The sequence below is a fragment of the Scomber japonicus genome, chromosome 23, assembly GCF_027409825.1.
Source record: "Scomber japonicus isolate fScoJap1 chromosome 23, fScoJap1.pri, whole genome shotgun sequence".
In the NCBI taxonomy this organism is placed as follows: domain Eukaryota; kingdom Metazoa; phylum Chordata; class Actinopteri; order Scombriformes; family Scombridae; genus Scomber; species Scomber japonicus.
Genome location: NC_070600.1, coordinates 14,503,028 through 14,574,956, shown reverse-complemented (window position 1 = coordinate 14,574,956; position 71,929 = coordinate 14,503,028). Strand labels below are relative to the sequence as shown.

Below are 71,929 nucleotides of genomic sequence, written 5' to 3'. Positions count from 1 at the left end.
GACCGTGGCGAGTCTAGCGTGGTCTTGTTGTTGTTGTTGTTATACGTCATCAAGCGTGTGCCGGTAAACGTCCCATGCTGTGTTCATGCAGGCTCGGAAATGCTGAAGCCTACAGAACAAACATCGGTTATAAAAACCCAATACCGATACTTCCCGATATTACATTTAAGTAAATATAGTAAATACAACATAACTTACTGCTTTTATTTTTATTTTTTTAAATTGGCATCACATCTTCAGTAATATGTACTTGTGTGTATTCACCAGCCAATGGCATTTCTAATTAGTGTTACTAAATGTAAGCTTCCCTCTAGTAGCACTACAGTGAGCTCCTACACTCTAATCTACTCTGTGCTGATGTGACAGATGGTGTGTTTCTGTGTGTGCATCTTGTGGCAATGCTCCCTCCTTTTAATGATGCGTTAGCTGCATGACCCTCTCGTCAACCTCTTCACATGCATACTGCATGCATTGCTGTGGCAGTGTGTGTCTGCTGGGACAGGACCAGTTTGTCAAGACAGCCTCACATCCTTGTTGAATAGTATTAACGGCCATTATAAGCATATGTTCATTCAGTATCCTCAGGGTGGAATGTAAAGTTACTGCTCGTCAATGACTAACATCAAGGGGCCACTACTCTGATGTTGATTACTGGATGTATAGTATGTAATTGTAAATATATAATGATATACAGGTGAAACTAAGAAGGAAATACATTAAATTTGGAATATTTATTCTGGTGATAACCATGATTTCAGACTTAGTGTCAGCACACTATGATAATAAATGTAACATAATAAGAGTTAATATGAGGCATCATGTTAATAGTCAATCAATTGTTAAAGTGGGTGATTTGATTTAATAGCAGTTGCTTTTTTCCTTCCAATATATTTAAAGATCAAAGTAAATCTAGAAACCATACCATGACGTTTGACTACACGCATAGTGTATCTTGTCAAGTTGTCAATCAGTACCGTCCTATGGTGGGATAAACCCACACATACACACAGTCACACAAAGTACACTAGTCCAGGGGCATGACCGGGTCCCTAAGGGGCCCTCCTAAAGAGCTTTGATCCACTCCATTATCAGTCCATGTCTAATCACTGGGCCAGCTGTCAACACACAACCCCCAGGTTCTCATGCTTGTCTATATACATGTATTCATTTATACATGCTATTACTATATACATGAGTGTAAGCCTTCTCTAAATTGAGACAAATGCATTTTCATCTCATGGTATTCACATACTATTTTATTTGTGCACACATTCTTGATTTCTCCTTGTCTTGCTGTCCACATCCTGCATTAATTAAATGAACAGCACAGCGATGAAGCCTGTTTTTAAGCACCAAAGCTGATTAGCTTTGCATTACATGCACAGTATAAGAAATGAGAATAAGAACAATTTTCTCTTTCTAGTTTACAACAAATTAGTCTTTTGTTTCATCAGGCTGATAAACTGTAAGGCACCCTAAAGCAATCCAGTCTCAGGTTGTGTTGGACCCAGTGTAAGACAGACATGTGAAACAAAATTCAGAACAAATTATTCTAAAATGTTTGGTTGTATTGTTGCAGTTGAAGGGGGCTTTGGATCTGTTACATCCTTCTGAGTTTTGTTCTAGCAGTAAATGATATTTAAAAAGAACAAAAGCAGGCAACATATAAGATGTTGAGATAACATTTTTATTGGTTCGTCCCAGCATAATTAAATTGTGTAGAGAAGTCTTATAAAATACTTGAATAAAGATGGAGCCCACTTGTTAAAATGAAGGAATAATCATAACATAAAGGACATGCAAAAACATGTGCAGCTTGCCTATATTTGCACATGTTTACACTAATGTAAATTAAAGTTATTCAAATCTAAAATCAACAGCTTGATATCTTGCCTCCTAAATCATAAGGAGACATTTGGCTGCAGTGGCTCACTCAAAAAACTGATGGAGCTGCCAAAGCCAGTCATTCTCTCGACTATTGACCTTAGCTAATCACTGTAGTGCTGCACAGGAGTGGAGAGCACCGTTTGAAGTGCGCTGGCCCAGACACCGCTGATTGGTTTTTGTAGCGACCCTTCACTAACACAGGCATGCAGACACACACACATTGATACATGCACACGGCCACACCAGGCACGGCCCTTAATGTCTCAGTAACAATGTTTGAGTGGCCAGGTGAAGCACTTCACTCAATAACTGTGCTGTGTCCGCACGTCACTATGTCAGGCCAATACCCCGTTCCCTAAGCCCTCCTCCATAATCACGGCAGCACAATTACCTGCATCAGCACAACTTAACCCTGTCACAAATCACCGGCGAGTGGGCTTAGCAAGAGTCCACATTTAGAGGACCAGCAATTATGAGCTAACCTGTCAAAAGGGCGTTGTTTTATTTTACAAGACAAGATGAATAACAATGAAAATGCATCCATTTTTTTTCTTTCTCAGAAAACAGTTTGTGCTCATATAGATATGAATGCAGCCCTGTGTGGTCTCAGTAAGGATCTGTGGGTAGTGTGAGTTCGGTGCATTTAACGTCCAGCGTCGTAGCTCACAGTAATGGAAGTGGCATGAGCCACTGCCATCCCCTGCACTGACCTTCTTGCCTGCCTGTGACACTGTGACAGCTTGTAGGGTGGGGCAGAGGCCCACGTGACTGCAGCAGTAATCCCTACAGGCACACACACACACACACACACACACACACACACACACACACACACACACACAGCTGGGCATGGGGGAAGCGAGCTGAGGACGTTGAATCGGACCATTGTTCAGTAATGCTTTCTGTAACATGGCCGCCTCCTGTCACACACAACTACCTGGTCTTGACCGACTCTCAAGCACTGTCAACCATAAACTCTCTCAAAAAGCTTACTCTTTGGCTGGTTGGTGGCTGAACGAGCAGTATATCAGTATTAATTAATATGTTGATTACAAAAAGGGGATTCACACACCCAAATGAATTAGATATTTTCTTTAGATTGTCCAATACAAGCCTTTCGGCTATGCCTTCTTCAATGTTGCTTACTGTGCTTGAATTGTACAATTTAAACCAAAGAAAATATCATACATTTTTATGCACGGTCAAATCATTTGGATTTGAACAAGGGAAAAAAAGGTTTACCCCATGCTAGTGCCCATATATAAAGGGGTACCAACAGTTGTTTGATTATTGGAATAATGATAATAATGATTCCAGTATTGCAGCCGTTATTTCCATTAATCTTTTTCTTTGCTCATTACAATTTCTGTTAGATGATGTCTGATCAAACGCCAAAACTAAAACTAAAAGATACATTATATCCAAAAAGTGAAAGACAGCAAATATTTGAAAGGCTGGCACCAACAAATGTTGGTTCAGTGATGTTGATTCAGATATGGTATTTAGCCAAATGATACTGTTGCCACATCTAAAAATGTCCCATTTCTTTCTCCGCAGGTCTCGTCCAGATCCCAGTCAGCATGTACCAGACTGTAGTGACCAGCCTTGCCCAGGGCAACCGGCCTGTCCAGGTTGCCATGGCACCTGTTGCCACACGCATAGACAACACTGTCACATTGGACGGCCAGGCGGTGGAGGTTGTAACGCTGGAGCAGTGACAATTAAGATCCTGGAAGGAGTAGGAGGCACTGAAAGGCCACCATGGGGATTTGTTTATCCTACTTTTTTCCAAGACATCACGCTGTGTACAATGTCAATATATTTTTAAATGTACGTCTGCAGGGGAAGTCAAAGTGAGTTTTCAATTCATCGTGTTTACTGTGTAAAGAAATTGCTTTTGTTGGTGTATTTTTTTTTTTCCATTTAGCCTCATGTGTTTTTTAGCTCTGTGATGTTAGGTATTTATTTCTTTACAATTAACCTTTACCTAAAACAAAGATGAACCAAAAAACCCGGGAGGAAAGCCACCTCTGCTTCACCCAGAGTGTGTAACTATTACTGTTCTGGATTTTCGTTTTCGTGTGCTTGTCTCTTCTTTTTTTTTAGGATGCATTTATATAATTCGGTGCCATAGTCAGAAATCACTCGTCTCTGATTCCTGTGATCACGATTCTAAATTTCAACTTTGTCACCTCAACTCACCTTGAGCTGTCTTAGCATATGAACCAGCATCTGAGCTGTAGACACTCCCAACACTTGTGTCATAAGATGATGAAATAATAAGTTGAAGTACCATCTCGTCGTGTGCCCCCCCCCCCCCCCCCCCATGCTGTTTACTGTAGTCCACGCACATGCCAAGATTTGTGAAGACTCAGGATATACATCAAGGTGTTTTTTACTGCTGGAATTGCTGAGCTGACTTCCTGAAGCAGCCATTTTGTCTACCAAGTCACGTTTAAATATACAGTGAATGGATAGGAGCACCTCTTGGTATGTTATTTTTTAACATGAACTCGTTTGTATGTCACTTAGGGCTTGGTGGTCTGCTTCATTTTGTATGGCACAGGAAGTCGGTCATACTTGGACAGGAGCTGCAGTATTTGTGATGCAAATGTCAAAAAAGCATTTCTTCTATCCTGCAACAACAATTGCTTGCCAAGAATCAATAAAGTTCGATGCAGCTGTAACAGTTGGTTCGAAAATCTCCAAACTCATGTATTTAAAATGTCCAATAAAATGGCTGCTGTTCACCATTCATACTGTCCTTTCTTGGTTGTAAGTGCACTCCTCCTAAAAGGGGTTACCATCAGTGGATACATGTAATATTATATCAGCATTGGTCAATATTTTTCATACTGAGGGTAAATTAAATGACTATAATATGAGAGGGTTGCTCTCAAATTTGCATCTGTAGTGGGCTTTTTAGCTTATTTTAGCTGAATATATTGGACAATTATTGTATGTTTCAGTTTAGATCTCTAACAATACTCATACTTAATTATTGAGCCCAAATGAACCGCATTAAAGTGGCTCCATTCCATTTAAGTGTTCAAGTAAGCCATGTCTGCAATGGGTTGAATGCAGCTATCTCTAATGTCATCAATTGTACCTGTGCATTTCCTGCTATGACAATGTCTTCTGTGCTAATGGTGTGTTGTTTGCTAGCACAAAGCCAATGGTATAATGTTAGTTGTGTATTTCACATGTTTGGATGTTTTTCTAACTGCAAGTTGCCAAAAAAAAAACATATATATATATTATATTGTAAAAGCAGCTTTTAGACCCTTTATGTTAAGAGCAGTTATGAGATTTACACACTATTAATGAGTTCAGTTGACTCCTTGACAAAATCAACTCGACCCTGCACCTTTTAACTTAAGGCTTTGATTTGAAGAAACCCATGATAGCAAAAGAAACATACTGTACATGATTGTCAAAGGTTAAGAAGTCTTTCCTCTTTTTTGTAGGATGCCACATTTCAGAATTTTGTCGCTTAGTTGCCACAAAACCCAATAACCTCCACACTCTCCTCTACAGCTCCCCCACCTTCCCTGCCGTGACAGACAGGGCCATGATTACATCATAAGCTGCCCGAACCTCCTCCGCTTTAAAGCCTGGGATTTGCTAGCAGGGCCCTTCTGTTGCAGAGTAGAACAGAGAGAGAAGCGTTCAGGCCTTAATCTATCAGGCGTCAGTGTATATCCCGCCTTCTCCAGATTAAAGCTGAAGCAGGTTGCATTCACACAGATGAAAAGATCCCATTTTCCCACTTGTTTGTTTTATTTTCTCTCTTGTCGTTTTTAGATTGGATCCCTTGTGTGAGCTGGAAAACAGTCGAGAGCGTGGTGTGGTTCTGTGTTGGCAAGAGAAAACTTTTAAGTCTGAGTCGTAGATGTGTGGCACACATGCGCATCAAACTGTCACTGCAGATTATGGAGGCCTTATTAGCATGCTTTCTTGGAAAAAGGCCTACACCTCATGCTCATCCTAAGCCTCTCCCTCCTACATCTCCATTTCTCTCTGCACCACCCATCCACTTAGCTACACTTACACAAAGTGCATTGAAACCTTTCAACTGCATCATTAAGGCTGAGTTATGAGATTCCACTGATTCAGAAAAGCAGACAGAACCTGTCTGATAGTGATACTATCAATTCCAGCCATTTTTCTCCATGCAAAAGTCTTGAAATATCTCCAGCTAAATTATTTAGAAAGAAATAAACATCACAGTTTATAATGAATTTCATGCTTGTATAATTTTGTCCTGCTTTTCTAGTTTAGATAAAGTCTTCAGGGAGTTTCATTCCAAAATTAGAAAGCAAAAAATATATATATAATATTTTTAAAATATGGACATACAGTATATACATTTTTAAAGTGATGAAGCAATATAGCATTTTGGGATCAAATTGAACTGGAATAGAACCTATTTTGTATATCTTAAAAAGTTCTAGAACCACAAAAATGATTGTTATAGCTTTGAAGGCACTCATTTGGGTCCATCTCTATTAAAAAATTCTCTATCCAAAGATATGCTTTTTTGTACAAACATTATATACCACAAAATAACAAACAGATAATTCTGCTTAGGCTAAAACTCCTTTGGAAGTTCTGGATGAATAGATATTTGTTGGTTGATTGTTTCACCTGCACAGTCTCATCTGGTTCTCACAGCCGAGCTTTTACAAGGAAAGAGCCAACGCTGCACTGCGTGTGACACTGTTACATCACCGTGCACCATGCCGCAGTGCACTCTTCCAATCATCACATCCATCAGCTGACTTTGAACCTGATTGGATGTCATTAAAACCATCCAATCTATGCAGTGAAGCTGCGGTGTATCTGCTTGCGCTCCGTCCTGGGGGCAATATGTTTAGTGGTGGAAGATCACTGGGAAGAGGGTAGGCAAAGCTATTGATTCTCCACAGCCGGTGGACAAGGCTGCGGCCAGAGCTTCAGTGACCCAGCTCCACAGGGGGCACCGCAGGGTGAATAGGGAGGGGTTGGTCATTCTTGTTGCCTGGAGTCGTGCAGGCAGACTCTAGGGCAGAGCTTTAATCTCCACTAATCGTTTCTTAATACGTGCATCCCAGACCCTACAGGCCCTGCACGCATGCAAACACACAGTCCCACATGGGCATGCACACATATGCACAAACTGCTTGCAGTCCAAGTCCCTGCTTGCTCTAACAAGAGATAATCTCCTACCCCCCGTTTTGGGCCACAACTTGAGAAACCATCCCTCTCATACAAGGACATGGACTCTGTAACCTGCAAAATTGAAATTATGTTCCTTAAAGATTAATACTTGTATATCTGTTACTGTCTAATTCCCCCTACTGTTGACCCATGTCTGACCCCTTGACCTGAGATAGCTGTTAACTGGTCACTCAAACACACTGTAGATACTTTCTTGAAAAAAAAACAAATCAATGTCAGGATGCATCTGGGCCTCATGCACAGTTTCCCCTGAAGCCTGAGCATCAGCAGACATGGTGCCGATGAATCATCCTCCCCCATAATGTAGTCTAATAGTCTAATAATGGCATCCTCACCTTCCGACTCACACCCCTGTCCACCTCCCTTCCAGACACTGCGTAAGAACGATGATAATCTCATTTCACTAATGCTCTGCAACCTGCATTAGAACACAGGCAAAGCACTGTCTCAGCCTGACTCTAACCACCCAGGAAACTGTGTGTGTGTGTGTGTGCCTGTGTGTGCCTGTGTGTGTGTGTGTGTGTGTGTGTGTGTGTGAGAGAGAGAGAGAGAGAGAGAGAGAGAGAGAGAGAGAGAGATGGAGAAAGGGGCCAGGGGGGCTGTGGGATAGAGGGGGCACTGAAAAATGCAGTGTAACCTGAGCTGCCTGGCCCATCTGGAGAAGGCCTTGCATTGACAAGGGTTATCCCACAATGCACTTTGCAGCAGAGAAGATCGTTAGAGGGAGTCTGACACAATGGATCAGTCTTTTGAAAGTATTTATTTGCATCACAGATAAGAGAATATGTATGATAAAAAAATACAACATGTCATTTGAGAAATAAAAGTCAGCAGGTGCACATACAGAACAAACTGAGAACATGCTCTCTTTGTGGTTATATGTAACACACTATACATGTCATATGTGCATGATATGTTCTGTAACATGAGACATAACCACAGCTAACCTGAATCAGTTGTCCAGTGAATAACAGCTTGAGCTGAGCTCTTTTATGTCAACTAGTCTGTGTTTCACCACAATCCTAGCACTTACCCGGTTTCCTTCAGTTTTAATTGCTGACCCGAACAAAAGCAAAAGAGCCTCCACACAGGTCCGATGACGATGTCCACGTAGATCAAATATAGCTAGCCTGGAGGCAAACTGGTAACAATACAAATCATATTAGCTAAAGCTGAAGTGTGGGCTATAAAGCAGGATTTATGCAAAGGCAGATAAAGAGGTTTTAATCCCCAGATCCCCCTGTCACCTACATTAGCAGACCCTGACCCAGATATATAGAGCTCAGTATGTAGCAGCTTTTTTATGAGCCATACTGTCAATAGACTGTTACAGCAAACCAAACGAACATCTGAGAAAGACTCGCTCGCTCTCCACCCTGTTCATTTGGGATGGGAGGAGGGAAAAAGGCTGCATTGAAAGAGGAGGGTAAGATGACACCGCTCAGTTTGCCAATTATGCCACAGAGCTAAGAGAGGACCCTCCTGTTGGCTGGTGGAAGGCAGAATAGTTGAGCCCTCTACACATAAAGTAGACCAGTGAGTCCCTCATACTGCAGAAGTGCACTCACATGAACTCGGCCTATCGAACCCAAAGACGAGACTGTTCGACAAGCAGAGAGATCCATTATCATCATACTAGTATCAGCACTGCAGAAACTCACTTTTTTCCATTGTTGATTCCAATTCTCCATTATCATTATTATTATTCATTTATTGACAATTGACCAATTGTTAGTCAAGTTACAGAAGGCACAAAGCACAGAAAGCTTGAAGGCAGGGTATTTGATCTTGGTTTGGGATAGAAGACAACAAGCACTATTATCTGAGAATGTTATGCACACAGCAGCATTTTGAGATATATGCTGATGTGGTCACCAACATGTTTGCATTGATTGCATTGGAAATTCTTGTTTCAGGGAACACCGAAATTGATTTGTGCCTCCAGAAGATATTTTCCTTCTTGTTTCTTGGGATGTTACACAGCGCTTTACTATGAGATGACTCCTCTGCTTCTCTATTAATTCCTCTTCATGAATTGTAAACTTAAGAGGAGAGACCGAAAAATGGGTTTTAGCTGGATTCACTTCATCAATACATGATTGTGTATGTTCTGTGTCCCGACAAGTATATAGACTGTCCTTCAAAGAGTTACTGGAGCTTTGAGGCCGAGGTGTGCAGGGGAGGAACAGAGTGTCACCCCACCCTTCAGCACCATCAGCCACTCACTCACTAAAATGTCTTTTACACTTTGGACTGGGCTGGTTTTATCCTGTGGGCTGTTTTTTTTTTTTCGCTGGTGGACGCTCTCAAGCAGTAGTTGGCAAGTCTAGAACCACCGGATCCATCTACCTCACCAGTGTGAGTTCTACCATTGCCAAACACCACCAGAGAGCTGCTGGGTCCCTTCAGGTCCACACTGATTCTTGGGATGTAGAGCGATTCAGATTTATTCGAGGAGTCTGCTAAAATGCTTTGTTCATTAATCTGAATTTGAAATGCTTAGCATGGAGAGTCTTCTTTAATAAACAGGGAGAAAGAAACATTGGCATTTTGAAACAGACTGGCATAATGACCATGTTACACAAGAAGAACCGGCATGTCTTCCACATCCGCTGAAATGTTCTGTTTGATTATGTAGTGGATAATACACAGTGACAAGACAACTGGAAGGAGAAAATTATCTATGGGGGACAGATACCAAAGAATGTAACTAGTATAAAGCAGAATACAATCCAAGATTATGTGAAAGCGATGGAAGTCTGTCTTGTCCTATATTGGCACTACACATAATTGCTCAAAGTATATATACAGAAGCAAAAATGTGCTAGTGCCAAAATGGGCAAAGAAGAGGAGTGGCTGGGGCATCCAAATGCAAGCAGCTGTTGTTATAGAGATACATCAGTAGAGAGAGAGAGATATCAAAGTACCCAGCGAGACATGCGCAACTCAGCTCATACAACTGCACCAGAGTCATTACATCACATTCACCCCACCCGCAAGTGCAGGAGAGGAGAGCCACAGACAGTAAGCCCCTATGGACAGGCATCATCAAGTGGTTCTTTCTCTGCTCTGTTTATGGCCCTATGGTAATTCACTGATAGTGAGCTCTCACAGTGAATTCTACCAGTGCCATACACAGAACAGGAGTCATTATCACCCCAACACCTTCGCCAGCCAGCCAGCCAGTCAGCCAGTCAGCCTGTTAGGATAGTCAGCCAAGCAAAGCAAAACTATGCAAACTAGACCACCGACCCACACGAGGAGAGCAGAAACGAGAGCCTGGAGAGAGAGAAGAGGAGAGGAGGAGGGATAAAAAGATATGGGAGCAAGTGAAGAAATGATGTGAAACAGGAAGAGGAGCAACCAGGGCTGTCAGTATACCCACAGTGTTGCAGTGACGCAGTTGAAACTCAAGATGCACTGCAGTGGATTGATCCATGCATTGAGTAACAGGTCAAAGACTAGTGTGTCTACATGTGGGCAACTAAATATAAGTCCAAGTCAATCCTAAGAGTGAGCATCTAATTGTTAACTGCTAATCGCCCACGCTGCCATCTTTAGATTTCTAGGAAAGCGTATGTAAGGCTGACGATTGAAACTATAAGGCAGGTGATCATGTACAGACTATTCTGTTATTAGATGTTATTAAGCAGGTAATATGATTATAAATCCTATTTGTAGTTACCGAAACAATATTGTTTATATTTATGGATAATAATGATCCTTTAGTTTTGATGTTCCTTTAAATATTTTTATTTAAATTGACGTACTTATGACTCTGCAAGAAGGACTTAAAAGATGAATTTAAAGACATAAAGTGCCAAATCTGTGAGATCTTGCCTACATCAACAGAATAAGTGTTGGTTTTCCTCTTGCAGTTCAAAATGGGACAATATTTTTCATTCATACATCATTTCTCTAATTGGAATCCAGTGAGCTAATACTCAATGCAACTAATTAAATATATACTCAAAAATCTACAATAACTACTAGACACAACTCTCTGGATTTCCCCTACACCAGCACAACTTGTCCAAAGGGTAACACCCTAAACTTGACCTCTTAATTATCTCTGTAGATTAGCATTGTTGCATCTATACAAGCTGTCACCTCCTCTACACAACAAATCAGCAGGCTTAATTCATATTCGCTGATTATCACAAAAATATGGAGTAAAAGGTTAAGGAGGAGGGCAAAATGTTGACTGAATCTATTGTGTATTATCTCTTTTCAGTCCAAATGATAGATTGGAAAGACTGAATGTTTTAGACATCCCCATTCTAGGTTTAGCTTTTTAGTCCTGTTAATTTATTTTTTGATCAAAGTTCATCTCTCTTTTCTTCTCTTTAGTGGTAACAGACCAATTTATTCTTAATATAAATAATAAAAATAAATATAACTCACTATACAAGTAAAATTACTAGTGAGCTTGCAGGCATTTGTTGTCTTATCCACAGAATATGGTTTAAACTATAAAATATGGTTCAGATTTAGCAGAACCTTTCAGTGCAGTTCACAGATATTTCTCTCATCAACTTCAAATCCCAGAAAATGGCTGCCATCAGTCAGATGGGGACATTGCGGCAAATTATCTGCAGTTCAAAATGTCCTTCTAAGCAGCATGCCTTTTATACAAAATCTACAAATATTACAATCCTGTCAGCTCCTTAGTTCAACTCAGTATGACTAATAAGTCCATGCTAATTATGATACACATTACTGCAGATGAGTGATAACCTTCAGTTCATCATCTGACCTTGGATGTGTTGTCAAATGCATCTTGTTGCTGAAGATGATTGGAATTGGAGAGGCTAACCGTCCTCAGCTCTGCTCTGTCCTGCCGGGGCCCCAGACGCCCCACCCTTTGATCAGCCATTAGCTCCCTCACCCAGGACCCTGCAGTGCACGGAGCTCCCATTGATTCTAGCGATCAAACCATGTACTAAGTGATTCCTCAGACGCCCAAATGGCTCCCTGAGCAAGACTCCTATTGCCATTTCCTGGAGGAATCAATACCACTAAAAAGCAAAGTCGAGAAGAACCTGTGTCCTTTAAAGGTTTGCCTGTGTCTTGTGTTTCCATACCTTAATTAGTAAATAATGAGATGAGATTTCTGTAATGTACTGGCACATACAAGTCTACAACCCATGGTAGTAGCACAGAGGAAAAACAAGGATAAATTGTTATAAAAAGTGTGATACTTCAGGAACATATTACTTTATTGATATTAGTTATTAGTTTGTCTATGAGACCATAATGATATTATTTAATAGTAAGTTTTTTCCAGTACAATTTATTTTGATCATTCAGTAAACATTAATTATTATCTGCTCAATAGATGACATACAAAGTCATCTTGCTTTGATGTGTCATCAAGGCCAGATATCTAAATATAAAGTCTATTTTCACTCACCTATAGAAGCTGGAATCACCCTGTTTTCAAGATCATTATTTACAAAATGATACAATTCCTCTTGGAACTTGGCATATTTTGAGTAATTATTTACCTGTAATTATTTAAAGTGTTTATACTTGTCTATTTCGCAGTGAGATTAAAAGAATAAATTATTAAAGTGAAACTGACCATTGCAGAAACATCATAATTCGATATGGATGTTTTAGAAGCAATAATCATTTCCCTCTCACCATTAAAGCAGCGAATGAATATTCTTACTGAAATGTTAACATTGCATGGTCCTTTGTCTCTGCCATCGTTCATTTAACCTCAGAGCAGCTCCAAAGCCCCTTCAGTTAATCGCATTTGTCTGAATAGGGAGTCTACAAGTCCTCAACTTCACGGTTATTTCAGGAGGATTTATCACTCCTCTAAGTCCTGCAGCGAGGTCCAAATTCACTATCAGTCATGCAACCTGGAATATTTGACTCTAAGCCTGGTTTGAAAAAGAAAAAAAAGACCTTTAAATTCAACTAAATATCACTTATATTCAAGTTTAATAAGCAGATCTAGCGAGATTGTATACTACTTTTATATTTGGAAATATTATTACCCTTAAAATGTATAGTTTGTATAACACTTAGAGCCAACTAATGTTAACCCGTTTTAGATTATTCTGATTATCATCTGTGGAAGTGAATATAAATTTACAAGATGCCAAATTCAGACAATAAGACATTAAAACCTCAGAACTTCGACGTTATTCCCTTGGTAATTATTGCGATTGAAAAAGCAGGTGCAATGTGATTAAGACTGCTAAACGTCGTTTCATTTAATAGTCATTTAAGGGTGGACTATTTGATTTAGAAACACTTTAATTATTTGTGTTGTATCTTTCTTTTGGAGCATTTAAGAACCAGGCCAGAGGATGGTAAAAAAAAAAAAAAAAAAAAAAAAGAATGAGAGAGAGGGAGAGAGAGAAAAAACGTCCCACCTTGCGTGAGATTTGATTTCCTCCAATGCAGTTACATGTAGTTTCTGATTTTCATTTGGATAAACTCGACAGTCTACACATTTCTTTGGGGATGAATTAGTTGTAGAATCGAGTATTAATCTCAGAAATATCTTATTTGAGGGAAGAAACATGGCCTCTTTTTTAAATGAAATTCCATCTCTGAGATTTCTAAATTTTTTATGCGTGCATTTCCTTGACTTCACGTGAGATGGTTTAAAATATAATTCATTAAAGTCTAATTAAAGAGCTAAACTGAAAATATATAAAATGTAGTTCATACCTTCCTCCGTGTCCATCGTTGTGCGTCATGTTTGAGGCTACAAAGTACACTGAAGTCGGCCCATCAGACATTTTCCTTCTTTAAACTAGCCTTAACATTTTTCAGGGTTTTCCACTTTTAAAGTTGCGTTGGATCAACACAAGCCTCCAGTCTGTGTTGCCCGCAGCAGGACTGCAGAATTACAATGAAACAAAAGAAATCCAAGCGGCGTCCTGAACTTCCTGAGTATCAAATGTCAATTTCAGCCCTGCGCTCCTCTCCTCTCCTCTACCCTCTCTTCTATAGCTACCTCTCTCTCTCTCTCTCTCTCTCTCTCTCTCTCTCTCTCTCTCTTTCCCTCTCCAAACTCAACCTCCTCCCTTTTTACCTGCGCGTTGAAACTGCACACTGGCAGAAAGAAAGGTACTCTGTGCACCTTTTTAAAGGCGCAAACACACAAAGGAGCAACAACAGGTCACAACAGAATGGATCCGAATAGAAGAACCGTCCCCTAAAAAAGCGCAACAATATTCCATATTTTACCTGTAAAGCTACAACTGGAAACTTGTGTTCCACATATGAGGTTATGTAATTTATTTTTTTTATTTTTTTTTAAGTTTAAAATTTAACAGATGCGTGTTTTTAGATTATGTCCCCAGTTTGAATAAACCATTTACTTTTTAAAATGCATGACATGTACAGTAGTGCTACAATTTAAATAAACTCCCTTTACTTAATCTTAAAGGATACAAAACGTACCTCTTTGTACCTGTGTTCATAATAGTGGACGTTTTTCTGGGAGCGGGATCCAAACAGCTTCCATCCAGTCTCCCTCCACCTGGTTTTGGGTTGCCAGTCCAGAGATTTCCCCATTTTTAGCAATCTAACCCCGCACCAAAAGCAATATAATCCAACGAGCCTGTCTCTCCTGTTGTGCTGCGTTCAAGGCCCTGCAGGTACCGGGGCTGCTTAGTGTCTTAGGCGGATCGAGGCGAGGAGACCGTAAAAAGTGGTGCTGTCTAAACCCGGGGACTGCTGCAGTCTGAGCGGATAAGGATTGGTTTTGTCTCTCCGGATTAAACGATTTCCTGACGAATAATTTGGACCAATCCCCTCTTTAGGCTGTTCCAATCCCAGAAAACAGAAAAGACAAACACTTTTCACCGGTTTGAAGCATCCACGTCTCTCTTGTTTAACTATAAGGCCTATTTGTTTTAGTAGATCCAATTTTAGACATTCATTTATGTTTCACCAATTAAATAGGCCTACAAAAACGGGAATAAAAAGAAGCACTGCACCGTTAAAATGGGCCTAGTCATTTTGTACTGAATGAATGAAAATGTCTGCTGCATGATATCACTAAATTATAGCCTATTTCTATAATAGACTCTGCAATAGGCTTCATTCCAGATCTATAAAACATATTATAATCTAAATCTATATTCCACCTCAGACATTTATATCCTGATGCTATATAACATTCATAAATTATAATGTCTCAAAAGAGGTGAGTGCTCTAAAAGGCCTTTACAGGCAACAGAGAGGAGGCCTGCAGGCCTGTAGTGCATGTACCGTTTACCTCACCAGAAAGAGAACATGGTAAATTCATATCATTTTCTCTGTGTTACACTATTTTATTCTCTTCTCTCAAAACAGGCAACACACCACTAAACAGAGCACTGTAGGCTATCATTTCTGAAATTAACAGAAGATTAGAAAGCTCATTAATGTCCAGTGCAACAAGGCTGGCGCTGCATTTTTAGATATTAAACTGAGCATACATCAGATAGACTATTTGGCGCATCTTCCCAGCCCCCATCCCGGGATTAGTTTGAGTCGGCTGATGCTGTTGAGGCTGCAGTTCTTGGGTCGAGATGCTGCAGGATCAAATGACCACGTCCAGATGGCTAATGATTATCAAATACTGCATTTAAAGCCTGCACCAGTGGTTACTCTGAGCAAATTGCATAACATTTCCTGTGTGAGGTAAGCAAGCAAAATACCTTTGCTATAACACCTTAGTGGAAATAGGTTTTCTTTTTCGGTTATTAGCTATTTCCATCTATTGTTCCATTTTCTGTGCCTAAAACCCTTACAGTCAAACCCATACAACCTGATGTGGGCCTGATGTCCTGGCAAACAGCGGCAGCATCTCTCCGGGCCTCCGGGGGCCTCAGTGTGGTTCCTCATCCTCTCTTCAGGTTTTACGCAGAGCTGCCCATCACCAGACAAGGCCACAGCTGAAGTGAGGGCCCCTAGTAATGTCCTTAGCTCACTTTTGGATGCCTAATATATGAGGGCGAGCTCTACCCATGCTCCTCTCCGATGGCCAGTCAGAGTCCATTTACCTGCTGTTGATAATTAGGCAGATAACTACAGGTGGACAAAACTCGTCTAATATTTAGAGGTGATGGGACTGGGTTTGGTTACACTCTTTTCAAAGTGAATAGCGACAGTGAAATTAATCCGCGGTGACTCGTCGGCGTTGGAGAGCCGGAGAGCAAAAGCTCTCCAAGCCTTGACGTGGTTTCCACCTGGAGAAGCTGCAACACGAGCCGCAGATCATCTGTTTGAGAGGCAGGCGTGTATAGGAGATGAGTAGCCCTCGATGAATATTTAAATAAATACTCATTTGGTTCTGTGCTGTCGTGCAGGAACCAGATGAAACAGGTGCCAGCGGAGGGATCAGATGGACTCTGTGCGTTTGTGCCGCCATCAGTCTCCCGTGAAGAGATCCAGGCAATATGATAGCAGTCTGGATGAAATAATAATGCGGCAAGATTTAGTCTGCTACTCCAAAAGAAAAAGGAAAAAAATACATGGCAACAATAGATATCACTTTATTATAGCAAGGCAATGATCCAGAAGACAAAGAGTCAGGAACATAAAGCCATAAAACGTCTAGAAAAACTGCTGAAAATGATCAACGCTCCTGTTATACTGATTTTATAAGATTATGTTAAAAGAAAGAGAATGTGCTAAACAGTATATATTTTTTATCACAGCCAAATGACTCTAAATATCCGTGATAGCTTTGATAAAAAAAATAAAAAGGAATAAATAAGGATAAGAATAGGCCTATATGGTAAAATTAAAAAAATCAGTTATATAAAATTTAGTGAGTGTTTATTAGTAATTTATGTGGACAAATTTTAATCATAACCTTCTTGATAGGAAATTACATTTTCAATCCAACTAGCATTACTTCTACAGAGGGATTACTAAATATGGGATTATTCAGGGCCCCTCATCATATGCTGCATGGTACTCAAACAAATAAAATGTGAAATTAGTCCAGGAGTGATATACATCTGACAACTGGGGCTTTTCTTAGCAACAGTCAATTTTTATGGTTATGGAAATTGTTGTAGTATAGATACTATTATGCATGTGATTGTGTCCATACAAGCAACCTTCTGCAGGGTCTCCCACACCACGACGACCACCACCACATGTCACTCCTGCTTTGGACCCTTGCTACAGAGGGGTGGTGGTTGCGGTGGTGGGTGGGTGGGGGGGCATGTTAATCAGTGGGTCATCTATTAGTAAAGATCCAGGGATCATTGTATAACTGCTCCTGCTTCTGCACCACCACCATCACTACCTCATCCACCCCCCATCCACACCCCCACTGTGCTGGTGAAACAGAGCCTGTAACCTAAGAGGTGGTTTGCATGCCACTCAGCCCCAGTCTGAGAAACCCAACACACACACACACACACACACACACACACACACACACACACACACACACACACACACACACACACACACACACACACACATACTTAGGCTGGATGCTGGTGTCTGCTCATAGGATGGTTTGCATCTCAGACGGCTGTCTGCTCGCAAACAGCTATGTGTATTTAAATTATATAAAATAAAATAAAATACATGAGATTAGAAGAAGCAAAATCAAGCATGTCTTAGGTGTCTACAGTCATATGAAACCTAATGCCTTTTTTATTTTATACAATTGCACCATCTTACATGAAGAAACATTCAGAATAACAGAAAAGGCTACAACGAAAAAGCTGTGGAGGCCTCATGTCATAAAATAAAGCATGACGGAGAATGTTAACAATTTTCTAAACACTTATAAACATGCTTAACTTGAACTTTACTATTAAGACCTTCATTAAAGCATTCACGTATATGGCAGATTTGCTGGTAAAAGCTTTGCAACGGAAAACCCTGCAGCCAAGAGTGATTGATCATAACTTGCAGTAGACAGTCCATGAGCCTAATGTGGAGCCTCAGGGCATTGTAATACCTTAAAAGGCCACAGCGGCACAGGTCACCTGACCATCCTGCTCTGTGAGGACCAATCACACAGCTGGCGTATTGGTTTTGGCATTACGTCATGGAGGCCCGCAGTTTGTCTTGACCAACGCACTGCGGATAAAACAGAAGCTTTAAATATTTCATTGAGGATCTCAGGTTGCTGGACTTCTGGAGGTCAGGACTGCGAAGAGACTGATTGCCTCATCCTCTTCTCCCTCCATCTCCTCCTCCTCCTCCTCCTCATCCTCCTCGGATGCGGAAGATGGGGATGCAGGGTGAAAACAGACAGTTGGGATTTTAAAAGAATGTTTTATGAACAATAATCTTCTATCATGGGGTTTAAAATGAGGTACACAGTGAGGGATTGTCAGTCATCAGCTGCTGCTTTCACATACTGACTAAAATGTTTATGTTAAAAAATGAATACTCACCAGAGAGGCTGCAAAATGGCAGGTTACTATCAAGTTATATTCATACTGATTCAGTTCAAGGATATATTAGCTATAAACATATCTGCAGTCATCTCTTCTCTGCAGATACCTTTTGTTGATCTGCAGGCCTTTTGTTGGCACATAGATGATCACCTGACTGACATTCCTGGCCAAGATGAAGACCCTCTAGGGCTCTGATCTGGACACGCTGTAGCTTGTGGCCTGGCACAGTATGTAGTCTACATTACATAGAAACACAGAGGCGGGTGTAGGTGAAAAGCAACTTCATCACTTGATATTGTCAAGGGCATTAAATTTGATGGTGTTCTTGGTATTTTGTCCACCCCTTTTATATGTGTGTGTGTGTGTAATCACATAATCACATACTGCATGTATATAAAGTAACATGTCGATTCACTTCTGTGCACTGTTTGTATCCTGTTGTGTTGTGTGTAAATACATTGAGAGCCACTGAACTGGAGTCAAATTCCTTGTATGCGTTAACATAGTTGGCAAGTACAGGTGATTCTGATGAGGATGATTCTGAAAACACAAAGCAACAAAATCACTGAACACAATGATCGTCCATTGAAAGATCCGAGAAATGTCAAACTGGAGATGAATTTTGTATCTTGGTGCAGACTGCCGCAGATATATAGACAGAGAGGAAGAGAGAGCAGATTGATGCGTGACAGAATACATTTTCAGAGGAGAAGAGATTAAACAGCCTTATGTCACATAATTTATTTTCCCCTGCTGTGATTATACAAAGGGGGGTTTCAGCTGAGCATTGAGGACAGATGAGGCGGCGCCCTCATCTGACTCAATAATGACATTGCATCCATCATTGCATGTGGAAGCTGCCCTCACAGCAAGGTTAATCTCACACAGTCCAATGTCCCCTTTAAAATAAAACCCTAGTCAGTGGCTCAGATGCTTAGCAGATTTGGCACAGATCACTGCAGTATACAAGACTCATGCACTGCTATGTAAACCCAACCAGCACTTTGAATGGTTGAGACATCAGTCACTGAATGTAACAGGAATCAAAGACAGCATTCTTTAATCTTCCATATGTTGGCTTTGGAGGAAAACTCTGCAACCAATGTTATCTTTTGATGGCTGTGGTCATTCATCACCACTGTTGCAGACTGGAAGGACTGGTGTACTAACCTCATTCTCGAGTTTCACAGTATGCACAGGGATCATGTCAGACAGTGGCCCATATTGTAGCTCCCTGAGACAAGGTGGTGAGGAGTCCGACACAGGAGTGTTGTGCCACACTGACACCTTGTGGATTTGCTGCTATTGCAGGGAAGGTTCAAGCTTGTTTTCTGAAGAGCATAAAATGCATGATATTTAATATAAAATCAAAGTGTTTACTGCCATCTTTTTGGATTATTATGGCAAGAACTTCAGTCATCGCTCTTGATAGAAATTGTGCATTCAAAAATGTTCATGCTATGGAGATTTTGAGTAAATTTGCTGCCAGTTGTTCCATCTTGAGGCCGTGCATGTAGTTGAGTTGATGCTATAGAGATAGGTCACCTTGGGATTTTCAGTGATGTAACAAATGCAGTGATTTAACCTTTTTCTGGACTCAAGATTAAAAGGTTTTATTTGTCACATGCTCATACAACATGTGCAGTGAATGCAGAGCGGCATTCTCTTCAGCCTGTGCTTAAAAGACCAGTGTGCAATAAATAGTAAGACGAATAAGAATTAAAAAAAATAAATATAAAGGATAACATTTCAAACAGAAAATTCTAATAGGTGTAACATGTATTAAAAGAAATGTGAGCATAGTATTTGAGAGGGCTGTGCATGTTTTCCAGTATATAAAAATGTAAAATGAACATACAATGTATCACAGTTGTGAGTAAAATTTATAAATGCTCATGTGCAAATATCTGGATGGGTAGAGTGGGATCAAGCATTATGTTTTAAAAAGAAATAAAACTATGAGAAAGACCTGTGTTGAAATGCAATTATCAATTTTAAACAATTTTCATCAATTTCTTAACCAAGTTTTAGAGGACTGTAATCAGTTTGTTCACCCAAAATACATCATCAGGATATGCACTCATCTTAAACCGTTGGTGTAGAGTTTACTAAGAGAGAAAAATGCACCACAGAATCTTTTAAGGAGATTCAGACATATACTTGTCAGATGAAGAGGATCCACAGACTCTAAATTCAGTGAAGCTGGGATTTAATCTTTATGGAAGCAACCTGCAGCGCAAAAAACAAAACGTATGTTAAATATGTGTAGACATCAGATATAATCATGCTACATGTTCTTTAATGTTTTCTGCTGCAAAGTCCTGATGTCTTTCATAAAAATAATATAGAAATTGTAGAGTACACAGCGTACCTCAGCAGGTTCCTCTGATGTAAAACAGCTTCAAAATGATCCAAATCATCAGCCACAAAGACCATTTATACACATTGAATGTTTTATTAAAAAAGAGAAGTTATAACAGTTTATTTTATACACAACTATTTATGAGGTTATAAGCCTATTAATAGAGAGCATTTGTCGTTTTGACAAGCATGCCCACTTCACAATGCAAAGAAAAAAACAAGAGGAGGGCAAATTGAGGGCGAAGAAAATAAGACCAAAGATGGACTTTTCAAAACAAAACAAAAACAAAACAAAAAAAAACCTTTTGACTTCTTAACCCTCAAGTATCACACACTAGGTACCAAATACATAGTTTTTATTTAAAAAACTGCTATTTTCCATGCTGTGTGTGCCTGCTGAGTCCCCTGATGGCAGCAGGAGGCCAGCACAGGGCACAAATCCACACAAGCACAAGACAGAATGGGATGGTGTGCACCAAGCGAGCCTCGACTCCACACCAGAAGCATGCAAGTGCACGAGAAGACACGGTCAACACACTGGGGGGTGGGGGGGGTGGTATTACAGGATCAGGGTGCTGGCTCTCTGCAGCTGTGCTGATAAATGGAGACTGAGCCCTGGACGTCCTGTCTATGGATTAATGATAGTCCAGTCCATTCACTTTGCTGAGGCCCTTCATCCTTATTGTGTCCGGCGGGGTGTGTGTATGTGTGTGTGTGTGTGGGGGTTGGGGGTGGGGGGGTTTTCGAGTGTGGTTGGAGGGTTATGGCTCTGGACTCTTTTTCTGCAGGTCTACAGTTAGAAGTGCGGGACCTCATCAATCCCATCATGTGAAGTCTAATAGTTTTGAGTCACTGTTTAAAACTCTGGATAGTTAAGACATTGTTCTCTGTTATTCTGTGGTTTTGAAGCAGAAGAGGAGGAGGGGAGTGGGGGGGGGGGGGGGGGGGGCAAAAAGGAAATGAAATAAAAAGCACAATAAACATGCATTTCCATACTTTTTCAAAAATAATTTAGAAAGGGAAGTATTATCATTCACTGGTTTGAGGACATTTTCTTTAGTTCTTGACTCAGGTTAGAGACAACCTGAAAAACAAAGGCAGTTATTATTCCTCTTGACATTGAAGAAGTAAGTCTGGGGAGTAACAAAGGAGGCCACTGAAAAGATCACATAGTTGTCATGTTTACCATAGCAACACCAGGCCACAACAGAGTATATCATCAATTTAATGCCTAGCAGATGCACAATGCTGAAAACCAAACCAAGGGTCGTGTTTTTGAAAAAGACAAAAATATCATTAGTTCCCTGTTGCACCACTGCATCATAATGTGCTTCTTTTTTTAATTAAAATTCTCAACTGGGATATACTATATTTTCAGCACTCAAGTACAATACTACACAGGTGTAAAGTAAGACAATTATTCCAATCTGGATTACTTAACATAAAGTTCTCCCCTGTGCGATTATTTATCTGAACCATAACTTATAACAGTGGCGCTTGTTAATTAGGATTTAAAAAAAAAAAAAAAAAAAAAAGGAATAAATACACATTTAAGGGCAGCTTAGGGAGAAAAGTCAATTGTGAGACATGGAATCTGTATTCAGTTTTGCAGGTTTGTTCTGTTCGATTGGATGTGGATCACAAACTGCACCACAGCCACTCTGAACACATGTAAAACAGTCACATGTCTAATATCACACAGGTCCAATTAAAAATGGCCGCAATCCTGCTGGAAGCTAACCTCGAGCTATATCCTCAATGCTCCCCCAAAGCTGAAGGAGAGAATGTATTATCCTGTAGCTTTAAACAGTCAAACTCTTCTGATAAATACTGGAAATTAAAAACAAACCAAGGACCGCATCTCAGTTTTTAAATCAAAATTCAAAATATGGTGAGAATTACGAGCACAGAATCATGTTTTAAGTCAATGTGGCCTTTGTAGAAAATCCAATGTCTTGTAAAAGGGGGCTGAACCACACTTTTGATTTCTGTACAGTTAGATCTATCAGGCTCTCTACAAGTCAAACGTCACCCTAGTTTGAAATCACTCACACTCATCTGTACAACTCTGAATCTGCAGGAGGACAAGTAGGCATGTCTATGGAGTATCTTACATATTATCACACAACAGACACTAACTAAAAGTCAGATGAGCAATGAATGCTTTTATCAGGTAAGTATACCAAACTAGCTAACTCTATCTGTAATACAGCCATATAGCATATTATGTTGTTAAGTTGAAGTCACCACCCAGCAAAACTAACTATCCTGACATGTCAAAAAACACAGTTCAACAAATATTAGCATGATATCCATCCTTTCAATACCTTTTTGGGTGCAAAATGTTAATCACTATGCAAGATACAACCAAACTCATGTATTTCAAACCTGAGCCATAAAAGTCTAACAAGCCTACATTAGCTCAAAGAAACCCAATGCCACTCAGCCCTGGGTTATTCCCCTAATCTGCAACAGGGTGAAGATTTAGATATATCAAATCACAACTGTAATACAGGATCAAATAGCAGAAGGAGGTGAAGAATAGTGTATTGTGAAAAAAATGTGCTTTTCTAGTTATTTGTCCACCTTCATGGCTTTTTGGAAACATGGTTTTGGGGACTTCCTCAATGGTCACCTTCCTTTAGTGATGAGGCACAGGAGAGGGGAGTTGAGATCAGAGGTGATAAGGTGATCCCCTCCCCTGCTATGATTCAGCTGTGAATCTCCCACTTGGGATCCACAATCTGCAACAAAGCAGCCAGTGATTTTTTTTGTTACTGCTATCTCTGAAGTGAATACATTTCAAGGTTTTCTAGGTAGTTCGACTGCCATATTTGCCTCAACAAGCGACGCCTGCTCAGTGTTTCGGGTTCAACACTGACTTTTCCAAGAGGCTACAGAGAGGTGTCTTTATCACTGTACAAGGTAGATGCTGTACACAAAAAAACAAAAAAATCCAAACGTGTTGACCCCCCCATCGGGCAAAAAAGTGAAAAGTACAAGAAATAAAGTAGGAAAAACAGTCCAAAAAAAAATCAAAGCTGCGATTGCAATCTCTTTCCACTCATCATGGATTTACATATTCCCCCTTTCACATTGAATCAACAATGAATGACATCAGAGTTTTTTTTTTTTTTTAAGAAGTCAAATCTGTACATATCAAATCAATGTCAAAATAATTCCCCTCAATAAAAATTGCTACAAGCCTAAATGTCATATATCGGGTCCTATTTCTTCAAACTAGTAATCCAAATAGCAATTCTGGTAGGCAGTCCAGTCGATGCAGTCGGTGTACATACCACAGGTCAGACCAATATGAAGGGGCATGCATTGGAGTGAACTCCAGGTAACGGCGGAATGTAAGGAGGACCGATACAACACTAACCCGAATCTAGCTCCACATATCATTCTTCATTTTCACTCAGATCCGCTCAATAACCATATGACCATTTTTGTTTCTTTTCACCAACATTACAACAGAGTTTGGCGCTGGTTTCCTAAATCCAGTGTCACCTGAATAGGGGATTTCAATACTCAGTCATGAAGGTTGTTAATGACCACTAATGAGGATACATTTTTGTTTAATAGCAGGAGTACACGATCGTAACTGATTCGAATCCTGCACGATCAGAATGTTTGCTACCCGTGTTTTAAGGTGCCTCCTGACAGAAAACCAGTGCAAGTTGCATGAATTATTAAATTCATATGGTCCAATGGTTAAAGAGTAGCTCTTATCTATTTTTTATTTCCCATAATACCAACTGAGTCTGACCAGAATCTCCACAAATGCCTCAGAGTGGAGCCATCTTCATTGCCTTCATGCACAACTCTTCAGTACAGTCTGTGCAACTAGTGTACATCCAAACAGATCAACACTCAAAGCACCCAAAATATGTCTTTTTCACCATATTATCACTCACCCTTTGATAAGACATGTATGTATATATGTGTGTATATTTTTCCCTAAGGCAAGAACCTTGTTCAGTATTTATCTTGCACTGCACAGCGGCACACATTGACAGGCAGCTGCAGCAGGTCGACAAAGAGTAACAAAGTTAAGTAACAGCCAAGGTAGCAAACTGAAAAGCCTTTTTTTTTGTCCTGACATGCCTCAATCAATATGTTGAAAAAGATGCTTTACGAAGCAATTAGGGTAACTTTTTACACTGTCTATTGGTGTAACACTTTTTTATTTTTATGTTAAGTATAATCAGATATCTTGTGTCTTTGTACATCTTAATAAATACTGTCTTGACTACAGGATGATATTTGAGAGCTGTGCACCCAAGGCAAGCAAGACCTAAGCAGCTCTACAGTGGAGCAACTAACAAATCATCGGTCAGAATCTATTGGTATAATGGAAAAAGACAAAGAAAAAAAAAATCAGAATTCAGGTCAAACTGGAAAGATATATTTTAAAAAGTGAAATTTGAAAAAACAAAATGAGCAGTTCACGGGGGAAGTTTTTTTTCTGGCTATGACTACGTGACACACCTTAAAAATGCAGAGATGACAGGGAGAGAATATGAAAGCAATCTGTGTGGGGAAAAACAGCTACAGAATGGGAGGGGTGTCTGTCAAACACACCAAAGGCTAGATATCCATAAAAATCCTTGTTTAGTAGTAATAATAATAATAATAAAAAAATCAACTTGTTTAAATATGAATATTATAAGTCTGCTTTCTCATGGTTAGGAAATCAAATATAGTCTCTGTGGGGGTTAAAAGGAGGGGGCGGGATGGGGGAGCCCTCCTTTCACTACAACTCCATGTCCTGGGCCTCGTCTTCTGAGAAATCAGACATGGAGCTTTCAGATGAAGAGTCGCCAGCCCCCTCCTCCTGCTCCTTCAGAGCCTCCTCTGTTGCATATTTCTGGATGTACTCTGTGGAGGAGAAAACAGAGGAGAGTGTCATCAGACAAGTGTCATCAGACATAGCCAAAACTCCCAAAGGGCAATTTTTCTGTTGCTGTTGTTAGAGAATAGAAGAAAAGGCAGTTTTTTTTCCCAGCTGTGTAATTAATTAAGAATGTAAGATATCTGGGATCAAGACCCCACAGATTTTTTAAATTAAACTGAACCTTTGATTTTCTGCTTGTACTCCTCTGGCCGGTGAAGGTACATGGCAGCTGCGTCTCCATTCAAAGGGTCGATGGGGTTTGGGTAAGCCAGCAGCTGGGGCAGGAACGACTCAAAGATGTTGGTCAGATCTGGAGAGAAAGAACAATATCAAACTTTACCTACTGAAATAAACATGTAAACAGACAATATAACCCAGGATTGTGTGAAATCTAACCAGTAATCTATCCCATTCACTTGAAAGAGAGAGTGTGTCCAAACTTGTGGTGCTGCATGTGTAATATAAAACACCTGCTTCTGTTAATCTGCCACATGAAAAGTGTTCCAGTGCACCGCTGAAGATCACAATCAATTTGCATGGATGTCAGTCACTGCTGACAATACAAAAATACACAAAGAATCTTTGGCTACAAATGTAAAATCCTCAGCCCGATAACCTCTCAGAGGCTAGAAACAGACTAATCCCTTTCACTAGCTCTCTGCTAGCAGGCCTCAGCTTTCTCTTAGTGCTGAGGCCTAGTCAGAAAACCTGCAGTTCTGCTCCCAACTCCTAGGTGTCACCACTGGACCCATTCAAATTGTGAAAACAAATACTTCCTACAGTCTATTGTACAGTATTATCATGTTTAGATGATTTAATCAGCTCCTTTTGTTTGCGTTCCTTTTGCAGAGTCATTACACACAATGTGGGGTTGATTAGCCTATTCTTTCCATGTGTTTGTCCAATCTGATTTTTCCCCCCAAATACTCCCCACAACATCTGCAGCATTTTACACAAAGGTGATACAGAAATGTGGCTCCCCAAAGGGTCTTACCTGATTTAAGAAGAATTGTGCAACCTACCTCACTTGATTATCTGAGTTCACTCAATCAGAGTTAATTTACTGAGTGAAATTACTTAACCATTATTAAAGGGCTTTCACATTTAAACCCAGAACACCATTAAAAATAAATAGGGTGGGATGCTGAAATATTTGCTAAGGGTATTACTGTAAAGCCGTTTATATTGCTCACCAGCTATCTTAGCTGTGTGGAGGGGCTGTAATGAGGTATTAATGGGGAAATGTACATGGGGAAGGGCGTGGGGACATGGAGAACAGCAGAGTGATACACAGAAAGAAGAAACAGTAAGTACAATCACTGCCATTGAGAGTATGTGAGCATGTCCCTGTCCCTCACAGCTGACTGACAATAAATCATTCCTGTCAAAGTTGAATGTGTTCTGACCTTGCTGGGTGAGGGTATTACCTCGTTAGTGTTCACTTCTCCCCCCCAGTAAGTAGATTAGGGACAATTCTGCACCACTGCTTAATGTGCCCGCATTTGCTGGCGAGGGGTCCCGGCAGCCACCTTTTTGGTGCTGATGGCACTGTGTCAAGTTCTTCACACATAATCACACAGACCCCAGTGAGGAAACTTAATATGGACACATACGACGCAGCCGAGCCACTAACCATAAAGGGCTGTCCATGTCTGGTTGATGACATCTAAGCACACTGTTCCTGACCTGGGAAACAGAGAAGAAAACAGAGTTAAAGTGGGAAGGCCAAAGGGCAGAGGGAGGGGGGGTGTTAGGGTTAGATCCTCTTAAGTCAGCATTTCTACATGTAAAACACCATAGCTAGACAACTGCATTTGTCCTTTTTTCAAATGCAGTTGAGAAATATGGCCCCAAAATGATATATCTGTTACAGTCCTCGGTATCTCATATAGCTTAGGTGGCAGGCAATTGAGGTTCTTGTCAACTTGTAAAGTTGTGAAATATCATGTGACCAAGTCAGATTTACCAGGTATTTCCATTTAAATGGTGCCCACTCATAAATATTTCACCTCTGAAAAAGCGCCTACAAGGTTTGAATCATGAAAGCCTGATATGAACACCACTGTTTGTCTTATCAGCTGACTACATATGTTTTAATCACACATCTTACAGGAGAATTAATGTTGTATCCATATATTAACAGTTTACCTTACACATTAGTGTCCATTGTATGTTGAACTGAAATGACACAACTTGTACTATAAACATGGGTATTATTAAACTTTCAAGTCTACCACTAATACTTAACCTTTGTCAGCAGTTTCCTAATGCTAGATGTTAAACTTTCTGACATTGGAAGCACCCAAATGAACCACCAGTTTCAGCCTTTGTTGAAACTGGTGTGTGACTGTGCCATTAGTGGAGTAGGCACAGGTTCAGCCTGTCCTTCCAGTCATCCTAAGGACCCACCTTCATAGGCTGCGTCCTTCAGAGGATCTTGCCTCTAAGCAGTGGATTAATGGGCACAGAGAAACAGCTTGGCCAGGTTTGTAATTTGCTTGATTTGCTGCTATGTATGTTCGCCGATTATGCTGAAAGTTTTATTTATGTTATTACATAAAACATTCATAACATAAGTTTTCTTTTTTTTATTTTATATATATATATTTCTTTGCTTTGAAGTTGCCATAAAAAAATCAACAGAGACCATTAGGAAATATTGAATGAATTCCTTAAATGTTTTTAGTTTACAATATAACAAGCCAGCTGTTTAAAACATGACATAACAGCGAGCAAACACCACTTGATGAGCTTTAAGACACAAGGCCTTCAAATGACTGTTAAGGATCCAATAATCCAATAGTCTATACTGCCATTATAGTCTCAAGTAACAAACATCCATCAAAGACAATGACAAACGGGTGAGAGAGATGAACTTACGCTTCATCAATGTTGGGATGAAAAATCTTGTTCATGAATCCTGAAAAAGAAAGTCAGAGATGAAGAGCGACTTCAAGAAATGCATTTCATACATTCAGTTATACTGCATGTGACAGTGGAGCTCCTACCTATTGATGGCGATTTGAAAGGATATTTGTCAGGAAGATCTACTCGCACCTTCCACACGCCTCCCTCATACGGCGCTGTAAGTAAAGAGAAGACAGAAAAATAATGAAAGGACTTCGTAAAAAAGATAGAGGAGAGACTTCCCGGTGGAGCGCATGAAGGATGACGCTGTGGGGTTGTGTCAATTTTCTGCACTTCTTTTCTCGTCCTCTCAGAAACTCAAAGAAAGAACACCAGCTGAGAAATGAACTACACATGCCACTTCTTCCCTCTGCCATTTTCTTTTATTTCATGCAGTAATGTATTTCTGCCCTGGAGAATTACTTTCCTCAAAATCACTTCTTATAATATGCTAACATCAAAGAGGAAGAGTGAGATATTGTGTGTGTGTGTGTGTGTGTGGTTGGGGGGTGGGATGGGGGGGGGGTGTTCTGTCCCAGAATAGCAGTGTGTAACAGGACCCCTCATGTGCTTAAACTGAACAGCACATTAATGACAAAAAAATACTCATGTTGAGGATGAACGGTAGAGAGCATGTACACACACACACACAACCAAACCATTTTATCCGGCATTGCTTCAAGGCATCACAAACAGGGTCAAATACCCACTTCCTGTCTTTGGTGATGCAAGTGGGAGCGGTTTTGAGCGAGACAGATGTTTTGCAAAAAGTGTAAGTAACAAGTACTTCCTGCTAATGAGGCGGCTTTCCCTTATACAAAATGCCTGGCTCTTCTCTTGTTTTCACACTTTGTGACCTCGGGCCTGCTCTCAATCCATTATACATTCCTGGCCCACTGTGACAAACCTCTCTTCATGTTACAAACAGGAGAATGACTGCGATTCCTTTGCTGGCTTCCCTCAGGACAACATTTATCGTCACTCCATGAACATCTTGATGCGGTCGAATTACCCATTTTAAACACTTCATCTACTTTTACGACCAGTTCTAAAAAATGCTAAGTGTTTGATTAAGGAAGGGGTGTAAATTGTAGAGCGTTCAAGATCCCAAGTGGACTACGCACAAACAAACGTTTCATAATTTGTTTCATACTTTCAGAACCTGGGAGAACACACGCACACTAGACCCTAGGGCCGCTTTCTGGGACACGATAATTAGCCCAACGAGGATTCATTCAGCAAGAAGAAAAAAAAAAAGAATCTTTTTGGCAAATCAGAAAAGAGAAACACTTACTTCCTTGTGGTCCAAAAAACTTCACTACAAATTCATTGAGTCCGCTGAGGATGGTGACTTCATGTTTGCTCTCGATGCTGTGAGACTGTTAAGGACAAGAGCTTCACATGATGACACACACACACACACACACACAAACCCTTAAATAACACATAACCTGTGGAAATTAAATGATTAATGAGTACTGAATACGATTTGGGGTCACAAACAATTAGGCTTCCTTATAATGGTTGTTTCCAGTCTGACACATCGCTACATGATCTGTTGAGAGAAAGACGACACGAGAAGAGCCTGACCTCTTCCTCCTCTGACCCGACATCATTCTTTGATATCACATAGAGTTATGAAGACTAACGAGGAATTATAGCTCCTGACACATAATGAAAACAAATCAATGGGGGAAAATTACACTTGGATCCTCTGACCCCTGCTCCAGTAACAATCGATAGCTACGAGCCAATTTGTCATGTTTAAGAAACAAAAAAGTCACAGACACACACACAGAGACAGAGACGGACACACACACAGAGACAGAGACACACACACACACACAGACACACACACACACGCGCAGAGACACAGACACAGACAGAATCATGCAGGCCTCCTTCCACCTGTCACTCTCTAATAGCCCTCTTGGACATAAAACACAAGTCCCTGTAGAGAAGAGTCTGTCTCCTTAAAGACATTCTGGAAACTCTGCACTTCTACTAGTTTATGTTACCACCCATACCAGGTTTGTGCAGGGTCCACCAAGTTTGAAAGACTCTAATACTAAACTTGTTTCACAATCATAACCAGCGAGGATGATACAGCCTGGAATCCTTTATATTTTCAGTACTTCTCAGCAGTTTGTACTAATAATTATTGCCCTTCTATGGCATTTTAGGAAACCAAATAAGTGACTTTTAAGACCTGCAGATACCCAGTATACTGCTAACACAACCCATGCAAGTGCAGGATTAAATTAAAACAAACATTATTACTGAAGTATTCAGCTTTTGATCGAATCTCCTTCTCTCTGAAATCAATCAAAACATCAGTCTTACATAAATGTAGTTCTCTTCTCTATACTGAACATTTGTGGGGATAATTGACATTAAAATCTGATTAAATTATGTTTGCATGACCAAAGTTACTCCATTAGTCCAAACAACTACATAAGCCAGTGACAGAGAGGCTTTGACAAGGTATGTCAACACGGACAAGTTACTTAATTGAGATACTCTATACTTTTCTCATTTAGCCTTATATAGTTGTGTTGAAGCCTAACTTTAATTATTAGGATATTTATGTCTGAACATTTCATTTGTAGCCTTATGCTCCACGATCTGTCATGAAACAAGCTTTCATAATTACTTGAATCTAACTTAAATCTCCCCGACTGCAGATGATCTAATTTCGCTTGTTGTTTAAATGTACATATGCTTTTCTGTCAGCTGCAGTGCAAGTAAGTGATAACACCAGACTTGCTCATCACACACATTCTTAGGGAAAAAAATGACTGATTGGCCAAATTGCTTCTAACCTGTCAGCCGAGATTTATAAAAACAGTGTTTCCTCATATGTATTAAGTTTATTACGGTTAGCAGAGAATATAAGCACCCAGTGTTTGCCTCTACAACTCCACTTACTGACAGGATTACAGTAATAACAACCCCTGCATTACATTAGTGTATTTTTATTCATTATATCGTAATGTAATGTACACTCACTCTGATTATTTTTGATCCCTACTCTAACACAAATTCATCATAGAGAAATTATGTTTCTTTGATATGAGCAGAGGAAATAAGCACAGGAAATCAGACTGAAGCAGAGAGACACTTAAGAACAAATAATCACGTGTCGAAGAAAGAGGAAAATGATCACAAAACCAGAGAGGGAGGCAGGAACGCTATAGAGACAAGGGCACAAGAGATGGCTCAAAAATCAGTAGCAGCTGGCTTGTCAATCCTGACTGAGTGTGTATCCCATTAGCAGTAGCACTGACCCCCCAAAGGGTTAAATCAAACTAGAGGTTATTTTAAGCTCTGGTTGAGTCTGCGAAGAACAGACTGAATCCCTAACTTCGCGAGGAAATGTGTCATTGTCAGGCAGAAGAGGAACCTCTCTGTTCTGACTGTTGGCTCTCTGATGCAAAAAGTCCAAAGCTGAATGAATAACCACTAGCAGCACAACAGCAATACTTATCTAACGCATGACAGCAAAACAACAACCAGCCCCAGCGCCATAGGGAGGCTCCGGCACTTACAGAAACACTACTCCCATACTCTACTACGTTCATACATAAATGTATGTGTTGTGTCCACATTCTTCAGCTCACCCACTTCTGTCCTTCATGTAAGGACATATATGCAACTAACCAACAGTGAAACCACTCATCTGTGTGAGTTAATGTGCGCACGGCTACATGAAAAAAGGGCAGCGTTGCCGAGTAGGGGGGCGGGGGGATGGTATGGACTGTGGGTGTCATGTTATGGAAGACGGCAGTGAGGCAGGGTGGGGGAAAAGCTATTAATGGGGTTTAATCAACCCTGATTATGCAGCAGGCTAATAGACATTGACTGTAGTGACTGAGATGCAAGAGAAGAGAGTTGGTCCTACTGTGAGACCTTCGAGACATTTAGTTGACACACATGTGGACATGTTTACAGGACACCGATATTAGTTTACTTTACAAAAACACCAAAATTACCAGCAAGCAGATGGTCGAGTTCTTAGTGATCTGTAAATACTCATGTGACCATAGTGAGAACATGTGAGAGGAGGACGAGGAGGTAGGTAAACGGAGCGGCTCATGTTGCAGCACAGACTGACTTCTCACATTCTGTTACACTCACATGATGATGATGTGAACGAGCAAGTTACACACAGAAAAAAAAAAAGAAAGAAAAAAAGAAATCACATGTAAGCAAATTGGAGTGCAGTCACAAATAACTGTATGCGTGGTTTGAACAGTAAACGTGGCAGCAACAACCACAAAAGACACAAAGATACTGAAGTCTTTCTATCTGTGTCTTTAGTGATCCCAAAAAGTATGAATTCATTTTTAAGGGTTTCGTGCAATCTTCTATGTCATTATGACACAACGGTCTAACCCGCTGGCCTCCCGTTTCTTACAGAGCAGCCCCAAAGCTCCAAGCACTCATTCCTTCCACCCGGTAAATAACTTCAAGACCCTGTCGACAACCACTCCTTTCCACTATGAAAGAGTTTGGCAGGTCTGTTAAAACACGAGGGAGTTCCTACTGGAGCTTGTAAACTCCCGACTGGTGGAGGATGGATTGGAGCATGGATGACAAACAGCTACTCAGCCAGCTAAACAGAGAGAAGCAGGTAAGTGGACGGTCACAAAACTGGATAGGCAGGACACATACCGATTAATTATGAGCCGCACTGTCTGTTTGTCTGTTTTTGAATAATGGTGACATGACAATTGGTTTCACCTTAGCAGGCATGAAAGGAAGACAAACAAACCAACAATGACTTGAATCTACCTATGTACTGAAAATAATTGCTAGCCTTAAGGTAGTTAATGAGCAGTCCAAATACAATAAATAGGATAAGACATTTGGCATCTTATGTATATTAATGTGCATGTAGACACACTCATTGCTATCCAAACAAGATTCACAGGTTCAGCACAATTAACTAAACTACCAAAAGGCTTTTCATCAAGGCTACGTATGTACTTATTCCCCATTATCAGCATTACATGTACGTCCATCCCCCCACCTTGGATTAGTATAGATAAGTCATAATCTGTGGACAGCACCGGGTCAATATCCTTTTACACTCACATATAATCTGATACACAAAGCCCAATCAATCCAGATACATACGCAACCTCAACTCCCGAACTGTAACAGCAACACAGTCTCCTGTGTAAAAACAGCACTGTGTCACTGCCAAACTTTCTTCATACATGACGTACTACCTTTAAAGCAGCCGCTGACAGTTTAAAAACAGGGGAAAGGTCTAAAAGAGCTACTTTCAGGCTACTAATTAGCCTCAATAAAATGTTTCAAAGTTTATCCAAGTACTAAGTTCAATGATATCCTGATTTTTTAAACTTTATGAAGCACATAGAAAGGCTCAAGTGTAAAAATATGCAGTACATAGCGTTTACGGCTGTGGTCTAGACATGTCTTGTTTTCCTTCTGGTCCATTCAGGGCCTCTATCCCTGTCTGACCCAGGATCAAAATATCCCATCCTGACCAACCTCTTCCTGAGTATGGAAAACAAACATGGCGGTGAATCATAAACGGCACTCTGTTAAACAATGTGGTGTCGACTATGCTCAAGCGTCTCCCTCTTTGGAGACAGAACATGTTGATCTGGTAAAAGGGGGGGAGGCACTGACTATTTTCAAAGCACTTCCCCGCTCCTCTCATCTTTCTTTTGGAGGTGATGAAGGGAAGAAACACCCCACAATTGTCTTTCATCAGCAGGGTGATGTAATACATTTTAAAAATCCAGTATTAACAAGTAACTTTTTATTTTCTATCTTTTCTATCTTAAGTTCCAGAAAAACAAATGAATCAAAAAGCTTCAAAATGACAATATCAGCACAAAATTAACAAAACTTTTTTTCCCCTCCAATATTATACATCCTTATGTCTTGGGACATGTACTGACTCCACAGACCAGTTTAGGCTATTTAAAAACAAGCAAAAAATACTCTAACCACTTGCTGACACCTCCAGATTCAAGTGATCCTTTTAATTTGAAAGTGTACAGCTTCTGGGCAGACTGGGCTGAAATAACAGGAAAAAACATCAAATCAAAAGAATCCCTAAAACACGGGGCGGGTGCAAGGTTTCTCAATAACAGAGTGTAAACCATGCGTAATTTTTAGTTATTAATGGTACTGACCAGTGAAGAAGATTGCTCGACGTATTGTGTGAACGCAACATAAGAAGCACTACTTATGTTTCAGACTGCGAAAGCAAAGCCAAGAAGAAAGACTCTAATAGTCAGTCACCCCCCAAAAAGACAGCAGGCAAGAAGAACATAAAAAGAGAAGGTAGAATAAGGTCAGCCAACTAAACAGAGGGGCTGAGACAGTGAGAGGGAGTGAGAGAGAGCGTGAGAAGATGATGGAGAGAGCCGTTGAGGAATTAAGTAAAAGAAACATGGAAAGAACGATGCCAAAAGAGAGGCAGAGAGATAGTGATGGAGAGATAATGAGAGACAGAGTTCAGCCTGGTGAATGCTGATCCAGCCTTGCAGGCAGAATGACATCATTGCTGTGGACTGCAAGCCAGCGATGATGAGTGTGTACATTGATACAAAAGATGAAAAATATTTCTGGATACAACTACTGGACAAATCTATTAACATAATTTATTTAGGTGATAATTGAGAGTTTTGTAAGGCCAAATTCCCTGGTGGATGAAGTTAATATGTACTGTATGAATAACCACTGATGCTACAATTGACTTGATTTTTATTTTTTTTTTAGAAAATTAACCTATTTTTACACAGGTTAATATACAATTTTATACTGTGGAGTTTTATTTCCGAAGAGCAGTAAAATTAGACTTAAGAATCCAAAGTGTATGATGAGGGTTATGATGAGAATTATATAAAACTATCATCTGTGAAAAAAAAAAAGAAGTTGCTCAATGTAATGGAAATATATACTAGGATTATTGATGTGAATAACAAGGAGAGTGGGGCCAAGTTAAGAGCCTTGTGGTACACCTTCACAAATGAACTGTGACTTCAAAGGCAGCTTTTCAATGTTTGCTGTTTTGCAGTTGGTTTTAGAACAAAACAATTAAAAACTGTTTAGGGACACAGTTTGAAAGACATGCACTGCTGCACCCCCACCACAGAAGTAGAGCAATCGAGCATAGGATAGCATAACTTGTCTACTACTGTGTATGCTGACATGTAATAACCCCACTAAAACTGTCTATTGCATAATTTATCTACACATCATAAACATACTAATTATATTCCACAGATTGATGCTACAAACCAGCCTGCTACAGGAGCAAGGCAAACACTTGTGTAATCACCCTCAGACAGCTCTGTCTCACAGAGGTGAAATGCCTTGCTGCATACTGAAATTAGGTGAACTACATGCTGACAGCACAGCGTCTTTGTTTGCCTTCGGCAGTAGTGTGGCCTTGGATGGATAGATAATGTAGTGTGGGTGAGGGTGTTTTTTTATCTTAAAGTACATAGGAATTGATGTTAAGTAAAAAAAAAGAAACACTGTGAAATTCTCCAAAGAGTAACCTGTTAGTACAACTTCATTTAGATATGAGGAACTTCAAGGCAGCAACCTCTCTTTCACTTTCCGTCCCCTCAATCAAATTGCAGCGACAATGTACAGACAAATGCATTGCAGATGAAAGGCAGGAAATATATATGCTATCCTCAGGGTGTGAGCAAGGGCAGGCTTCCTTCACCAAAAGAGACAACTATAGCGTACCAAAAGAAACGCACAAGCTCAAGTTCATGGCCTGCAAGAGATCAAGAAAAGACAACTTCATTCTAAAAAAAAAAAACAAGCTCCATTTTGCAAGAATGGTGACAGAAAGCAGCTTTGTACAGCTGAAAGACAATAACGGGAACAGACAACAAAGTCTATACCAACATTACACCAACAACAAAGCTGTTCCTTCTTCCTCCCAACATGAGCTCAATGCCCACTCTGACATTGAAGTGAAAAAAAAAGAGGAAAGTTAATTTAATTATGTCACCATAGGTGTAAAATGTTTTTTCGCATGCCGTCTCTGCCAGCATTCACCTTTATCTATAGGTTTCTTCGTATTAGTGTGCAGCACTGTGTCAAGACGGATTACTGTGTGACCTCCACTACACTCAGCCGTCTGAAAACAGAGGCAGCTAGTGTAGCACGGCAACCATCCTGCCACAGAAGGCAGAGCAAGTGATAGGCAGGGTGCTGCTGCTGGGAGAGTGTGATTTAATCAGCTCAAAACCAAACAAACACAGTTCTCCCCCTGAAGCCACCACTAGCCAACCCTACTGACCCACTCCTCCACTCTTTGCCTCTCCCTCTTCCTCCCTCTCATACTGAGGCTAACGTTTTCCCTCAGCTGTTTACTTTCTTTTATTGCTCATTAAGCAAAACTCTCCCAACTCAATTTTAAGGCAGATTTGGAGCCTGACTGAATCATTCCAACTGTCAGAAACCCCCTCATACCCCGGCTCATTGACTCTGTAGATAAATAATCCTATGAATACATGTTGAGCTGAATGGGGAGTGGGGGGGGGCAAAGATTACAGCTCCCATTCAACTCCATTTACTAATACTGATACCACAATCACAAGCATCTGACAATATCAACCAAATTTTTTCCTCTTTAATATCCACTTGCTTATCACTAAACCATTAATATGAAACTTCTGTGTTTCTTGTACTGAAATGAAAAAATTACTTTAACATGTTCATCATTTGCTGCCTCGACAAATTTAATACACAATTACAGGCAACTACTGATAGTGAAACCACTAAAAGTCAACCATTAAAACCATTAAAAGTACATTGAGCTACAGTGGTTATATTTGACAAATTGCTAAAATGAGTAAAGTGGAAGAAAAAAACATTACAGAAATAGTCACCTTGATACTTATTTTCACATTTCTAAAAGAGGATGTCTTGCTTAATTTGAGTTCAGCTGAAAAACAGCAAATCATCAAACCAGCTTGACAGAACTAAAAGGTCACAAATGTTGGTAGACCAGAGGTACACCAGTAATAAGGAGCTTAAACGTTTTTGCATGTTTGCTTGACGGAAATTGTGGTACCTTCTGCTCTAAGGGAATCATAAAAAGTAATGCTGCAAGTTATTCATGGCCCCCCCAAATCTGATTTAGACAAGTTCAGCAACAGCCACCGCTCCTGTGTCTGGTTTCATCACTGTCAATGTGGCCTGCTCGTTCCTGGCTCTCCTGTGAGGCAATGGGGTCCTGCCTGTCTGCGACTGCCCTGGCAGACACTGATAACTGAAAGGTGGTGTGTGTGTGTGTGTGTGTGTGTGTGTGTGTGTGTGTGTGTGTGCGTGTGGGGAGGACAGTAACAGGCCTGCGGTCTTTTGCCAGCTGTTCTCACTTCCCCTTTTTCCTACCCACACCTCACACAAGATACGAGCCATCTCCCCTCTACCTCGGTATATCAGCTTTACTAATAACCTGTGACTACAATTCACTTGTACTTGCAAACAAATTAAGCGTGTGATTGTTCTATTTGGAACCGAAACAACTCAATTAGAGACATGGGGTGACCTAATCTTCCAAAAGCTCAACTAGAATAGTTGTGATAAAGCTCACTTACGTTTACTAAATTTTAAGTGGAGGTGATCAGGACATATTGAGGTCATAGCCACTGAGTCAAAAATTTACAAGGATGACATGAGACATATTAACTTACTCTAACCTCTGCTTATCACTACAAACACACATTGGCTTTATTGATCTCTGACAATAAATTGGTTGTATGTGTGATAAACTTTAACCCCGAATAACGACAAACTTAATCATTATTGTGTCAGCTAATACTACCTCACATTTGATTTTATTGCCTGGAGAACACTTAAGGAAACTGAAAAACTAAACACTAAGAACTATGATCACATCTTATCTGCCATTATCCTGACATCTGTTCAGTTCTGAGGAGCAAAACTATGTGAGTTTAATGTTAACAGGCTGTACTTTGGACAGGTCACAGGTTTTTATGTGTTGCAAAAAAAAACTATTCTGTCTTACGGTACTGAAATATAGGTCTATGTTCAAGAATGACTTAACATCTCGAGTGTGGTGTTATTGAGCAAAACTGGGCTTAAACTGTCTGTCCTGCTGATGGAGTGCTTACTGCCAGTGTGTGCGGCCCCAGCAAAAGAAAAACCTTGCGGCAAGTTTTACATATCAATGGACACATGGCCCCATAGGCCTGACTCACTGAAATCCACATGTAAATGTCTGATTAAGTGCTGCACTCACTGAATGGGTGGATGGGAAATAAATTAGCTGGATGAATTCCTCAGTTTCATTCCTGCTTTAAAGTTCATCATGTAGAATTTGGACATATTTAAACATATATGTCATTTGAATTACGTCTGCAACAGCAAATATGACTTACTTTACAAAAAACAGATAAGCCCACATAAGACCTATACGTGTGTAACAGGTAGTCTAGTAGGTTGAATCTGCATACATTTTTTCAAGTCCTTATAGTGTTAACCTACATATGTATACCATCCATCCCTTAGGTGACAACATGCTGGGGTGTACCTTAAACCCAACAATACAATAACAGGTTTAAAAAATTACAACATAAATATAAAAGCTGTCTTTGTATTTTTGTAATTTTACTAAGCGCTGTGAAACAATACAAGTGCCTACTACTTTAAACAAAGAATTACAACAACACAAAAATACCCAGCTCAATACTTCAAAGATATTCTAATTGCTTTATACTGCAGATTTAGTTTCGGTAAGATACAGGCATTAGAGTACTATGCTAGCTGGTGGCTACCTCCCTGTATGAGAGCCGGAGTGGCACAATACTGCACAGGCTAAGTTCTTTGTCTTCTCTGGTGAGAGATGAGAGCCCACCCACTGCAATCTAACGTGAATCCCTCAGCTGCTCCTCCTCTCAGCCCTCCACTAAATCAACAGTCTATTTACAGCAATAACACAGAGTCTCTCTGTGTATGCACGTACATGCGAGCTACGTGCGTGCACACACACATATGATCATTAATGATCACAAAACTGAAGCGGGGGCAGGAGATACAATGACCTGAATCTGAGGAAACTGTCTAATGAGCAAATCTATTAACAGATACGACACGATTTGCTGTCGTAAAGACAAAGAAACCCCCCAAAAAACAGATGAATCCTGAATTTCACCAGCGACACGTTGAAGAAACTGCAACTTAGACAAACCTCGGTTTCAGTTTAGTGTCAAACGCAGACACATAGCTAATTTTATCTAACTGATGCAGACAAGAAACATGCAGGGGCAGATTGGCAGATAGAGGCATGTATAGGGTGTGGATAGTGTAGGTTGCACTTTATTGATAAGGCTTCTTTTGCCTCATGCATAGGCTATTTTACCTGAAGCACTAAGAAGTCAGTTAATGTAAAGACAACTGGATTCAGTGCCACAGGCCCTAATGATCAAGCATGCAGTCGGCCTATCGTCACTCCTTTGATTTTCCACATTAAAGGAGCAGTGCACGTGAACAGCAGCGGCAGGCTGAGCTCCCCAGCTCCCCAGAAAAAAAAAAACAAAAAAAAAAAAACATGCCAAACAAAGAGAGGAACTTCAGTCCATCTGTTTTTCTAAGAGAACTCAGCCATGCGTGCAGGAAGCTTCACTGTTTGCACTGTGGGATTAACAGTGAGGGCCTCCAATATCATACTGTCAGAGACGCCTCGCTCCTGTACCCCAAAAACAGGACTGTCAATCAAGGTGGGGTGCCCCCCTGACTAGACTGGGGGTGGGTAGGGGGGTGGTAAGAGGGGGTATCGTGGCAGTTTCCTTCCATTCCCAGTTTACTAAATTAATTTAGGCCCATTCATGAACAAAGAACAAGAGCAGAAGTTTAATTAGGGAATTTCTTGGAGAATGAGTGTCTTCCAAAGTTTCCCCTCTTTAGTAGCAAACAAAGCTGTTTGAAGAAGAGATGTGATGTTCTCATCCTGTTATTACATTATTTTTTTATGATGTTCCTGTCACATAATAGGAACCAGCCAAATATCAGTTCGGAAAAAGAAAAAGTTTGGTCACATGTAAAAATCCAGTCTGAGAACCACAACATACAAGTTTCTGCTTGACTGCATATAAAACTAAACCATTTGGATGTTATATATGTTAAGATGTTGTATAGCTTTCCGAGGATATAATGACACCATAGATGCCTCAGTTTAGCCTTCATAACTCCATACCATGATGGCTGCATGCACAGTAGATAGGTAGTTCCCTACATAATCTGAGTCAGTGTTTGAGCTTCTTACTACAGATTACATATTAACCTCAAGCCACAATGAACATGGACTAGAAACTGATAACTTGGCTTTAGGGGCAACAGCATGGCCAACGCTTATCAAAGCAAGGCTAAGTAGAGAGAAGAAAAAAAAAGTGGCTCAGGTAATCACTCTCTAGACATAGATTCTCCTCCAAACAGCAGCATGCATTTTGTTGTTTCCGTTAAGTTTATACCTACAGTACGTCGTATTTGCTGACAGCTATAGCACAATATGGTACTGTGGGCTTGCAAGAGAAGTTTTCTGTAATTTCCTTAACTTCTATTACACCATAACAACAAAGCACATTGTTATTTTATGGCGCAGGATCACAGGACCAGAGCGTTCCCCATTCTTGTCATGGGTTCGTCATGCTCCTATTCATTCAATCAATCTCTCAATCAGAAGCAGGCAGAAAACTGCTGGCTCCTTCCCTACAGTAAACTGCATCTAGTTGGTTCAGTCCCGCAATAATAGCGCTGAGCGCAGATTAGCTGCCTGTAGCTGTGTGACTTGGTCTGACCCAGCAGCGGGAGGTGGAGGTCACAGGGGCTCCTGTAAACGGGAAACACAAAAGGCTCTGCTGCTGATGCTGTCCGGATGTCATGTTACAAGGGCACAATGGGGCCGAAACACCAAGCGGAGAGCAGATAAAGCTCAGGATTGGTATTCCTTTTGGGGAGGGTGGAGGATGTGGTGGTGAGAAAGGCAGAGGGGAAGGAGGTGGACAGTGCCCCTATAAGCCCTCTCCCTGGCTGTGGACAGCTGAATGAAACAGACGTATTGCAGGCTAAGTGCTGATTCAACGGTTACTTCAAGGGGAAAAAAGGACCCCTGAAAAATGGATGTGACAGAAAAATCACCTTGAATAGTCATGAAACACTAAATATGACACACAAAATCATGTATCATGTAAAGATGCTTTGAGGAATTTGAGGATAAAGGATAAAGACCCATATTGACGGTTGTTGATGCCCCCCCCCCCCCCCCCCTCCATCCAACAACTCCACCACTGTGCTGAATATAATTCGTTGGTGGCCATGCTTCACAGCACTGCTATCCAATCACTTTCAGACCTTCCGGCAGCAGCTGAAAGGTTGCACAGCACAAGCTGAAATTCTCTTTGGTTTATATAAAATGTCTTCACATCTGCTATCAACAAAGTCAAGCTCAAGTCTTGGTGCTATTATAAAGATAAATACTGTCAATGGCCTCCGCAGTAACTGAAGAAGTGCAGTTTCAAAGAGCTGAACCACGCGAGGCTTACTGATTTGACCGAATTTTTCTAACTCTGCTCTTTGATGTTTAGAATCCATTAGTTAGTTTGCCTTTGCCTTTTGGGAGGGCGCCTATATGGTTTTATTTATTTATCATTTTGATCAAATTCCATGATGTTCCTGTCACAAAGTGTGTACAGCTTATCCAAGGCTTCATGAAAAATGGTTGATTTTACCAAGCTACCCATCTAGTTATATTTAAAAAAAACAAACATATAAAATAGATTTTTGTAAGTGGGAATTTCAGAAGAGACAAACAAGAGAAGAACAACACACAACAGTCTTGTTCTGGGAAAACAAATCAATAAATGTCCATGAAAAACCTGATAACCTTGCAAACATGCATCACTTTTGTAACGACAGAAAAATGATAAAAAATACACGTTTTTTCTTGACTGTGTACTAACTGTAGTACAGGTAATCCACACGTTTTCTTTTCTGTCCCATTCTCTGCATTAAAATCCATAGGCCCAGACACCACAAGAGCTTGTGGTAGCATTCACAATAGGCTTAGTCTTTTGTAATCTACCTGTGCTCAAATTCCAGCAGCTTACTGCTTGAAAGCATTTGTAAAGCGAGAGACCAGTGATGAATGCATGCAAATAATAGCACAACTACCTACACAGTGTGTGCAGTCAACCCCACACAACAAGCTGAATGTAAAGCTCTTTCAAATGACACACTCTGCTAAGACTCTTGTTCAAGTACATCATGTTCCAAATTTAACGCAACTTGTCCAGGCGCAAGGGTGAAGAGCCAGTGGCCAAAGGTTACACAGGTCACTGAAGAATAAGGCTAACCTGAGGTTTAGGACTACAGCCTGGCAAGAACTGGACAAGACACAAAAATACGATCCATCCCTGAGACGTAAACACCTCGGACTACAAGATTGAAATGGCAGGGGTGAAGGAGTAGGGGACAAATGGAAAAATTCACAGTAAAGCAACACCTTGTGCCTTCTCCATGACTATTTCATTAAATAGTTCAAAGATTTCAGACTATTGGCATGCAAACACACAGGCTGTACATTTGGCACAAAAAACAGGCTGCTATCCATCGGCTTGGCTTAGGACAAAGCTCAAAGCTTAAATCCAGTGATACTACATGCCGAGGTCATTCTGACATTCATTTTCATGAATTCCCTAATGTCCCCCGCTCTAGATTCTCAGCTCTCCTGTGGCCGCAGCAAATTAATGCGTGAGGGCTCTCAGTGTCAGCCCATAAGAAAGAAGTTGCTCCTATCTAAAAGGTGGTGCGAGTTTCAGGTTTTGGTTTCACCGGGGGGGGGCACAGGGATAGGGAGTACAGAGAAGAGGTTGTTACTGCTAGTTTTGCTCTAGGGACACAAACAGAAGGAAGGGACTTTTGCCCAAACCAGTAGCTCTGGAACCCTTCTTACCTTTAACCCAACAAGATGGCCCAGTCAGCAGTGAACCCATGTGCTGTGTCACCCTGTCAATCTTGATTCTGTAGACCTACATTTAAACACACATAACTGTCTTTCTCAATACTTGCTGAGCACTGCTCTTCCATGGTGCTGTCACACACACACACACACACACACACACACACACACACACACACACACACACACAGAGATCATTGTATGGAATTGAGCAGGTGGCATACAGCAAACCTGCTCTTGCCTGTCAGTGAAATAGCTCAAGGAGCAAAGTGTGTGTGTGTGTGTGTGTGTGTGTGTGTGTTGCAATCCATAAAAACTCTTGCTCTGTCTGCCTCACCACCACATCATAGCCTACACAGAAGTGGAGTCGAGGGGGGGGGGGGGCATTAACTTGCTCAAACAAGCACTGTTGCTAGCTAACAGACGCAACAAAATGCCTCAGGCAACAGGCCAAAAACCAAGAGAATTGTAGCTTGAGAAGAACTAGCTGACGCCTTCTTGTTGATGTGTTTTTACATATTGCAGCCAAATGTAGTTTCAATTGTATGTGCTAGAGATATTCAAACTCTAACATGATGTATGAGGCAGGCAGTGTTATGAAATATAGAATCAGTATTGCATAAATCAGACAAGATATATACACACATATATATATATATATGCAAAAACAATTAAGAATACAGTATATCATCAATTCTGTTAAAAACTTAAAAGATCAATTTGTAATGGCTTTCAAAATCTTCCTTTTGAGACAACTTCCCCTTGTTTTTGATTTATTTTGACCAGCCCATTTCTAGCCCCATATTTGACTAAGCTTTACAGCCATCCCATCAGCTGTTCTAAGTCCCTCCCTCTGGTGGTTTCCGGCTAGTAACAGGCTACCCAATCATTAAGCTGGTTTTCACTGTGCTGGGACAAAAACAAAACCACTTTTTTCATACTGTTCTTCTAGAACATTGTATGGACTGAAAAATATGTTGTTTTGGTTCATTTTTTAAAGAGCCCCCCTCTGTCAAACATAATTGAAGTTAAACAAACACATCACGACAACAAAAGTAAACATGGTGACAAAGACTTGAAAAACAGAACACCCTGAATGTTGCCTGAAAGTTCAAGAAAAATCCTCAGTGGAAAAAACGGACTGCTGCCTCATGACACCTGCTCTGCTACTAAACAAGCAGCTGCCACGATTACGTCCAATTCCGATATTAACAAAACAACCCAACTATAAACATTTTTAAATGACACAAGTTTAGCCTGCCATGTATCTGCCTGCAGACACTGAAGTACAGTGAGACACAGATCAGGTGGCCATTTTGATGTTGAAATTAACCAACAAGACTAGCCAGCTCAGCTCAAGCAGCGTTCACAAGGTAACATTTCAAGTGACAGATGCAATCACACAATTTTGGGGGAAAACCATTAGTAGGGTTACAAAGCAAAGCTAATTAGACCCAGAAAGCTACACATGCTGCGATAACGTCAACGCAATTACGAGTATAGAACAAAAGACATTTTGAGTTGACGTTAGCCTTACGTTATGTAAACAAGCTCCTGTGTCAACGTGTAAAAAGGCAATTTGACTTAGGTCCCATGACAACAACAGGCTGGATAAAGACACAAAAATGGCCTTAAAGGTGCTTTATCTAAGTCTACCGCTGCCAGTGGTGCAACAAGATGAAAGACATTCCTGGAAAAAGCAGAATAACGTTAGCGTCTGTTCGGGCTGTTGCAGTATTTTTTCGAAAATAGACAGCAAGCTAGACAACAAAAGATGAGTGTTACAAAAATATTGTACTGGCAAAATGGTGAAAGTACCGATCTGATTATCTAATACAGCTGTCCCGATGAGCGACTGAAGGTTCGCAGGACAGAAATAGCTAACACTTGGCTTTGCTAGCAAAATGTTGTTTACACAAAACACCAGTCATTCACAATGAAAGCTCTATCCGCGTTAGGTTACCAAGCTAAAACAAGCAGCGTTAATAAATAGGGTATGCTCATATCACATTTCCACATACATTAGGACATAGCTGACTAGCAGACAGCGATAGAGAGACTGTTGTTTATGTCCAGAAAAGGATACAGTTTCACCACATCGGTATCCATTCGCCTTTTACCCGGACTTGGAGACGACATTTTTTGCTATTTCCACCGCAGAACACCAGCGAGTAAACTGAAAGCTAGCCCCCCCTTAAACGCTAGACAGTCTAGCAAACTGTACTATCCGAAAGTTAACATTGGCTTTCAGAAATGTTCACCGCAAAATAACGTCTTCTCTGTTGAATGTCTCTCTGTCCTAATGTGCTGCTGAGCTAACGTTAGTAGACCTCTGCTGTTCACTGCCTCTCAACGCTCTGACCATGGTTCTGACAAGCTGGGATCCCTCCGCGGACAACGTCACATACGCGCGACCGAACCTCTTTGTAGTCTATTTAGAATATTTGTAGTTTTGTAACTTTGGTTTCATGTTGGGAAGCAAATTGTTGTTTTCCATTGAAGTTGTTAGTAAGTAAATACTGAAATGGTAAGACCCGGAATAAATGTTCATATGAAGATAGTTTTTCAAGTTTCAGTTTGTGTAATTAGGAGGAAAATCCCTCACTGCTACACTTGCTGTCTTGATGTTATGATATACAGTCCCCAGTCACTTCATGAGGTACACCTGTGTAATCTAAATCAAACCCAATACAACAGCTCTGCCATAAATTCTACTGTTTTGAAGTTTATACATTTTCAGTTTTTGTTAACATTGTCAAAAAAGTGATAATTCTAATTAATGTTCGTTACTGAGGTTGTGTACTGGTCACAAGTATATGTTAATGGAGTGGACAACATATTAGGAACACCGGTCAATATAATGCACCCTAATACTCTACCATCACCCACTATGACCTCAATAATAAACAAAGTAGAATTATATTACCTTCTTGACAATGTCAACAACATGTATGAGCTTCAAAAATGTAGAATCTATAGCAGAGCTGTTGTATTGGTTTGCATACCCAATGAGGAGAGGCCAGTGAGTGTATACCTCAAAATGTCTGACCACAGCTGGAAACAATTTAAAGATGATCTCAATCATACAGTGAGAGACACTCCCACATGTAGATCATAGACTCTTTTTGGGGAGAATTATCTGAAATCATTCATGGTGTTACATAGCTAAATAATAGGCCTTAGAAATATACAGTATTAAGGAAAATATTTTGGGCAAAATCAAGACAATGTTGACATTACCTGGCTTCCCCCTGGCCCTCACTAATGATGAAGTCATAAGGCTGCCTTAAGTATTGAAAACTTATAAATGCAGAGAGTCTGGGTCACTGTGTAAGATGTAACAGTGGGTAGTAAAACATTTACAACAGCCATGCCTTGGACTATATTTACAATACAATAATGTCATTCATATCCAATACATCTTTTCTTTATTTCTTATTTAAAATGCATAAGGGGAACAACATGCAATGTCAAAGAAATTTTCAGAAGAGCATTTTATTAAACCTCCTAAAGGAAATTCTGCAGAGATAAAAGCACATGCAGGATAGTGAGGACTGCATCAACAATGAGATGTCACAGGAAGGCAGAAAGGAAGTACAGGCAATCCTGAATCTAATTGAAAACATGTTTGACGTTCATGGCACAGGGTTCTATCTGCCTGCATTAATCAGGATTTCAGCACTATCTCCTAACTGAATGAAAAACATTTCACTACTCCAAAAGGAATAGGTTCTTTTCAAAAGAGAACTTGTAATCACACATCTTTTTAAGCAACACAGTACACATACAAAAAAGGACTTCCTCACAGTTTGTTAATTTGAGGTTAATGTTTACCACTCCAAATGACTCAACATACATTGAAGGTAAACACTGCCTTTCCAGTGTCGAGCCATTTGGCACGTACTCAGCATCACGGATTCCTTGTTTCGTTTTCCACAGGAAACCGGATCTTCATGATGTCATGAAGTCTACCAAAGAAGACTTCATGTGAGGTTAATAGAAGATGCCTTGCTTGTGACCAATTCTTACACAGAGATGTGTTCTATATCATGACACGTTACCAAGGCCTTAAAAGTTGCACATCCCATTATTCATGTAGCAGAATTCATGTGTTTAAAAGCTACACAGGCATCCTTCACATATTTCACTGTTCACAGACAAGACACTCATCCATTTGTCTAAAGACACTCAAATTTTCCTCCAGAGACAACTTTACTGGCTGGCATATACATTGATATGATAGGACACTCCTGTCACTGGTACTACAAACTCTGTACCACAAAAAGAGGGCAGGTCAGTTCATCAATCCAGTGTTGCGATGCTGTTTGGATGGAAACAATCTACTGAGATGGAGAGGAGGATACCTGCCACTGACGGAATATAGCGAACACCCTTTTAGACTTGTCACGAGGGCCCTAGGGGGAAAGAGAGAAAGAGAAATGTCAGATAGTATTAGAAGGAGGTTGCGCTTCAACAATTGGATTCTTAGTGGAGTGCTAAACCCAAAATCTAGTAACCAAATGACTAAAAATGTAAAAGAAAAAAAAAGGCCTTCGTCAGAGACTTGCCTGGGCTGGACTGTCCCCCACTGTATTAGAGTTCTTCTTCATGGGAATGAGGAGGTTGAGAGCAGCCTTCCAGCCCTGCTGATGAAGTGAAGAAACCCCATCAAAAAAGGGGATGGCCCCTGGATCCAAGTTTTCCTTTCCTGCTATGATCCAGGGACACCAGTCTCTGTGCTGGGCAAGGGGGTCAAATGCATTCTTGTGCAGAAGCCCATCCTAAAACAGAGAAGTAGGTAGCAAATTTTAAACCAAGACATGATGCAAAACTCAATTTGTAGGTGAATTCAGGTTAAATTAAATAAATATTAAATCCAGTTTTCCTTAACAATTCTTCAATTAATGGTAGTTTTGTTGCTCAGTTGCATCGTACTGTATTTTGTGATACCGTCTAAGTTTCAACAGAATATGCACCTCTTTCATTACAACTCCTTTAGGTCTCATTTCTGGTGTTCTTCTGAAACTTTACTTCAGCCTTTCTCTCACACATTAGATTAGCTTTAATTTCTTCCTCCTCTATCTAACCTTCTGCAACTACAGCACGATCTGTCAGGTAAGACCAACGTTGCATGACAGAAATAGTGATTTTAATACAATGAGTTTTATATAATAATTCTATGCATTACTCTCAAGGTGCTGCGTCATAGATTAGGCAATGTAAGTCATGAATGTGAACCGGAGAGATGAGATCATTAACCTTCACACTTTTGATTGTGAAAAATGAGTTGTGAAATCAGCAGTAATGTTAGCTCTTACGGGGCCACCAACTGATGAAAGGCACAGGCGTTTGGGAGGGTGTTGCAGGGTTACAGCCCCATCTCCCCCAGAATTGTCCCCTTGCCCTCGACTGCGGGTTGCGGCCCTCTTTCCCCTGCCCAAAGGACTTGGCTGATCTTCACTAGGGCTTGGTGAGTCTCTGCTTCGGGCACGCAGGCCCACGAGGGAGGTGTTGCCATCACCCTGTAATACAACACCAGAACCTTGTGAAAAATCAGTCTAGCAAGTTTTGAAATTCTAATTTGCAATCATTACACACAGAGTAAAGATATGCTGGTTAAAACTCTAAATATGCACATATAAACATAGCTGGGTTAGTTTAAAAGTTTTTGTTTGGTTAAAGCTTGCCTGATCAGAGCGGGTGGAGTCCTGGCTCCTGAGTTTCATGCGACATGGAGTTGTAGCGGGAGTAGGTGATGCAGACGTGGAGCGGTCCCCTTGGCCGTCGTGTGGCACAGTTGAGGCCAGACCTGTTGTTTGGGTAGAGGGGCTGTTTGGTGAGCCATCACCCTCACCTCCTGTTCCCTCCATCTGGTGGAAATTCCACAGGCCCACTTTGCGCATACAATAGGAGCACGTGAGGATGGGCAGGTTCATGGCGTGCAGAGCTGGGCTAAGATAAAGAAATTGATGATTCAGACTTCTTGATCAAATAGGAATGGTAATACATTTTATGGCATGTTTCTCTCAGCTTCTATACTGCCTCCATGTCCTTTCATTCTGTTTTTTTAATGCAGATAGTTAATCATTTTAGATACATTTGATACTGTAAATTAGCTTCCGTGCATGGCATCAATTTGTGTGTACTAGAAAACGTGACATTAAAGTATTTCGTTGTATTGAGGGGTCAAACACAGCAAAACAGGAGTTTCATCTCACCTTCCACCCCAGCCACAGAGAGAGACTATGCATGCAGCCACTTGGACAGCCAAAGGTTCAGAACATGGAGTCCCTCCCTTTCTTTTTTGTTCTTCCTCAATCAGCTGCAGTATAACACTGATAACATCCTCAGTCAATGACTGCAAGGAAAGAGTGGACATTAATTACACATGGACAGCACAACTATAAATGCAATGTCTTTTACACAATGAATCTGACAACTGTTTTCATAATCTCCTGGATGCATTGTCACAAGCCTTTACTGCAACATTAACTTTGTCCATAATGTTCAAGAGCGCAGTTTTGTTGTATCCACAAAGGCTAAGACTGTTACGCTTCCTCACCATGGATTTCAGCTGCTCAGGCTTCATAGCTGGCAGCTGCTGTGCAAGCAGACAGGCGCTCTGAAAGCGCTCTAAGAAGGCAGTAAGAAGTGCTGATGGTTCACAGGCTGGAACCAGCCAGAACCGCTCTGAAATGAGAGAAACGTCCATGTGACTTCCATGTGCAAAGTTAAAATCTTAATACAGCTGAAATTTCATTTTGTATTAAAAATATTTTTTATTAGTACATACATACTATATAAAATGTTGCTCTTACCTGGACATGGAAAGTCAGGCCAAGGACAAAACTTCTCATGCTGTGTCTGAAGCTGCCTCGATATCTCTCCAATGCGGGATTCGTCTATTTGAAAGAGGAGACGTGTGAACTTTTAGTTTAGCAACATCAGCATGACCTTGTTAACTTTAAAGTTTATTCTGGTTTTTACAGTGATATTTTGAGTAACTCACATTTTTCAAAGTCTAAAGTTGGTTGTAGTGATGCACAAAGGAAGGCCTGGCAGCTGGAGCACTTGAGCATGTCGCAGCCAACGTTGATCCAGCCATATCTGGCACACATCAGAGGGGACAGTGCGCGGGGCTTGCCTGCCCATTTCAAACAGTGTTAAACTAAGGAAAAATTCACCCAGACACGGAGCAGTATATTCTAATTCATTATATCAGAATGAAAGTGAATATGTATGCATATAACCCACATCACAAGAAATGCCTTTACAGATCAATCAGATTAGGGAGTGTAGGGTTGTGTGTGCTATAACAAGAAAAAGGATATTGAATATGATTCCACTCTTGAGAAGAAGGCTTCTTTGTTGGTTGCCTCGCAAGGTGCTTGAGTGTTGCTTTTTGCCTCGAGAACATTCAAATTTCCTTTTCCACTGAAAGTCACAAACAACAAAGAACAGATTAAGTTTCCACAGTTTGCCTGATGAATAATAAAACTTGCACATCTGGAGTGTTTGGTGCCCGCTTGGTGCAGGTTTATGATCAGGAATAATCAATCTGACCCACAAATGAATAAAACTTCAGTAACAACTTCGAGAAAAAGACAGAAAAAAAAAGAGCAGCCTCATGTCTTCCTTCATTGGAGAATAATAGAAAAGTAACGTAGTGGCATGATGCTACCGTCAAACTTTCAGGTCCCCACCCCCCTTATCTCCAACAGTGCACAAGGGGTGATAACATAACACAAAACCTGTACTGTATAGGGACAAAATAACCTTTCAATGGTATGCACACATTCCCGTTCCTGATCCACAGGCTCCCGAATCTGTGGAGACTTGTCCCCCCCTCTGACTGGAGGCGGCTAAAGTAGCAAATGCTGCGAGGCTATGCGGCTAACCAAACTAGCTCATGTGAACTTGTTCTTCGGCCCCTTTAAATCAAACGCATCGTCCAAAATAACGCACCTGTTGGCTCCGGTGCCTGTCGACGAGACCCCCTCGTTGAGAATATCGCGAACTTTCTCTGGAGATACAAGAGAAGACTTATGTTGATTTGAGTTGCCGTGACGATCCCCACGACTGCCGCCGAGAGTCGCCATGATCGGCTCTGAGGTTCCCCCGGAAAATAAACCCTGAAATCTATGGTTCCGTTTTGTAACACCCCCCTCCCCTCCTCGACCAGTACTACTGGGCGAGACCACTCTCGACTTCACTAACTTCCTTTAAATTTTCTAGATGTGCTAACAATTAAAAGCCACTCATTATCTGGAAGAACTAGTAGCCAATGTTCTTAAAAGGGACGTATTTGACAGTCACCTATCCATTCATTCATTCATTCATTCATTCATCCATTATTGGATGATGGTATAAATGCTTCAAATAAAGCAGCACATTTAAATATGAACACATTCATTTGACAGAATGTGTTACTTCATGTAAAGCTTATTTATAATAGGGCGTTGGCCAGTAAAATAAACTGCCTCACTCGACAGGATCGCCTACTTTATTTTTAAGCCACTCTACAATTACTCAATGAACTGCCATGGACACTTATGGTCCCAAAAGACACATACCCACTTTGGTGATTCTTCCTTTAATGCCACAAGCAGGTCAATTTTGTGAAATAAGCCAATCTGCCAGATGGACATTCATGGATCCCACATGATGGATCATAATCACTTTAACTTTAGTGATCCTCTGGGATTTCTTCTCGCACTAACATGGCAGGGGATGACATTAATGATTTTTTTTTAGAGTAATGTCTCATCAATGTAGGATTCAATTTGGAGCACTGATTCATGCCCACAACAACAAAATAAATGCAAATAAATGAATATGTTACAGTTACTGAGAAAAAAAATAGCTGTCATTGTAGGCTAATTAAAATACAATAAAATTAAATAAGTAATGAAAATGCTGATAATTACAAAGGGGGGACATCTGAGGTCAGACGTTTAAGATTTGAGGAGGGTTTTCCCCTCATTTTTAAAATATTTGACATATTACTGGAAAGATATATTGCTGTTTTAAATACTTTGAAAACAATAACTTTTTTAAATGTTGTAAATAAATCATGAAGTGGACCTTATTTTGAACACACGTGGGCTTAAATGGTGTTACAGCACCAATTAAGCCCATGTCACTCTTTTGACTTGTTTCATAAAATATCTTTATTTTATCTTCCAAAATCTACATAAACTAATGAATACATTTTCAAATGAGAGATAAATCTAGCTTTATAAGAAAAGATGTCTCTTATAAATCATGTCAGTATCAATGAAAAACAACTGAACTCTTTTGGTGCTTAATGGGTACACTTACACCAACAGTTTTAACATTTGTTAGAAAATTAGAAAAGTAATCAAAAAGTAATCAAATGTAATAAGTTACATTACTTTGATTAAGTAATTGAAATAGTTACATTAATTATTACATTTTAAATAGTCTACTAATGTGTAACCTATTACATTTTCAAACCTTCCTAACCCTAAAAGACAAAGTTAAAAAAAAAAAAAAGAGGGAAAAAAAAAGGTTGTAACAACCAGAATGAAAAGACAACATTTAAAACCACGTGCTTAGCAAAATTTATTTTGGTGGAGTTATGATTTAGGAATGGCAATGAAGGAGGCTTTTTTTTAAGTATGGGCGGCCTGTTTTTGATTTAATCCACTAACCCTAACCCTTACATTTAATAATTTTTAGCCAGGGTTTGTTTGCTAGTGTTAGTGATCCATAGTGTGAAAGCTGCACTTTCTATTTAACCACATGAATCATCTTTTGGAGACTTTGTCAAAAAATAAACAAGTTGTTTGTTATTGGAGACTGACACGAGTAGTCCTGCCCCCATATCTAACGACGCAATATCCGCATAACAACTCCCCTGATTGGTCAAGTGCCTCACGGCCGAGGGGAGGGTAAAATTTGTGAATGGCTTCAAACTGATTGAAACAAGGAAGGGTTTATAATGTTTTATCAGCACTTTAGCAGATGTTGTTTTTATTTGATGTGACATTCTTCAGGACTGGATTGTAACGGGGGAAACGATGTCGGACGCTGAAGGTGCTCGCAGTGCAGACCAGCTGAATAAATTCAAGAGGCTGACAGGCAGGCCGCCGCACGGTGAGACGGTAGCAGGTTGGTCAACAACATTAGCACATATGCTAACGATATATTTTTAACTTTAAACGTTGTTATTTCCCCCTGCTCAAACAAACACTGTGTGGCTGTGTAGAGCCGCTCCACACCTACTGTCACATTTACCTGCTAGGACTTTAAACGTTGCCCTTACTAGTGACATTGCTAAGTACGATGTTCAAGCTAGCAAACATCCAACAATTCAGCTTGTTTATCTTTTTCTGCAAACACAACCTAGCTAATATGTATATTAAAATGCTTCAATATACAGCTTTAGTCTTGTCTTTTGGCTGTGTAGTCAGTTTCATATGTGGCCTGACGCACATTTGCACAATTATTGATTAGTGTGTCTGCTGTTCTGAAAACACATTGTTGCCCTTTGTTAAGAGAATGATAAAGCTGTTAACTGCACCCTTTTCTTTGAGTTGGTAAGAAAGACATGTTACATTTTGACCTGGTAGTTGTACATTCAGTATTTTTCACATCCACATTTGAGACACTTCACCGTGTGTGGAAAAAGCCAGGTTGTAATACTTTGTTTGCTGGTACTGTTAGGAAAACTTTGATTTGAAGTATTTTACATTACATCTGTTGGTATTTGATTTTAAAAGTATGGTATACATTATATTTGGTACAAATCCTGGTTCTGATCTGCTTACCTTTTTTAAGTTTGTCCCAGATTCAGGCACACCTGGCGCCCAGTAATGTATGGACCACAGGTCAACTCTGGTCACTGTGACTGATGTAGACCTACTGCTGCAAGCAAATGTCTTAGTGACCCTAGATGATTGATGGCAACATCATAGACTAGTATAGCAGGGAATACTATACAACGCTCTTGTATTTTTGCTTCTCAAATTAAAAAATTACCTGAATATCATAATGGAATTGTATTTTATGAAGTATACTGACATTTCTAACAAATATTAAAAGCAAACTGATGCCCAAGCTCTTGCTGTGAGATGTTATTGAAGATCTTTAGAGTATTTTTTGTTACAGCTCAATAATTTATTTTTTAACCGAAAGATAGGTGGCCTAAAATTGGCCCATTGTCCATTCTGGACAGGCTTTTAGCTGTTTATTTGGTGAGGTTGCACTTCAAACTTTTCACAACATCTAGTTCTTGTTCCTTTTTGAGTTTGAATTCACTTATTGTGAGCCAAATGACTCAAATGCAAGCTTAAAAGTACTGAGTAGAAGTGTGCCATTGAATTGGGGTTTGATGTGACTCTGAACTATTTGATCAGGTATTTGTGACAATAATACAAAACAGTATTGTAAAGTATTGAACTTTCTTGATTTATGTGGCATTAGATTTGTATCAGTCATGTCACTAGGTTTGTCTCTGTATGCCTCCCTTCAGTGCTGTGCTTTCCCAAACCATTATAAACCCTGATTAAAAATGTATTAGTTGACTGAAGCGCGAGAGTTGAGTTGTAGGTGGGCCTCAGTGCTATTCTTAGTACATTAAACAGAGCTACATTATTAGGCTTTTGTTTAATATGCTCTGTAGTCTGTCATCATTTATCTGCAGGTAGAAACATGCCAAACCACTTGATATCTAAAATGGTAATGTTATATTATATTATAGGCTATTTGCATAGTTTTCCTTATAAGGTGAATCTATGAGCTTTGCAGATAAAGTTGTAAATGAGAATAGATTTATTTCTCTATCAACCACCTAGTTTGGGCCCCATTCTATATACAGTGTGATGAAAAGGACAGGTCTATCGCTGAAGTATCATTAAAAGTTTGTACAGCTTGTTGTATCCAAGTAGATGCATCTATTTTGAGATCTAACTGGGTGTGAAGACAATGTACAAAAAATGCTATAGCAGTATTAGATCTGTCACTAGGGCAGTGACTTGATTAAGTCCATGCCAGACCAGGTGGCGATGTGTAATCCTAGCTACCTGTTGGATAACTTTTCAACTTTAATTTGATGACTGTCACACAAGGCTCACTGTCACTGCTAGATAATCTTGGGGCTGTCTTTATCAAGTTTGCATGTTTAGAGTAGATTTCCTCTCACAGTAAGTACAGAGTCATGCAGGGACACACAAGACTGTTCATCGCAAAAAATGTGAACATGGACATGTTTTTGTTTTTGTGTTAGGTCTTTGATTGACTGGTGTGTCATGTGTTATCCCTCTGACTGCTCTCTGTGAGGCCTTCCTGGGATTCTAATGTTGTGAGAAGCCAGTTCAGTCAGATTTTCATAGTAAAAAACCCCAGAGATGACTAAGTTAACACTATCTTGTGTTTTGACTTACTTTGTGTGGCCAGTGATAACGCTTTCTCTTGTTGGTCCAATATTTTATCTGTCCAGCATCCCTGACACTCATCTGATGAAGCTTTGTGCCTTCTTTTCCAGGTCATCGTAATCCCCCTGCACGCAGCGGACATCGCTGTGTTGCTGACAACACTAACCTGTATGTGTTTGGAGGATACAACCCTGACTACGATGAGTCCGGTGGCTCAGAGAATGAAGACTATCCACTGTTCAGGGAGCTTTGGAGGTACCACTTCGCCACAGGCTGCTGGCAGCAGATTCGAACAGAGGGCTACATGCCCACAGAGCTGGCATCTATGTCAGGTGAAACATTGTATATCTAATCGTTTTAACACTTAATTGTACTTGCACTTCATTTATATTTTATGCATAAAATATATTGTACTGTTTTCTATGCATGTAAATTGAGTTTGGTGTTTGTTCTTATTTAGCTGTTTTGCACGGGAACAACCTCCTAGTGTTTGGCGGCACTGGGATCCCATTTGGTGAAAATAATGGTAACGACGTTCACGTTTGTAATGTGAAGTACAAGCGATGGTCTCTGCTCAACTGTCGGGGGAAGAAGCCCAACAGAATCTATGGACAGGTACCCTCAAAAAATGAAACCTTAGCATGTGTCAGGACTACATACTAAGTCTAGGTTGTAATGTTGATGGATGTAAAAACTTGACTAAGCTGCAATCTTCCCAACTCCAGGCGATGGTCATTATAAATGGCTTCCTCTACGTATTTGGAGGGACAACGGGTTACATATACAGCACAGACCTGCACAGGCTGGACCTGACCACCAGGGAGTGGATCCACCTCAAGCCCAACAACCCTCCTGATGACCTGCCTGAGGAACGGTAAGGTGTCATATCATATCATATCTGAATTTGTTGTAGATCTAACAGATCCGTGGATCTTGTGTTGTAAAAACCCTTGACACACTGTGCTGTTGCATGTGTCACAGGTACAGACATGAAATAGCACATGACGGACAGAGGATCTACATTCTGGGAGGAGGAACTTCCTGGACATCATACCCTCTGGACAAGGTACTACAACACTGTGGACTCACCAAACACATTTGAATTAATCATCAAAACTGTGCCAGTCACATTTCAAAGTCTGAAATGTTTCAAGGATGCCTCTTTGAACACCTCAGTTTTATTTTTCATGACAGCTGAAGCAAAAGCTGATCTAAATATGGATTTTTCCTCCTTAGCACACCTTAGCTTAGGTAGATCAAAGGGAATATTTGAAAGGGAACATCATTTCCTGCAGTGATTTTACAAATGTAGAGTTAAAAAAAGATCTGCACACTGCTGATAATACTTATACATTTACACACAAATGTGTACATTATGCAATAAATGTCGAAAAGGTGACAATACAGTTATTTAAGTCATCAGACCATCATCAGTGGCTAATTTCTTCCACAAAATTGGTCACAGTCTTGACAACATACACATCTCCTATGTCTCAATTTAAATAGTTAATTACAATTTTTAAATCACTATTCTTTTTGCATGCAATCCGCCTTAATATTTCATTAAAACAGTCAATTAGATTCATGACAAATACTGTCTGTGTGTGTTGTGATTTTTTAAATAGATACATGCATACAATCTGGAGACCAATTCCTGGGAGGAGATTACAACTAAACCTCATGACAAAATAGGTCTGTATCCTGCAGCTCATTATGAGTTAAATATCTGTATTACTTCCTGTGCAAGTCATTCTAAAACACCTATGACTTTGACAGGATATCCTGCTCCAAGGAGATGCCATAGCTGCGTGCAAATTAGAAACGGTAAGCATTTATTTACAGTGTATGTCACATTCCCATATGTTAAACCTTCATTATTTAGTTGATTTCAATCTGACTCCTAGACAGCAAAGATCTATAGTATCAAGTATGTATTATCTGACCATTCATTTCTCTCTGTTGTAGATGTATTTATTTGTGGAGGCTACAACGGGGAGTTGATATTAGCTGATCTGTGGAAGATTAACCTGCAGACTTTCCAGTGGAGTAAACTACCAGCGGTGATGCCCGAGCCCGCCTACTTCCACTGTGCTGCTGTCACCCCAGTTAGTACAACGTTACCTTCTTTAGTCACTCGACAGGTTCAGGGGAAATGTTTATCTATAAAATACATTTACAAAGCATATTAATATACCTTTTTAAGATCATACTACAGCCCACTTCCCTTATTAGTTTTGTTGACACAGAGGATTTTTATCATTTTATTCTACTGCAATGGTACCAATATTTTCTACCTCTTGCTTGGGTAGTTATGACCTACAAAGTGCTCAATTTTCCTTGCCCAAGACACCCGTAGAAGAATCAGTCAATTGAAGGCACAATGAGGCATAGAAAAAAAAACAGAGAATGGTGGAATAAAAAAATGGCACTTTTACACTGTTCATTTCTGAAGCAATTTGTATGATCTGTATATGTCTCTCTAACCTTCCCTAGGCTGGCTGCATGTACATTCATGGTGGTGTAGTGAACATCCACGAGAACAAGAGAACTGGCTCTCTGTTTAAGATCTGGCTGGCGGTGCCCAGTCTGCTGGAGCTGTGCTGGGAGAGGCTCCTCAAGGCCTTTCCCCACCTGACATCACTCCCCACCATGCAGCTGCTCAACCTGGGCCTCACACAGGAACTCATTGAACGTTTGAAATAGGCCACACAGTGGAGCACAGACAGATGAATGGATGGAAAGGGCTGGGTTTGGGAACGGGAGGAGATGAGGTCTGACAGAGCACAGAATTGAATTCACAGAAAAATTCTCGGGAAAATGCCCTCCCCCCACCCCACCCCGCCTAACGTAGCCCCGCCTTAAAACCAAAAACAATGGGATGCCTTTTTGTTGTTTTAGTCTTTATTTTTTTGCAGTTAGAGTTCTGACACATACAGAAAACAAATGCGGGATGTTTTATGGATTTTACTCAACGCTTCTCCCCCCTCCGCCACCATTGTTCCTTACATGTTGCCTTTGTGTCAAACTAAGTATGAAGTCAGCTTCTCGCCCTTGTGACAGCTGGAAATACTTTATTTTGCCATGTCATGTTTTCAAAGACTCCCTTCTCCCATTTTTAAAAAAAAAAATAGCCTTCTTCACTACTTTTAAGAATTCTGTGCAAAGGAAGACTGCATGCATATTTATTTGAAGGACGAACAGTTTTCTTGGGATATTCTCATCACCTGTTGTTGCTGTTTGCACACTTTGTCTTGCATATTTGTCAGCATTTAATTTTTTTTAAAAACAGATCCCATAAGCGACGATAACCATAGTGATGGTTTTAGTCTACACAAGTGGCAGACATTGTTTTTTGCTGAAGGGTAGTACCAGTGTTTTTGCACATTTTTTGCCAATTTACTACAAATCACATCATTTAAATCATTGCTGACCATTTGTTTCATGGTATAAAAAATCTACTTCCAGAAGCTTGAAATTTGAGTTTGGTAGTCGAGTTTTAGTTTGTCTGGCTTTTATTTATTGTTGAAGTTGCATTATCCTTAGATTACATAAATAAAAGTAGACATGGTGTTAACTTTTAGGAATGACCTATTTTAAGTTGTTTTCATGCCAAATTAATGGAAACCAGTGTCTGCCTGAAGCAAAGGAAAAACTAAATGTGATTTGTGGTGAATTGACTCAAACATACACAAATACTGTATGCCCTCTATTGATGTGAAAGAAATGTTAAATGCTGATTTTGCCTGTGTCTGAGCCTTTGTATTTCCTGTACTTGCCATCATACATTATGTTACAGCCTAGTCTTGAGAATTCTCTGCAAAAAAAACCCAAGGAAGGTGGGTATCCTCAAAGATCAAAATGTTTTCTAAAAAGTAATAATTTCACATCCATCCTGTTTGCTCACAGTTTTCATTTGTAAACCAAACCATGCAACATATCACTGTGAATTTGGTGCTCTTTAAAAATTAATTTAAAAATGCTTTTATTCGAATAAAGACTTAATTCTGTTCAGACTTTTACTCCCTCTCTGTTGATGACATTGAAATCGTTTTGCACGGGGAGTTGCTTCAGTAGCAGGCTCACACAAACATACTGCAGTGCCTTTTTCAAACTTTTAATGCGGTTAAAGAAATATAGGCAAAAACTAATAATCGTTGCATGTTTAGACAGTAAAGGTTGAAAATTGTGTTTCCAAGCAAGTGAGCATTTTAATCACTTTGAACAATCCAGCCATTACATATAACTCATGTTGGTGGCAAAAATTGCAATTTTGTATCCTGTTTCAAGGATGCAGAAACTATGTATTTTGTTCCTGTGAGCAGCCAGACAGAGTAGATTCAGGACAGGGTTCAACATAGTGAGCCTTTTTGGTATTAACCCTAAAAGCACTTACTCAACATGTCAAGGTGATGTGTTGAATAAAGGTTGTCTTTTAACGAAAGAATTTAACTGATGCCAAATAATGTTGCACTTAAACTGGGTTATGATGACAGCTTAGGTGAAACCTTATACTTGTGGTTTAGATTAGCTGTTGTCTGATGGTTTGATGCTTCCCACAAATGCATGGATTTGCCTGCACTTCTTTACCTTACCCCTTTTTGTTCTGCATAACAAACTACTTGGTGCATGATGCCATCACCTGCTTTTTATATCAACGTCATCAAACCTTTACTTTGCAACGTAGTTTTAAAAAGGTGACAACTAAAATGTTGTACAATAGGCTTGTGTGAATGTTGTGTTGGAGTTCTGTCAATAAAGTATTCTGTAAATAGTTCTCCGTTCCCCTTTTTCCTTTGCTCGACTAATAGTCTAGCATGACACATAACAAAAGGAAAATTAAATGAGTTTGATTCTGTTTTAAAATGACTACTGCATGAAATGTGCTGCATACAAGAACTACTGGATTGCTGTTTCCATTTTTCCTGTCAGGATGATAATACCACGCATGCTTTTTGACATTGTGAGTATTAGAAAATGTGCCAACATGCTGACAATGAACATGACAGAGTATGTAGCAGCAATGAAAAGTCAAATCTAAATCATGGTGGTGTACATAAAGTGCAACATTGGTTAAGAGATTGGCCTTATCTGACATACAGTTTGTAAATTGATGCATTTATTAAGTCTAATATTAACTACATATTACAGTGACTCACAGACAAAAATAAATAGCACAATGTTACATACAAGTGCAAGAGAGTAATTTTAAAGATCACCAAAGTTTTACTTTGAACTGTGAAACCATTTTCAAGCACACAAAACACCATTCAGCATCAATATTTACAGCTCCACTGTGGCATTTCTAATCTCAATCCAGTTGTTCTGTATTCCCATTTGTGACAATGATACTGTACAACACGCAACGGTGATGGTGCAGGATTTGTGTATTTGTAAGGCAGCATCAGGTTTTGGAGCTTTGTGATTTTTCTTGACAAGCAGATCAACAAGAACGTGGCGGTGGAGCGAAGTAGTAAAGCGACAAAAGGATGAGGTAAACCACCACTAGAGCAGTGCCTGCAAACAAAACACAATGATTATATACAGAAATTTACATGTGAATTCACACTTTACCATTTTTTCTAGTAGGACACTATCAGCCCGACTAATAAGGTTTTAGAGGGATAAACATACATTTGACTGGTTTTGGGCGTGATAATGCCCTTTACTGCAGAGAAGATATCTTTTTAGTTATGACTTACCCTGAAAATAGTCACATTTTCCATCCATGAAGATGTAGTTGACCAGAATGACACTGAAGATGCTGGCCCAGAGATGAATGTCACTGAACACAAGAACGAATCCAACATCCTGAAGAAAAAAAGTTTGCATAAAGTCATGATGTAAAACAATTTCATTACACAAGAAGAGAAAGTCTACAAAAACTGAGCAAACCTTTCTTACTTACATAGAATGCATTGAAGAGGATGAGCAGTGGAATTTGAATCATACAGACCTGCACAGCTATACAACTGCCCACTTCAAGACTGCAAACAGGAAAAATCTTCAAGTTGACAAAACCTCAATTCATCCTATATATCAATTTATGTTAAAACACTTCATGAATTTTAAAGCTGTTCTTAAGATGCAATTCCTCACATATTTATAATTGTGCAAAATTAAGGCCATTAAGTGCCACCACATGAAGGTAGTTCATCACAGTGAGTTTAAATTATACTATGACAGAACAGTGTGCTTGTACCTCAGGCTGATATTGTTCTGCACTGCAAACAGGATCCCATTGACAATCTCAGGAAGCTCAGGCACCATAGCCAATACTGTGACACCGATGAAGTACTGTGTGAAAGGAGGATAGCAGTAGGTACAAAGAAACATGCAGACAAAGACATGAAAAAGCCCAAAATAATTGATGAACATGAGACTAGCGCCCCTAGGTGTTTTGTCACTTTAGCTCTTTATTTTTCAGGTACATTGAGGCTCTATGAAGGACTGCATTTCCATCAAGGCAGTCCATTTTAACTTGAATTCATCTGAAACTAAGTGTGAATCTGAGAGGCATTTTCGCTTCCCGTTTAAAAACGAAGTCTTTTGAATACCTGGGAGACGGAGGAGTTTTTCAGAATTGGCTCGATGTTCTCAGTGCTGAGGTCAGCGCAGCAGGCCATCAGCACTGTGGCAACAATCAGCACTCCAAGAGCCCTCCAACGGGACCAGTGGACTACATGATGACCTGCTGGGAAGAAACACTTTAAGCTGACCAGCAAGGACAAATTTACTATTTATGACATACCTTCTCTGCTGAGGGAAGTTTTTCTCCCCTTTCATATATGTCAGGATCAAACTTCTCACTATGCTGCAGAGTAGTGGCATGCACAGGCTCGACTTTACCTCAGTATGTTCCTTCTGTGACTCACATGCACAAACAAGTTAGTAAGGCAGGCAACAGGCAGTCCGTGCTTCAAGTTAATATCTCGTTCCTCCACCCAAATGATTCAAAGGAACACTACATGCATACCACACACCTGTTGCAACGTGGCTGGTGTCAATGGTGGTGACATTAACACTCGACTTGGCAGGTGGAAGGCCCGTGGGAAGCTCACCAGTGGGGTGGTAGGTGCTGGTACCCTCTTTAGCGTACTGACCATGTGCATGGCCCCCTTGGCCATCACTGATATGGATATCATAGATGTGGGAGTGGGTTTTCAGTGTGAAGATGAGGCCTATCAGGTATGCAGCCGGTAGCAGCACAGAAATAGTGTACACCAGGGCTCTGGAATGACATTTTTAAAAATCACATGATTAGTCAGGACACTATTTTACTATCCTTTGATGTATTTTACTGACCTAAAAAAATCACATGTGTAACACCTGGACTTACTCAATATGGGACAGAATCAAATGTGGGTCAGTTTGACTCTGTTAAGAACAAAAAATCAAGGTGAAAATTAAAACTATACAAGCAAGTTTTAAATATGATCTAAAATAAGGTTCAGACAACAGCAATTAAAAATGTTTCCGTGTAAAAACCTCTGAATTTAGCAGCTGTGGGACCCATAAAGATTTAATTCTTCATGGTGGGAGCATCTAAAATCTGTTAATACAAACATTAAAGCCATGGAGCACAGAGAAAGCACTGCCTGATATGAATTACACATTGGCCCCTTTGAATTAGAATTAGTGATAGTGGTCTTCAGCTTGCTCAAAGCTGCTTTGTTGCTTACTCTATGCTCTGCAAGCACATTGCCACACATGTAAGTGGAAGAAGCTGCCCACCGTGTCATAGTGACAATCCTTGCAGACGAAGGGTACGCTGGTATTGCCTGGAATATTGGTGCAGCTCTCACATACCAGATTACCAAAGGTCTTTGAGAAGAGCGTGGGAGCAAACACACCTGGGGACAATATAACATTAAGTTTAGAGCTTTATGAATTTGACAGTGTTATTGTTTAAGAAAATGTTGCAATACATACCTCCTATTGATATGAAGAGCAAAGCTGAGCTAACTCCGGCTGAACGACTGTTAAATCGTTGCTCTCTGTGTCTTATGCCCCCAATTATCATGCAGATACCCTGTGCAGTTGACACAGACAACAAGAGGTAGGTGCATTAATATGAGCACCATTTCCGACTTGAATCTCATAGTGAAAACTGAACATTCGAGATCAGCGTCTGGCTCTCTGCTCCTGCAGCCACAACACATCAGGAAACAAGCATTCAGAGAAAACACACAACTCTGGGAATAACATGAAAACTCACATACAGAAATAATTATAATGCTGCACTGTGAACTGATGCGTTCACATGCTCTTCTCAGACACTCACAGGTATGAACAGTATACAACCCAGCAAGGTCCCGGTGAGGGCCGCTTTGACAATTTCTTCATAACATTTGGTGCCAGCACGTTGTCCCTGCAGCAGTGCTGTGATGTAGAACGTCATCTCTGTGATGGAGCCAAAAGTTGCATTTACCACCGCTCCCACTGCAAAGTTACTCTGTGCAGAAAAACTGTGGGGACATATACAGTTATTGATAAAACATGCATTTATTTTATCTTTCAAAATACAATTTAATGTATTTTCCAGAATGTCTCCTTTTGTATTAACACAAGTGTGTATTCTGTGGGAATACAAGTGGGAATTCTGTCCGTAAATTCTAATTTCATTATCATTACTGACCAATGACACAAATGCTAATAAAATGTACCTGGCTATGCCCATGCCAATGTAGTAGGACAGAGGAATGATGGAGGTGATGGCCATGGCAAACTTTGTTTCTGCACTGAGGTAATTGTGTTCGTGGTCAGTATAGCCGATAATAAGAGTCATTAATACCAAGGGAAGCAGGTCTGCAGGGAACATAGATTTAAGGAGAACAAATGAACAGACAGTGGACTGCTGGTTACTGCAGTAGCTTCAGGTGATTGCACAGATTGCATAAGAAGCTACCATTCCAAACTGGAAATGATAGATGTGATGAATGTATACATTTTATATTTTTGATATATAATTAGACTAGAGCTTTTTGCTTTATAGCTCTTTGTAATGTTCATGCCCATAACTCCAACAACATAAAAAGGATACTGAGAGCAAAAATGTTGATTCCTTGGATAGTGTATTTGTAGTAATACACATTGAGAGCTTGGTAACAGCACAAGATTACTCTGGTCTCACAGCCACGCGTCTGCAAAAGACAACATAAAAATAAAATAATGACCTGGTTACTCTGGTCATTTTCATGAGGAACTATTTTCAATCAAAGTCCAAATAAAACTGTCCACACTATTAGAGCCGGATATCTCAAAACCTTTGAAAATAGTAAGAACTATGTTTTGTAAATTGTCTGAACTGACCCTTTAGGGAAAAAGTCATAGAGGATACATTAATCAGAATGACCATTTACACACTGCAAGTTAGAGCCATTAGTCACATGAACAAATGGAGCACTTCAGATAAACACCGCCATAGCTAATACCATAACTAATAAGGAGGCAATAAAAATTATGTAGTATTAAAAAACTTGTGGTTGGTGTTTTCGACAAGCATGACCAGTAAGGGAAAGGAAAGGGAAAAAAATGCTTTTCCTCCATATTTTGACATTTACAAAACATTTCTGTCATTTCACAAAATTTCCCTGTACCTTTTCTAGTGTGTGTATCTGAACATCCTCTGGTGCCATGAGCAGAACAATGCTCAGCGTGCGAGCATTCATCTTGGATACAGGAATGGTGAAGACCAGCAGCCAGGAGAGTGCACAGGCCAGGGCATGGACCATAGCCAGGACAGGATAGCCCAGTAACAGCCAAATAAAAGTGCTTATGCGACACTATAGAGAAGGAGAGTAACCAGGAACAACAGGACACAGCACACAGGTATACACATGAAATCATTCATAACAAATACTGATAATACAAATATATAGTATAAATATGACTACACTTTTGCATTGCAGTAAGTGATTGAATGATTCTCATTTCCTCACCCAGTGCTTTGAAATATTTCTGGCTGGTAGCTCTGGGACAGGGATCTCAACAGGGATGGGGGAAGACATCAGAAGGGGCGCACAGTCCTTATTCCTGACAAGATCGTTATTGTCTTCAGAGTCCCTCTCTTCAGGTATTACCTCACATTTTGGGGGCTTCACAATGGATCTCTTCACTACGTCACCAGCCTGAAAAAAAAAACAGATGACATGATATAGAGAATATTTGCCTATTGGTGCCATCTGAAGAACATAACTTTTGGAATCTTGATACACATAACACTACAGTTAGGACACTTCAAATAATAAAAGTTTACCTTCTCTACTGACTTCCCAAATGGCCAAATGAAGTACCAAGCCATTTTTAAGCAAAGTCTGCCTAAAAAAATGAAGCAAAAAATACATTTCAGAGGAAAGACTACAACACTGAGTGGTGCGGGTGTGCACAGTACAAAATACAAACCATAAGGGGCACCGAAGATTGTAAGAAACATCAAAGGACACATGATGATGTAGATTAAAGAGACCCACCATCCAAATAAAACCACATATATTATGTTCCCAAATGAGATAATGGAGCCTAATAGAAAGACAAAATTGACATAAAAAAGTGTTATTGCTTTTCCAGAAACTGCATGCACTTTTTTACTATTAAACTGAACTGAAGAGAAAAAGACCTTGTTGAGGCTTAACGATGCTCAGATCAGAGTAGAGCTCCTTGACGATGTCTGATCTGTCTTCAATAGGCCTTTCAGTTAGATTGGCCTTCCATTTTCTGAAGCCAAACTGAAAAAAAATGTATTTCTGGATTTAAAACATGTTAAATCAACAATAAAAAATAATCAAAGTGGTAAGTCACTAATAGACATCTAAAGCACAAAGAAAATGTGAAAACCAATTGAAGGTTATAAAGATTGCCAAGAACAAAGTTTTTCATTCTTAGTCAAACATGAATATTTGAATAATTTTTAAATTTCAAATCAAGTCAAGCGTTGTTCTCAAATTCTACATTGACTGAAACTGAAAAGAAGTTTCATCAGCAGATATTGATTATGTCTAGGAGAGAAATTATTACCCTGTAGTTGTTGGCCTCCCTGTGGGCTTCCACTTCATTCTCAGCTCTGATAGTGGTCTTAGAAGCGCCTTCTTCCCAACCCTCTTCTGCATATAGTGATGGAGTTGACCGTGCTGAGGTGCCATGGCCTCCTGTGTGGGTTACAACTGTTAGTAAACTCCTCCACAAGATGTGGTTTCATCAATATCTTTGCACCTACATGATACTTGGTTGTGTGAGGCCTCACTCACCTCTATGCACAGTGAGGAAACATTTTGGTGTATACTGGCAAAAGTGGTGGGAAGAAGCATCTGGGGAAGTTGTCTCTGCTGTGCCTAGTTCTGGATGCTGCGAGCCAACACAGAGCCTATCAGTATGGGAATGTCGCCTTGGAAACCGGTGATGCTGCTCAGGATCCGCATAGTTGTCTGAATGAGAAAACATCACAGAGAACAGACTTATGGAGAACATCAAACAAGATTTTGACATGATACAAATGGAAAATTAACAATCCTGACAGTAAAGAATCAAGCCGAGGGGCCAACGCCCTCCAGCTGTCCCATATAAATCTGTGTGACTAACAAAAACCTCCTGAGAGTCATGCAGTGTCCCCTCTCCCCCGATTCTGTCCACTGCTGCTTGCCAAGACTGATCACATTATCAATGCATTGCAACAGAGCGATAACTTTGCAGATTCTCTTGCTTTGAAATTAAAAATAGAAGCATGGCGTTCATACTGAATATAGTCCAACTGCTTATGATGTGGATGAGAAACTTTTCTACTCCTGTCTTAACTGTCAGTATCTATGTCTGATAAAAGATAGACAGTACAAGTTAAAGACTTTTTAAAAAGGACTTGCACATTAAAAATGTTCCCTGAAGCCTCCTGCTAACAACTTTTCCAAAATCTTGCAGCATCTCTCCAGAACCATGTGGCATTCCCACTAAACTATGAGGGAAATGAAAGATCTTGGCCTAGGAATGAAGTACAGTATGTTGCTTCCCTGCTTATTGTTGTTGTGAGATGATGTCAAGCCGTCTTATCTTTACTGAGCGTTCTTCCTAATGAGACCAACCACCACACTAGCAGACTGAGTCAAAGGATAAACTACATTACAAATGCAAAGTTGTGATCATCCAGTAGAATGTCACATTCCCCATCTACAGGTTACCTGTCATGAAGGCACCTTTGTGACGTTTAGAGATTTATAATCATTTTTACAAACAAACAGCAATACTAATAATAGCCTATGGAGACTAGACAGCTTTCTATGGAGCTTAGATGCTAAAAAGAAAGACTATTTTAGGCGATCTCTTAAGCACTAAGTTTAGTAAAAACTGGGAGGCTCTGCTCAACAGGTGATCTTGATGAGCACCCGAAAAACTTAAACACAAAAATGCCAAGAAGCACACATACAGACTCCAGTAAACATTTTGATGGTGTGGGATTTAAAACGAAAATGGAAGGTGCGACTTCATGAAAAAAGTTTGGTCTCACCTTGGGAATCAGCCGCGGATCTCCTCCGCAGGTTCTCCACGTCACCTGTCACCACTGAAGACTTTTTGTGGGACATTTTTGTGTGTGTTGGTGGGTGTCACTCCTGCAGCTTGTCATGCACACGACGTGAGACACTTCTTTATAAAGTCTGCCTTGCCTTCAATGGGGGTTTACCCCTCACTGCAGTCAGAGTGCACTTCAAACTCCGCCCACATTCAGCACGTTTTCTTTTCTTTTTTCTTTTTTTCCCCTTTTGGTCCTGAAGTTTTATGGTACCCGTATAGCATGTCCTCATATTATTACAATGAACTGCTCCAAAACTTGCTAAACTTGTGATATAGTATGAATAAATATGCTCAACATACGTATTAACAGGAAAAAGACTTTCCTTTAATATTGTGCACCTGTGCATATTTGCTCGCGCAATGTTACTAATGTCGCCATGGAGACGACATGGAGATGGTAGTTTTCACATAGACATAATAAATATACATAATATGTCTTTATTATGTCTATGAGTTTTCACTGAACTTCCTTAAGTGTCCTTTAATCGTGGTTACCATGGAGACGGCATCTCCATCAGACTTTTTTCTTTTAATGAAAAATACTATATTTCCCTTATTCAATCAACAACACAAAGAAGCAGTCATTAAACGCACAGCAGTATTTTGTGGTACATGTTTTTGGACTTTTTCTTTATTATTGTAGGATTTTTTATATTACATATAATTTTACATGATGTCATTAATCTCTGCACTCTGCACATGTAATAATAGCACTATTCTACATCAGTCATTACAGTAAATGTTATAGACTGCATGAACATTTAGCAGGCTGCTCTTTCAACACTGATCGACTCTCAGTGATCAACCAGTTCATATTTCTTATGATGGAGACTCAACCAAACCAAATAACATCAAGGGGCAGAGATAACAGACAGATGAAGGGCATAGTACAAAACTGATATAAAACTGATACCGTGTTGTATTACCTGATAGATATAGCCTACCTCTCGCTACTTTCTCTTTATTTGCTGTAAAGTTAGTCAATGTTAAAGCATTGTGAGAAACTTTCTCCATTTGCATCTGATATTTTGAATCATAACAATAAGTCATGATCCTCCTTTACTCAATTCATTTGTTGGCTTTGTTTGTTAAAGTGAGCAGTTATTGAATGAGGCTGTAAATTGAAGGCTGCTCTTGCAATCCCGACTTCTTTCACTAGATGGCACCATTACCTAATTACTGCAAAGTGTGGGGAAAAAGCGAATTCAGGATAAAGGAAACATTGGAGAGAAATGAGTCATGGGGTGTTCTACCAGAGTCCAACACAATGGAGAATATTTTTTTAAACAAGCTATGGAGTAATTTCATCATAAAATGAGGCCTGTAGTTACAGTACAATAACTTTGTTAAAAATGATGCATACTTAGTTAAGATTTTATGTAAAAAGACGTTATGTATGTATAATGTATGTACGTATGTATCTTATGAGCTATGTGTTACTGTACATATCATAGAGGTGCGTGTGTGTGTGTGTGTGTGTGTGTGTGTGTGCGTGCGTGCGTGTCAGTGAATGCGCATCATGAGCCATGGGAAGTATCCAGTGCGCTGCATGCCGAAGGTACTGATGAAGAGGTTGAGGACTGTGGTGATGAAGACTATGATGCTTGTTACATTGTTCAGGTAGTCCAGGCGCTTATGCAGGGCAGAGTTATTCAGGTCCCGACGACCTGTGTGACACACATACATGCACAAACACATACACACACAGTAGAGAAAGAGTGAGGTTCAAACTACACTTAGTTCTGACACACTGCAGAGATACAATACCTCTAGTTGCAATGGAGAACATTTCAATGGACTCCCTTCCTTCAAACTCACATGCATGGACACACGTACAAAAAAAGGACAGTGGACATGAAACAAGCATCACTACATTTATTCAGCTTTCTGGAGGAGAATGTGTTTGTACATATTAGAGGCAAATTGCACCTCAAAATCATTTCCTTTGTCAAGCAAGTTTTGAAAATGAATTCTATAAAACAATTGGTTTTCATAATTCTACCTATTACCAAACAAGAAGGGAATACATGTAAAGTGTAAAACAGTTGGAAATATACATAATGGAACACATGCACAATTTTATAAGTGAACATTAAAGCATGTTACTGCAGCATATATAGTAATGCATATTCACAGAGATGTTGAGTTGGTTAAAGTGAGATATTTTAGTCAGATTACAGACTGATGTCAGCATTTAAACAAAACATTTCAAAGCTAGAGTAATAAATAAAATGTAATATTTGAATTGTTTGTCTCAACTTTCAACAACCTTACTTTGAATAGATGTGTTTAAGTCTGTGAACAGGTGAACTTACTGTGTAAATGCGTGCATGCATGTATAAATGTATTTTTGTATGTGTGTGTGTGTGTTTGTATGTGTGCGTGTGTCAGAAGTGGAGTCGAGCCAGCAGCCAGCGAAAGAAGCCAGTCCTCTTGGATCCGAAGAAGCTGATGAAGAAGTTAATCACCGTGGTGACAAAGATGACACCTGTAGCAAGGTTGTTCAGGTAGTCGAGTCGTTTCTGATTGGACACCACGTTCAGGTCCCTGCGGGCTACAACACACAGACACACACACACACACACACACACACACACACACACACACACACACACACACACACATGGACAGACACACAAACATATATATATTTCAAACATTTCAAACACACCCAATCACACAAACACATTTGATGCATACACACTCACATGCATATATGCACATATGTATTTGAAACACTAAAAACGTAATTCACATGCAGTTCAGTCACACTCCCTCAAGCCTCTGTCTTGTTAATGTGACATTTTGGCTGTACTTTTACTAACAAAGTTGTTCTTGCATTTGTATTAAAAATTCCACTTGAATCCCTTCCCTCAAATCAAGTATTTAGTGAAGGGATTCAGCAATAATTTGATAATAATTAAACTAAATTAGCACAGTTTGGATAGTGGACATGTCTCTTTTGTGTTTTTCTGAAGTCACATTTTTTTTCCAATTCTGTCTGAAAAAAAGCCCACAAAAAACTAGTGGCAACTACCATGGCTTGAGGCTAAATCAATGCTAAAGTGCACTGTGAACATTGGCTGCTAGATGGTGGCCTCAAAAATCAGCGGCTTCAATTGACTCCCATTCAAAAAGCCTCAGCTTCTCTTTATACTAAGTCAATAATTTGTTTTCAACAAGTGCTAAAATTCACACCCTCTAATAAGTGTGCTGGTGGTTGTTTTGGGGGCCTCCAAATAGAACACCATAAGCAGCAACTGTGAGATTCAAACTGGCTCCATTGCAAACCATTATGTGACGTCACACATTGCTATGTCTATCTTCA

At 40.0% G+C, this 71,929-nt stretch overlaps 5 protein-coding genes across 6 annotated transcripts in view; 2 read left to right on the top strand and 3 right to left on the bottom strand.

Annotated features, from left to right (window-relative positions):
* nrf1 (nuclear respiratory factor 1) overlaps positions 1-4,649 on the top strand; it is a 16,486-nt gene extending 11,837 nt beyond the window's left edge. Inside the window, exon 12 of the mRNA XM_053344201.1 lies at positions 3,445-4,649. Coding sequence (XP_053200176.1) covers positions 3,445-3,605 — 161 coding nt within the window. The 3' untranslated portion in view covers positions 3,606-4,649. The remainder of the gene's footprint in view (positions 1-3,444) is intronic.
* A 20,595-nt stretch (positions 4,650-25,244) lies between these two features.
* On the bottom strand, positions 25,245-45,996 carry ube2h (ubiquitin-conjugating enzyme E2H (UBC8 homolog, yeast)). Its single transcript, XM_053344111.1, has 7 exons — positions 45,735-45,996; positions 29,957-30,033; positions 28,764-28,838; positions 28,636-28,675; positions 27,389-27,441; positions 25,937-26,065; positions 25,245-25,739 (listed from the first exon to the last, which is right to left on the bottom strand). The coding sequence occupies exons 1-7, from the start codon at positions 45,785-45,787 to the stop codon at positions 25,615-25,617; spliced, it is 552 nt and encodes a 183-aa protein (XP_053200086.1). The 5' UTR covers positions 45,788-45,996; the 3' UTR covers positions 25,245-25,614.
* Positions 45,997-47,108: 1,112 nt separating this feature from the next.
* On the bottom strand, positions 47,109-51,747 carry zc3hc1 (zinc finger, C3HC-type containing 1). Its single transcript, XM_053344110.1, has 10 exons — positions 51,614-51,747; positions 50,980-51,082; positions 50,658-50,808; positions 50,467-50,550; positions 50,211-50,338; positions 49,867-50,006; positions 49,336-49,600; positions 48,967-49,170; positions 48,217-48,429; positions 47,109-48,063 (listed from the first exon to the last, which is right to left on the bottom strand). Exons 1-10 carry the CDS (start codon positions 51,745-51,747, stop codon positions 47,989-47,991), a joined length of 1,497 nt encoding a protein of 498 aa, XP_053200085.1. The 3' UTR covers positions 47,109-47,988.
* A 1,801-nt stretch (positions 51,748-53,548) lies between these two features.
* Positions 53,549-60,142, top strand: klhdc10 (kelch domain containing 10). Of its 2 annotated transcripts, none has more exons than XM_053313877.1 (9): positions 53,549-53,767; positions 56,157-56,378; positions 56,507-56,661; positions 56,772-56,920; positions 57,028-57,112; positions 57,672-57,738; positions 57,823-57,870; positions 58,012-58,151; positions 58,540-60,142. In XM_053313877.1, exons 1-9 carry the CDS (start codon positions 53,692-53,694, stop codon positions 58,747-58,749), a joined length of 1,152 nt encoding a protein of 383 aa, XP_053169852.1. In that variant the 5' UTR covers positions 53,549-53,691; the 3' UTR covers positions 58,750-60,142. The 2 variants fall into 2 exon arrangements, with proteins under 2 accessions (XP_053169852.1, XP_053169851.1); XM_053313876.1 differs by having other exon boundaries at positions 53,549-53,782.
* Positions 60,143-61,486: 1,344 nt separating this feature from the next.
* Positions 61,487-68,715, bottom strand: cax1 (cation/H+ exchanger protein 1). The gene is made up of 20 exons (XM_053314011.1): positions 68,537-68,715; positions 67,290-67,466; positions 67,060-67,190; positions 66,662-66,770; positions 66,448-66,564; positions 66,302-66,363; positions 65,985-66,173; positions 65,643-65,828; positions 65,087-65,186; positions 64,710-64,851; positions 64,328-64,511; positions 63,976-64,075; positions 63,778-63,896; positions 63,383-63,420; positions 63,147-63,274; positions 62,601-62,734; positions 62,246-62,340; positions 61,952-62,030; positions 61,746-61,854; positions 61,487-61,560 (listed from the first exon to the last, which is right to left on the bottom strand). The coding sequence occupies exons 1-20, from the start codon at positions 68,610-68,612 to the stop codon at positions 61,487-61,489; spliced, it is 2,349 nt and encodes a 782-aa protein (XP_053169986.1). The 5' UTR covers positions 68,613-68,715.
* Positions 68,716-71,929: the final 3,214 nt, after the last annotated feature.

Coding starts and splice junctions, on each gene's coding strand:
- zc3hc1 (XM_053344110.1), bottom strand. CDS start 51,747: ATGGCGACTCTCGGCGGCAGTCGTGGGGATCGTCACGGCAACTCAAAT. Junction 51,083..51,613: donor ACAGGCACCGGAGCCAACAG/GTGCGTTATTTT, acceptor TGTGACTTTCAG/TGGAAAAGGAAATTTGAATG. Junction 50,339..50,466: donor GCCTGACTTTCCATGTCCAG/GTAAGAGCAACA, acceptor CTCTCATTTCAG/AGCGGTTCTGGCTGGTTCCA.
- cax1 (XM_053314011.1), bottom strand. CDS start 68,612: ATGTCCCACAAAAAGTCTTCAGTGGTGACAGGTGACGTGGAGAACCTG. Junction 64,512..64,709: donor ATTGGCATGGGCATAGCCAG/GTACATTTTATT, acceptor ATGTCCCCACAG/TTTTTCTGCACAGAGTAACT. Junction 61,561..61,745: donor AAAATGTGACTATTTTCAGG/GTAAGTCATAAC, acceptor TTTTGTTTGCAG/GCACTGCTCTAGTGGTGGTT.
- ube2h (XM_053344111.1), bottom strand. CDS start 45,787: ATGTCGTCTCCAAGTCCGGGTAAAAGGCGAATGGATACCGATGTGGTG. Junction 28,676..28,763: donor TTTCAAATCGCCATCAATAG/GTAGGAGCTCCA, acceptor TTTCTTTTTCAG/GATTCATGAACAAGATTTTT. Junction 25,740..25,936: donor GTACAAGCAGAAAATCAAAG/GTTCAGTTTAAT, acceptor TCTCCTCCACAG/AGTACATCCAGAAATATGCA.
- klhdc10 (XM_053313876.1), top strand. CDS start 53,692: ATGTCGGACGCTGAAGGTGCTCGCAGTGCAGACCAGCTGAATAAATTC. Junction 53,783..56,156: donor GCACGGTGAGACGGTAGCAG/GTTGGTCAACAA, acceptor CTTCTTTTCCAG/GTCATCGTAATCCCCCTGCA. Junction 58,152..58,539: donor ACTGTGCTGCTGTCACCCCA/GTTAGTACAACG, acceptor AACCTTCCCTAG/GCTGGCTGCATGTACATTCA.